Below are 72,089 nucleotides of genomic sequence, written 5' to 3'. Positions count from 1 at the left end.
AAAAGGGCTTATAGTATAAATAAATGTTGAAGGAAATTATAATATTTCTATAGAATACATTACACTTCATATTATTAGAAATCTAGACCACACAAATGTAAAGATAAACGTAAAGATAAACTAAATTAAACAAAAGTTACGCATGGATGACTAAATTAGGTTCTTCATACTTCAAAAAAGTTACAACAACCTCTCTACGCATATAATTGCAAGACCTAGAGTTTACTCACCTATAGCCTCAGTCGTAGAGTCATTGGTCATTTTAGAATTACCAATCAGTTTTTCATCCTCTGTAAACAAAGGCTGAAAGTAGGAATCAACTCATTAATCATGAATGCACATAAGAATCAGTATTATTTTGATAAACGATTCTTTTACAATATAGAACTATCATCCACACATATACAGCAATGAACACTTTGCAATTTCTTTCAACAATGAGACAGTTTTTGAATAACTCTCATTCTAAATTGAATAACTGTGCCTTAAATACTGTGCCATTCATGTAATCATTTATACAATTTTTATGTTGACTTCATTTTCTAATGATTCATACCGAGTGTAGATTTACTTTAATAGCAGATAGTAATTCCATTACCCAATGGAAAAGTAGCCACTGTCCATGGAAGCGATATACATTAATAACATTACCAACCCTACAAAGGTTATAATTCCTGATTCTTCATTACTCCTGTGGGTACACATCAGACTCCCTTGAGAAAGCGACCAGAATCGGTTGGTTATGTTGGGTCATCCCAGTAATTTATGCGTGACATAGCCCAAAAGTTTTTATTCAACGGTAATAATTCCTGTGCTGCAAAGAATTAAGGCTATAGTTTGGTACAGGGCAATCCTTTTGTAAAGTAAATATCTGTGTAAACGAAGCAACAATTCTTCTTTTTTGAACCTACAGTGAGTCATTGTTTAACATCACTTACCGTTCCTGAAAAATGTGACGATAAACGAAATGACGTTAATCGAAGCACAATATCCCATAAGAAACAATGTAAAAAGTGATTATCGGCTCCTAGACCTCACAATTCCTACGCGAAAAAATTTTAGCGTGTCATATTTGGGCCATTTCTTACGATGAGAATGCCAAACTATGGCATAAACACGAGTCCCTGTCTTCATTGACGGCAACACCAGCAGCGACGTACATCCTTTTCCATTTTTGTATCTTCCCGCGTTTGTTTTTTCAGCTTCGCTATGGTGGTCACCTGGGTATCATCATCGCTGAAACATCGTCGCAGTTACAGGAACCAACATTATTGAGAACACGGCGAAAAAGTGACGACAAATACTCCGAGTTCTACACGGAAAAATTCCTAGAAATCACTTTTCAGGTTCCAGAAAACCGTTATGTCAAGTAAAATTTGCTAAAACTTTACTTGACATTTACGCACTTAACATTTGCGCACCTACCTAAGAATTTATTTTGCATAAAAGTTGCTATAAACGTAATCGAAATTGACAATAAACACACCGTTTTACACTTCGTTCAGACTGACTGCATTACCGCCCACAAAATGAACAACCTGCAACGCCCGCCGCTCCGCATTTTTTTCTCGCGCGAAATTTAAAAGACCTGACCAGACCTGACGTTATCGCGAAGCAAAGGTGCGATAAACGAATGACGGTCTCAAAATTTTCGTGACGTTATCGCGAAATGACGTTAAACGGGGTGACGTAGACGAGGACTCACTGTATATACAACTAGGAGACGCCATATTTATTTAAGAAAATCATTCACTTAATTGTTCACCCAACCGCGGTCTTAACCATGGTCAGTAACACCTTAGGCCTACACCATCATCTGAACAGGAATAGGGTGGTTTCCTATTATTTTTATTGCCTAAATCGAAAGATTATTACCTCTGGAGTACGCATTTAACACTTTTGGATTTTCATATGACAATATCTATTTTTTGGGATTAAATGAAGTGAAAATTTTCAAGTGCGCAAAAGTGTGACAGCTAAGTATGAATGATGGGAAAAGCCCACGTGACTTCATTCTGGTTCACGCTGCCATCGTGTGAGGTGGCCTTGAGGCGATGATATGTGAGCCGCTGTGATGCAGGCTGCTAGCAGGGAGCAGAGTACCCTGCTAGCTAGTAGTGCTTGGCTTAAGTAAGGATTATAATAACCTTATCAAACAAAGAAAACTTTCCAACTTTAGCCAGTTTTAATAGGTGATTTGTAAGACATGTTTCCTTTGAGCTCTGTGCCTCGTGCATGCATTGGTAATCTCAGAGATTGTAAAACTCCTATAAAAACTAGGTCCCAGTGATGTCACATGGATTGGCATCGCATGGGTGCCAATCTGGCCTTTTTCAAATCACTTTATAATGGACCATTGCCATGCGTCTAAACTGGGATTTCTAAAACGAAATAATTTGTATGTTATGAATTCACTAATGGTGGGAAATGAATTGTACCAATGCCTTTCCTTTTCTACGATGAAGGAAACTACCCGATTGGTTACCTATACATATAACAGTATTTTTAATGCTACCACCAGATTATGGTAAGCAATGTTGGTGTGGCCATTATTAGCTGGAGGTATGAAGACAAGAATGAAATTATCATTTTAAAACAATAAGTGTGATAATGTACACCAACGAAGCTTCAGCAGAAAGGAGGAGATTTTGAAGGAGGAAAAGCTAAGTTATTGGTAAAGTTATGAAATTTTCCCTTGGGATTGATTGGCCACTGGAGTGCGACTACTGCTTCAAAACTCTATATTCCGTTCACATCTGTCATAGTCAGCTCTTGGTACTGTGAATGCAAAGGATGCATGTTCCTTCAAGTGCCAACCATGCAAAGTTTTCACAGACCCAGCCCCATGAGTTAAGTGGGATTTACTCAGATTAACTCCTGTTACGCCGCCAGGCGGTGCCCCCCCCGGGAGATGCTGCCCCCTGAAGGAGTGACCGTGAACCAACTGAGGTGGCTCAAGGGGACGCGTCGAGAAGTCGTAAGGACAGTGGAGTCGAGTGAGCCGAGGGACATGGAGAGTGTTTGGGCTGGAGAGTCCCGTTTGTATAAGTGCGAAGAATAAAGTGTCATAGAAGTAAAAGAGAGCGAGGATCGTTTCGAGAGAAACCCAAGGTCACTTTAACACTCCCATGCCCCCCTCTTTTCTCCCCAGATAAACATTATTCAAATCCAAACGCAGAATTTAAAAGTCAGAGCGAACACTAGTTTGATATATTTATGACATTATCATCAGCAAATAAATGCATTTTACTGCTTTTTCAGGAGCAAAATTCAAACATGAAGGTAATGAACAAAAGGGACAGGTTACATTACCATGTGAGACAAAAAATGAGTGATTCTACTGAATGATGTCAAGAACGTTTCAGAGAGGAATGAATTTTTGAGACAGAAAAACTTAACATGGTAAAAGTGCACTTACCTCGTCATCAACTTCCAGGGGGTCTACAGCATCACTTGAGGTGCCAACTGCATTTGGTGAGTTAAATGCAGGATAATTCTCCTCATTGAGGAGCTCTTCCTTCTCCTCTTTCTCATTAAACTAAAAGGGAATGTTGAGTGTCACTCAATAAAAGCTATATAATAATTATAACATCTCTAATCCATAATAATAGAAACATGTCAAATTCCAGAGACCACTCAAGCTGGTCGAAACTGTGGATGCCTGAGATTCTTATGACCAAACTTAACCCTTTCACTGCCAGCCAATTTCAAGTGGGATGTACGAAGACTGCCAAGGCTATTTTCTGAAATTAGCATCATTTCAGATTTAAAAATTTTCAGCAACTCAATTTTATTTAATGCGTGTAGATTTTTTTCCCAATTCTTAAGATATATTTACCTCTTATTACCATGGATAGATTATGGAGGTTTACATACATTACAGCCGCTGAAAAGGCCACAATCAGGAAAAAAAGTGAAATAATGGGGAACGTGCATGAAATTTGTTCATCATGATAGTTAGTCTCATTGAATAGAAAATGTTCTCACGAGTCCAAATATATGAGCCAAAACTCTCCTAGTACTCTGCTTACGTAAATAATTGCTAATTAAAAGTTCTCGAATGTCGCTTGAAGTCACGTTACCTGAAACGCCTCCTGACGTCATCGCACGGTACACCATTCACTTCGCTAAAGAGAGTCTTAGAGTGGTAGAGCCTTGAATGCAAGATATCGAAGTAAAAATCTTCGTTGAGCTGTGTAGTAGTTCCTAAAAGGACAAATTGACTCAAGAGGGATATAAGAAACCAAAATACTTCAGTTTACTTTAGCTCGATTCCCTTATGGTGGCTAATTTTTATTTCATTCCAAATTTCCCCAAACAATCCCCTTTATTTATTTCAACAACGCCTTGGCAACCCAAAATATTCACAGTCTGCATTTTGTCGTTACAACAGCAATTATTTTCGCCGAATTTGCATTTGAGCCCTCGTAGGTCGATTTTCTATCCACTTCCTCAGTGTGTCATCAGTGGATACCGTGCCGTGACGTCACGCTCCGATAACGTCTTGTTTTCAAGCAGCCGATGAAGATCAATTTTTAAAGACTCATAACTCAGCTGAGAAGCATTATTCATAGGCGAAATTTTCGGCAAGTACATTTGAGGTAGAGGCCTTCTTATTCCAGTTTTTAAAAAAAATTGTGCATGCTCCCCATTTGGGCCGATACATTGGCCCCTGGCATTTTTCGCTCAACCAGCGAGGGCAGATATATCGGCCCGATGGCAGTGAAAGGGTTAATACACTTGATGACTCAGCCACAGCAAGCAAACATCGTCGCCTGGCAACCCAGAGGTTGTATATTTTGTTCTTCCAGCTTCACCAACCAAGATGTTTCAACATTCTCAATGTTGGCGAAAGATGCTGGTGGTCTTGACACCAATTCTCTTCTCGCTCTTTCATTTCTTTCCACTATTTCCAATTATAAAATGGAGATTCGTAATAACTAAGTTCGTATGAACCAGTCTTTCAGGAATCGTCGAAAACTCCGTGATGATAAATGCGATTGAATTACGCGGAAATATATATAAACAGGAAAATTCGTTTCAGTTTCGGCATGCGGCATGACGTAATCGAGGGTTGATATCCTCCCGAATACAGTAAGTACCATTTACGAACTCGATGCGTTCCACGACCTTGTTCCTAAGTTGATAAACCCACGGTCCGGCCGCCGAGAGTTGTCTGATGACTGGCAGAATAGTCTAGGTCGGGGCAGCGTTGCCAGGTGAGAAAGTGAAACGCCTATAATGGCTTCCGTGAAGAAAGGAGACGAAAAGTACGACGAGCGTGAAGGACCCAGCGGAAGAATCACTTGTTTTGGGGATTCGAAGAAAAGGCATGTTTTAGTGGATCAGGCTTATTTCGCTGCTCTGTTTGCATTTGACGTTATAAGACTAGGCGATAATGTGAGGTGCGTTTGGGGGACAGCGATTGGCTGCAAACCGTGCTGGAGAAATGTTATACGCACCTCCTATTGTGCCGTCATCGGACCGGTCGTACTGTATGGAAGGCATTGAGGAGTACGATTATCCTGCACAATGCAACACTTCACAAAAATCATGCGCTAACTCACGATTGTGAAGAAGTGAACTAAAAGGGCGAGCAACGCAGCCGGAGCCGAAAAAATCATTCTCCGCGGCAAGGAACAACGGGCGAAACGCTAGTCAGTTCCTAACTTCACACCGGAATGAATGATACTTTGTTCAGATTATGCCCAGAGTACGATTTCCTCTACGCCGCACGGCGTAAAACGGCCAAATCAAAAGGCGCCAAATTCCAAATTTTAATGCTGTCATACCTAAAAATTCGTAAATCGAATGTGCGTAGGAAGAGCACTAACTGTACATCAAATTGACGAGCTGTAATGAGTCTGTCACCATGACCCCCCAGGAATGAAGCTTATGGTATATCGTTGCGCGAATGTTGAAGAAATACCATAAATGACGCTCTCGGTCACAGTACACGAGGACAACTTAAACGTGGCGTGATTATTAAAACTTAGCGTAGTGAATATCGATCTAAATGCCGTAGCTTATGCGTGGAACTTCGTAATAAAGTTAATTTTGTAACCGCCAGAACCGGGACTGAGGCTCGTAATATCGTAAAAACGAAAATTTCGTAATAAAGTTTCTTTTCCTATAGCCAGGATAGGCCTTTTCGTTGAGTCCAACGATTTTCTTTGTAAAAACGAGTACTTCGTAATAACGTTGTTCGTATTAACGAGAGTCTTTGAACATCTAAATCTTTCATCATCATCATCTTTCCATCGGAATGTAAATTTTTACACCAATTTTAAAACCACGAGCACCGCTAAGGTGCAGCGAATGCATATAAGGGTTAAAGACCTCTGGCGACTACTATCACATGCCTCATGAGTGTGGAGACATACACATTGGTGACACTGGAATAACTATTTAAACCAAGATATCAGAGCACAAACGTTGCATAAGACTTAGATACCTTGAGGGATCTACAGTAGCCAACCACTGTATCGCATATAATTACGCCATTCTGATTAATGAAGCCATATCTTTCATCTATGCAGATATATATTGGGATCGGCTCAACAAAGAGGTGATTGGAATTGGACTCTCAAAGAATGGAATTAATAGAGATGCAAGGTTTCAACCAGAGCAAAACATAATTAAAGGAATGGGAAGCATCACCTTTCTATGAGAAAATTAGCAGGATTTTACAACAAGGATCTAATCAGGTGAAAAAGATTCGTGTTTAGGCTCTCTGACATAGCAAAGACTTTTACCTTGAAAGTAGACAAAATAAAGTTCACCACTGGAGTACTCGTTGGAATGAAACACTTTTCCGTCAGAAGAATAGTGATGTTGTACAAAAAAGATTGATTTACATGAAAATAGATAAAGATCTCAATGGTTTTGCAATATATTGTACAACTGGAAAAGTTGCACAACAGACACTCGCACATTTGAGGGTGACATCCCATACAAACGCATACATACACTCAACGCAATCCTAATTTTGTCATACAACTAAGAATTTTACTCAAATAAAGGCCATGCTGCTCCTAGATGAGAATAAAACTTACCACAATATTGGCTCTGGGTAATTGGCAGTCTGGCACAGGAATGTATATTTCAGTCATTTTAACGGAGCATGCAAACTGTGAAGTTTCTTCAATCGCATCTCGAATACATTCTTTTGTGCCAGCAGAAGATCCCGCACTGTCATCAGCTGCCTCCTCCTCTTTGATGATCTGTGCAGAAAGTAAAAGTGGTAAACAAGTCATCTACATCAAAATTAACAAATGAGTCATTCTCATCAGGCAAGGCCGTAGCCAGGGCGGGGATCAAGGGGGATTGATCCTCCCCAAAATGAAAAAAATTAAATAGATACTTCATGCTTGCTTGGTGCTCACACGACGATATTACATAGCTGCGCACGGACATCTAGTAGTTCAATGCGACTTAAGTCAATAATTATCTAAGCAAATTTGTAGGTGCAGTGTGCGTAGTTGTAGTGCAGTGTGTGAAATAATAGTGCTGTGAATTAGAAGAGAGGTAGGTGACTTATGGGCCGTGGAATTGACATCGACACCAAGGAGTTAATTCATTTGGTCGCTGCAAAAAAAAGCTGGAAGGCTAAATTAAATTTTATAATAATATTTTCATATTTTCCTTTAAGGGTTTACAATAAAAATGTATATTTTATGTTTGTCTATTATTCCATAAACCCCCCTGAAAATATTTTCTGGATACGGCCTTGTCATCAGGTGAGCTGTTCAGTCAGAGTCAACGTTTCAATGGCTAGCTCTGCCATCGTCCTCAGGGCATTGAGTGATGGACCAACAATTCATCTGCATGGTCAACAAAAGAGTGACATCATGATGAGCTTTGACCCTCTCTACCTATCTCTACAAGGGTTTTCTATTTGGACACATGCTTCAGCTCCTGAGTATGCCCTTCTAAATCAATATCGTAGAACTATTTCTTCCGGTATTGATAACAAAATACTTCACGAAAGATGGAAAATTCTTTGAGCAGCTGGAAGGCATCCACATTGGATGTAGTCTTAACATCACTGCAGCCATAGCACATTTTTAATGGAGGATTTTGAGGAGAAGACAACCCAGTGACCAGCAACAGCCTACGTACTGAAACCGCTACATGAATGACACATTCATTGTTTGGCCAGATGGGCCGAAGGCCCATCAGTTAACCTCCATAACATGAATAGAAAAAACCACAAAATCGAGTTCACAATGGAGAAAAAGAAAAATGGATGTCTGCCGTTCCCTGAAATTCTAATACATCAAGAAGATGGCTGATGACTGGACTGCCGGGTATACCGTAAGCCCACTCATATAAATCTCTATTTGAATGGGCAGAGTCATCACCATCCCATCCAACGGGATGCTGAAAATTTAATTCAGCCCGCCTTAACCAGAGCCAATGAAGAGAGCCTACCCAGTGTTTTGAAACACCTTCAAAAATCGTTTCGGCAGAATGGATATACAGTGAAAGGGACATCCATCCTGCTCTTAAGAAACCCTATGATGAAAACATGTCAACCCTTAACACGTTGCATACCAGGGTATTTAAATTCCTAGGAACACCGATTCTGGGAATATGGGCCTATAAGGGCGTAATGCCTTTGGTTGAAAAGCTTATTTTTAGAATATAACTTTACCCAATCAAACATTATGATGTATAAATTCATTATGAACAACGAACAACAACTGAAAACGAATACGTATTGTACGCTTCAAAATCATTTAGGTTGACGCGCCTAAATGACGAGAATCTTCGTCATCCGTCCGGAACGTGTTAATAGAACAAAAAACAAAAAAAGGGAAACCAGTTGTGAGGGCTTGCCTCCCATTCATCTACACTACATTCAGTAAATTATCAAGAATTCTAGGAATAAATCAAATTGACACAATCAATAAGCCACCTTGGAAACTAATGACGTCTAAGAAAAAAGACAATGACAAACATGGAATAGGGAATACTTAAACAGCAACTTCAAGTACTGTACATAAGCATAGAAGGTGGGCTCTTCTTAGTTATGAAAACATGGAAATATTAGATAAGTTTGTTAATGGGTTGAGCAGTGCTGAAAAGGATAAAGATATTTGTGCTGTGTGTCTGGAAGGAAAACAAACAAAGCTGCTACACAATACATCAAGGATACTGTATATCGTCCATGGCAAATTGTTCATAGTGATGTAACGGAGCCTATTTTTCCCATATAACAGTGTTAATATTGAGGGATAGAAAAGCCCAAATATGTTGTTTACGTGGTCTCCCCTTGTGAGTATAATTCCAAGGCTTCTTCAATAGGGTAGTTTCCTTCATCAAAGAAAATGTAAGGCATTGATTGTGATTCTTTACCCACTATTATCGTATTCATAATATGTATAAAAATTATTTTGTTTTAAAAATCCCTATTTAGACAAATGTTCACAGTCAATTTTAACCTCATTTGAAACGCATGCATGTGGCACAGAGCTCAGGGAAACCTCCCTTACTAACCACCTATTAAAATTGCCTATGGTCGGAAAGTTTCCTTCGTTTGATAGGGTATTAATAATCTTTAATCAAGCCAAGTGCTACCTTCTAGCAGCCTGCATTGTGGCACTGCTCATAGCCTTGCACAAAGGTGGCCTCACTTGGTGGCAGCCAGAACCAAAATGATGTCACATGGGCTTTTCCCAGCATTCATACTTATCCGTCACGTTTTCATGCACTTAAAAATTTCCACTTTTCATTTAAACCACTAAAGCCGAGAAGGTTTTTTCGAAATATTTTACTTTTGCCGTTTAAATTATGATTAGACATCATATCTAATGGAGGAAAAAATGTTTTAGAAAATCTCTAACATTTGCATAGTACTTAATCCAATGCATATCTTAACCTCCAGATATTAACAACCTCCTTGATCAAATAGGATTTAAATGTTTCATTCATCTTTGAGCAAGAGGTGAAGAGGTGTGCCTTGGTGGCAGGTTTATCACAAGTTAAGCGAAGTGATGTAACAAAGGGTAATGAGATAATGTCGCAAAAAATGTGTCAAGACGCAACCAAAAGTTGCACTATGGGGCTTGGGCACATGCTATGCACCTTAGTATCTGCTTTGGTTGCTATCCATGCAGCCATAAGGAAACGCAAAAGGGGACATACAAATGATGGGAAGAGACGGCACGAATAATCGGAGAACACGGATAACCCAAACTTTCACTTCAATGTATTGCAATGTTCATAATTTACAGAAAACAGAAAATATATTATTATTAATGACAAAATTCCACTATTTAAAAGTGCTACCCGGACACATTGAGAGCTTTCTTTGCCAGTTCGGGATCTTTTTAGCAGTGATAACATGGTTGTACTCGTGTTTTTAATGCTCTATATAAGGCCTGGTTGTGAAAACCATACATTCGTGGCTATGTGATCAAGGAAACAGCAAATTAGTTTGAAATAATGCTTTAAAACCACTGCTAGATGTCTGAAGTTACACTGTCAGGCATCACGCCCCGTAGTCGCATCTGGCACAAGTTTAACTGTTTGCAATTGCAGCGGGACTTGTATCCATGATCACGGAGCGCAGTGGTGCGCTGCAAGGCTAGGAAAACAGGAACACGGTACTCCCGTGAATGCAGCTAGCTCACTATTGCTTCCATTTCGAAGGGGATTCTAACAGAAGTAATATGCTTGGTGTATCCTAGTGTTAATGAAGTTATTCCAATGATTTTGCATCCAATTTTATTTTTTTATAAAGGTCACTAAAAATATTGAGCAAGAGTAAAAATCATGCACGGATAATCCACAACACAGATACTGCAGCCAGATAATCGGGCATCTGTTATATTTACAACCTCCTTGTATGCATTCCTTTTTCTGTCACTCGACATGCCCCTCTTCAGTCCCTGTAATCATCTACAGAACTGTCTTTCTGCCAAAGAAAAAGTATGGACACTAATAGCAACTGTAACACCATGCTTTTAATCAGGGATGGACGGATCCAGGATTTTTTTCTGATCCGGATTCGGATCGGATCCTTGATTCTCGGAGCCGGATCTTTCGGATCGGATATTATCGGATCCAAATGCATTTTATTTCATTAAATACTGAGGGAGAGTGAAAATCATGCGTGGATAATCCACAGCCGGATTATCGCGAGTCTGCTGTACTTAGTCTACTATAAAAACTGTGTCAATCAGGGAGTATCCCATACTCACCACCTTGGTTCCGGCATCACTGCATTCATCCCCTTCATCCAAATCGCTCTCCAGCATTGGACAGAAGCTCTCCTCCTCATCGTCTTCCTGAGATTGCTGCTTCTCGGGAAGATTGCCTTCAGGTCCATCTGCCTCCGCACAACCTTTGACGGCCTGTCAATGCACAAGGTATTCAGTATCTATTAAAGTTCAACAAGTTCAAAAACCACACCAAAGGTTTTTGGGATTGCCTCATGGGTGATCCGGAGTTGGAACCCCTTATTTGACCATTGGCGGATTGGCGGCGGTTTCTAGAACTATTTTCTGGATAGGTTTCTTCGCTGTGATTGACTAATTTTAAAGCTTCATATCCTCCACGTTCTAGTTACCTCATTTTTTTCAACAAATCCTGGATTTATAAAAAAAAACATTTATAAAACATTCGAGCATGATTTTGATAGAATCTGTGGATTAAAAGTAGAATTTGGATGAATGCTTTTTGAAAGAGGTGAAATATTCTAGCGGATATTTCGCATTGTTGCCTGTTTACGGTCAAAAGTATACGTGTTAGATTGGTGTATGAAAGAAGGTTTCATTGTCCAAAATCAAAGTCAAATTCATTGTTTTTTTCTATAAAATTAAACATTTCTTATTAATTATTTGTTTTGTGTGTAAGTAAAAATAAAATTATGCATTAAAATTGCATTTTTGCAGTAATTTTACACATTTTTCAAAAGGTTTTTCGTGCCACCAGGGGGTCCAACTACAGTCATGCCTGCCTCACAAAGAAAGCTATAAAGAAATAAAGCAGGAGGGAAAAAACTCCTAATTATATTCTGAATACTCCATCAGCAACACCTCAAATTATCATCTCACCTGCCTGACATTAAAAATACTTTCTTCTGCTAACCTTTCATATGGGTAAAGAAGATTTGTTTGGAAAATAAATATTCATTCAACCTTCAACTTTTTCAAGATGGTTGAGTTTTTGCCTTGGCATTACTGCTCCACTGAACCCAACGGGGCTCTTCAGTCCCCTTCCTATGGAGCATTTTTGCAGGACATTCGTTAAGAAGGGTTGTTTGAGTGGAGTTGCCGAGCAGTAAAACCGGATAAGTGGAGCTGAAATCATATTTGGGTCATTCCATGTCAGCTCATCCAGGCATGACACCCACCAACTCGGATTTTGATGAAACTTTGCAATTTTCATCCTTCCATGTAGGAATGAAACAGTGTAAAATATTTCTCGTCTATCTCTTATAGTTCCTTTGCAACATTTTAAGGTTTGGGTGAAACCACAGTTTTTCAATGAATGCCTTCTGCAGAGGCATTTGTAACTCCAGAGGGAAATAATTTGTCTCAGCCATATTTTTCACCCGATTCTTTATGAAAATTTACAGGTTTACTATGGAAGTCATGAGGATTCCAAAAAGCAATTGAAAAATATCCTAAGAATGAAGAAACCTAAATGTAAAGAGATATTATGCATGGAATAGGATAAAAACTGCATACTGTGAGAGACACAATATACTCTAGAACCAATGAACCAACAATGTATGTAGTCATAACAATGGCACAAGAGAACTTGGTAGAGGAAAAAGACAACACTATTATATTTGGATGATTAAATAGAAGATCTAGACAATGATGACCTCGCATCATACGCCTTAACAACTGTAGACTAAAAGTAGCATTGATAAGTAAGTCCAAAGCCATGGTTTTGTTCCGCCATAGTGTGATAAATGTTTGTTTGTCAACATTAAGGAAGCTAATGTCATTAATATTCTACTTTTTAATTTGCTCGATTTTTTACATGACTTTTGCAAATGATAGTACCTACAGAGGGAGATAATTTGTCTCAGCCATATTTTTCATCTGATTCACAATGAAAAACTACAGGTTTACAATAGAAGTCATGAGGATTCCAAAACTAATTGAAGAATACCCTAAGGGATATAGGATATTCTCTAAACTCAAATGTTTTACAAGATTTTAGAAAATTTTGCCTAAAAAATATGGTTCAATAAAACATCAAAGTTTGACCTGAGGCAATATTTGAATAAAGCTAAATTATTTTTTCAAATGCATATTACTTACGGTATGACCCACCACCTATAAAAGTAAAATTCATGGCTTTTTGCTTGTTTTGTTGTTAAAAAATTATTTAATCCATTTTCACAACTCTGGCAGTCAGTGTTGGGTTCTACTTCAAGTGTGATGAAATGCTTGTGTTAACTGTTATATCTAAGTAAATATTTATGACATGAATCTTGCACATAAAAAGTTCCAACATTAAACCATTCTTTATGTGCAGGTTGTTTTTCTCCCGATAAGAAAAATACTCTTTTGAAACAGGATATTTTAAGGAATTCATAGCACTTAGCCATCATTGCTGGGGATACCTTGATTTTTGCTTTATAGAACACATCAAAATACTAGATGCATGTGAATACAAGTTAATTTTCTCCATTTTGTATAGACAAAAACTTCACGAATATGTTTCACTCAATGAATGTTGTGCAACTTATAAAAATTATGTGAGAAGGTACATAGTCTAAACTTGACAAGCAGTTACTCTAATGAGGATTAGACATTAACTTGTTGCTGTATCTTCTTTGAAGAAAAGATACTTTTTAACTTCATAGTGGAGCTGGGAAAAATATCATATTACATTGGAATATGGCAGCAATGTAACCACATATTTTAGACCTGAACAGGGTTCATTGAACAGAAAGCGAAAATGAGCTGAGTAAGCCCTGCCACTTTCACCATTCGTACAAAGTAGGTTTTCTCTCAGGATGCAGCTATTGTTTGCCCTTTGTCTTCCCCAGTTGCCCTCCAACTTTGGCGGTGTGAACATCAAGTTTTTTCCAATAAGTTCTGTAGTTAATATTTGTGTCCATTTCTAGAAATTAGGTATGTAAACCTTAAGGAAAATATTTTGACAAAATTTGTTATTTCTTTCTCAGTTAACAATAATTTTCCACTTTCATATACTGACTTATCATTCAGGCTGATGTCTTTATAATGGCCCACTATCAAGAACGAGGAAACTGTAGTAGAGGAGAACTTACAATTAGAGGTACAGAGTGCCATAAACTAGCTTCACTAAGTGAATCTCCTAAAATTTGAAAAATTAAGTACATTTTAAAGACAAATGATTGAACTCAGGCATGGAATAAGTTCTGGACTTCCTTTGAGTAATTGTGAGAACCAAAAAACCTACTTTTTAGAAAAAAATAAAACGTATCAAATAATTTCCTGTGATCCATTTAGATGTCATAGAAAAAAAGGAGTAAATCACTACAAAAAGTAACACCAGCATTTTCATTCATGATAAGTAGCATACTAGAAACTGTTTAAAGAAATTCCGGGACAAAAGATATGTGATTCATGAAGAGAAAAAGTGGATAAATACATACACCATACATATTGAAGAAAACTGTGGCATTTAAGAGCTAATCCCAATTGCTGGCAGTGATGATAGCATTGTAGATTTTGACAAAGATTCATCGAAAGAAAAGTATTGGAGGAAATTAATTCATTGTTCAAGGAAATGGATGTGTCTCCTTTGAAACTCCATGCAGTTGCATCTCACAGCAAATCAATGTCTCCTAAAGGTAACTGAATGTTGCAACTTCTACTCTGAACAAAAAGGCTAGCAAACTATTGGATAAAGATTTCCTTCCAGAGCATGATTCAAAAGTTGTTGATAAAGCAAGTGATATGGATGTGCTAGTGGGGCTACTAAAAGAAAAACTGGTGACAGCAGGCAGTCGGCGAGAGATAATTCAGATGCTAACACTAGCTCGTACTTTGTGAAGCACGAAAAAAGTAGCCACCGGATTAAATGTTAGTGAATATGGAATGCTATACCAGATCCAAGGAGGGGCAAAAACATAGAACAAACTACTGTGGACTCAGCTCAGTCATTTTACCAAAATGATGGGTATTCCTGCCTTATGCCAGGAATGAAAGATAAGATGAGTGTGTCCAAAAATGTCTAATAAATATCTAACAATAAGCAAAATATTACATTCATAGTGGAAGGGTCTCAAGACTATGAACAATAGCAGCAGAAAATTGAGTCAAAGTATATAAAAATTAGTTCATGTCACTAACTTTTGACGTCTTTTGGTAATCCATTTGAATTGCAAAACGTACAACACCCCATACAAAAGTGGTAAATAAGGACAAATCCCTAGTCCTTGTTTTAAACTCCTGTTCACTTTCATCAAAATATCCAAATCTGATCTGATTCCTGTGAATATCAATCTCTCATAAGGAACAAGCTATGTTGTTAGACCGTGCTCGCAGCTGCATCATGATGTCATGGTCATGCTATTAAACTGTTCCAAACTCAACAGTACTCCGCTTAACTCTCAATTCCTAATCACACATCTACTCTGTCATGAACAGAAGTGAAAACTTTGTTATATTATCAAGAGAACAATAACTGCTCACCAATGTGAAGACAGTGTGCTCACTTGCTTAGTAAACAAATTTGAAGTGTCACTTTAGCAAAAAAAAAACCATTCATTATTACGAATAATTAATTTTAAATGACTCACTCGAGAAATTATTCTGTAGTTGGTCATTATTGATCAGGTGAGGGAGAATGGTTTCTGTTTCTGCTGAGAAGTGTTGGGAATATTCCACAAAGGAATGATATTGTGCAGTAGAAAAATAGAACTGTACAAGGCACTAGTGAACTCACCAATTCATCAGTGGCTAATGGATCTGACACATCAGTTGAAATTCCTGTTGGATCTGATGTGTACAGCACAGGATAATTCCCTTCACTGAGGTTACCTTCGTCCTCGTCTTTCACATGAAACTAGAAGAGAATAATGGGCTTCACTCAATAAAAGGAAAACAATAAGAACCTAATTCGATAATAAAAAATCCTCTTTTGCTTGAAACCACTTCAGCTGGCCAATGTAGTCATGAGATTCTTGCCACTCACAGATCAAACTCCAGAATATCAACGTTCATCTAAGGAGGGGGAGTTATATCACAAAGGGCATGCGGTTTGAATGAGAGTTTTGGTCACTTAGAGCAAAGGTAAAACAGCTGGAACGATAGATCGAGGTTCCACTGTACATTGAATTGTCTTCATCTTTTGTTACTCAGTCTTATAAAGAGGTTCCACAAGAGTTAGAGCTGGATCCTTCATTGAAATGAAGGAGGAAGGTGGCTTAAAACAAAGACAAGGCAATAATGAGACAAAGCCCAGTTATAGCTAAGACAAATGGCTTAAGCAGACATTTCACATAGTTATCAACAAGTCTGTTCCATCAGATACTCTATCCGAGGATTTTCTGTGTTGTACAAGTGATATTGACAGAAAAATATTAGTGTGGTTCAGCTTTCTGCCTCATACATTACAACTGGATGAGACCTCAACTGACAGTGGCATTACTGTGAGTAACTTCCCATAAATATACTCATTTTTATAACAGGCATACTCTCTTTCTTATTGCAACTTAGAAATTTGTATAACTGAAGGTGGTTCAAATCAGGTTTCACTGTGTACTACAACATAACTTACCAACTCATTGTCCCTGGGCAGTACCAAGTCTGGCACAGGAAGGTATATTTCAGTGGTTTGGGATGAGCAAGTAAGCTGTGAATTGTTTTCAATCACATCTTGAATGCAGCCCTTAGTCTCCACATAAGGCCCCGAATTGTCATCACCTGCCCCTCGTTCTTTAAAACTCTGCAGAAAAAGTAATAGAAAAAACAATTATCTCCTTAAAAATAAATATATGGGATGCTCTTAAGCAATATGAAGAAGGATGTTCAACATACTGTCCATGCTTTCATATAAAAATAGAGTGGTGTCTGCCTGCCTGTTAATCAATCACTGAAAATCTATCTTTCTGAATGAAACAAATTCTCGCAGGTAGATCCCTAATATTCTGAGTTACTGCTGTGCCTATTTTAAATTTATTTGGGACCATAGTAGCTGGTCCTTCACTGCAAAATATACGATAGAGAATGGGGATCATCCAGCGGTATTCTTTTCAGATTTTTTTTCAAATTACACGAAATCAAATTAGAGAATGAGGATTTAAAATTTTTGCCGTTTAGAAAATAAAATGACACAGTTTTTGATTTTTATACTTCTGATTCTTTCTTCTGAAGTCATAATTTTTGTATAAGTGGCTTCTAAAAGGCTGAAATGTCAATTTATTCTTTTCTCGATAGAGAAGTAGAGGAAAAAACATGGTGAACATAATGTCAATGTATTTATTACGTTCTAGGCCTTCTGCTAACATTCAAATATTAACTCTGGAAGGGAATACTCGTTGCAATAGGTACTGGGTTATGTAGAAGAAAAGAAACCTTAAAGTCACCTTCTCTTACAAAACCATTTCATGAAACTGTTTTTAAATAACCCTGATATTATTATCCTTTAAACTTGCAAAAACAATCATGCAACAATTATGTATTACCCTCTAAACAAAGTTCCTGCTGTTAGTAAATAGATGGATATCGCACTGACAGATGGTCGATTTTGAAATATTAGTAGCATCATTACTTAAGCCTAGGCATTTGGAAAACAAGCTGCTCGACGACCATGATGAATTTTTCTTGGCTACTTGGATACTTAGTGTTGTGAGAAAATTTCTGGGTTTGAGCCAATTAACCATCATTTGCAGGAGCAGTTGATTTCCTTCCGTCATATAAATAAAACGGGATTAAGTGCATCAAGAGCCCTATAAACTTAACCATGATGCTGATCTAAGTGAGACAATGTGACATGATTGGTATCACTGCTTCAACAACGGTAATTTCAATGACGACAACTGTCCACGTAAAGGAAGGCCAAACACCTTCAAAGAATCATTATTGGAGACATTTCTTGAGGAAGATCAATGCTAAACTCAAGAAGAGTTTGATTTTTAGTTGGAGTTACCAACCAAGCCATTTCCTAGTGATTGCATGTGTTGGGAATTAAAGATTAAGCAAGAAACTTGGGTTCCCAATGATTCTATAGTGATTCCACAGCATAAAATGCTTGAGCTAATGTTAGAAAACCTAAAACATTAAACATGAAAACCTATTTGGAAACACTGTAAAACAAAGGCTGAACGCACCAGTCAAATTCCACAGACATTGTACCATCTGATTATTATTTGCTCCGTTTATTATTATTATTGCTCCGTTCCGTACACACCCTTCAAATTGGTAGCCCAAGAAAAATTAAGAATGCAATTAACCTGTCAGGCATGCATAGCATATAAAGAATTATCACAGGTTTTCCCAGTGTATAGTACTGTGTAACGTAAGTCGGGAATTCCACTGGGTCAGGTTATCAAACTCCATCTAACAATCAGCCAAAGTTTCGATGAACAAGTTGCCCATCGTCATCAGGGCACCTGGGCAACTGGTTCATAGAAAATTGAGTTGAAGAATCTGGCCCCGTGTAATTCCTGGGTAACCCTCTGCACACCATATCCTTAGCCAAGATTTTTAAGGCTGTTATGTAGGATAAGCATCGCAGTACCTAAAAAATGTATTTCCCAACAATGGTAACAACCAAGGTACAGGTAACTTATTAATACTGAGGTCATATTTAAACTTTAACCACAATATAATTTAACATAAGATATAAAATAAACTTGTTAACAACAATATTAATAGAATACTTTCACAAATTATGATGCATTTTTAAAAGAGGATAGTGTTCATCTTTTAAATTATTTACAGAAACAAATAATTTCATAAAAGGCATGAACAGGAATGAATCTTATCTATGTATTTAGCCATATATATTTGGGATGTAATCAATCAAAATTGATGTGAATATTAAATTTATATTCAAATATTAGAAAGTAGTATTTACAAATTAACTAATCAGCTATAGAAAAGATACATCACATCAAAATTCCTGATTTCTTTCTAATTTTTACTATTTTGATGAAATTATTTTCATGGATAATTTTGGCGCACTAAAATTAATTTCTTATACTTTGCCAAATCTTGCCTTTGTGGCGCAATATCCGCCACAACACGCAGTAGAGAAAATTGGGAATATTCCAGGAACTCCCAAAGCAGCGTTCCGCGTTTGCCGTAGTATATAAACAAGCGATCTCGGCCAACAATGATTCAGTTGGTGGAGTCTGTACTACGAAGTGAGAATAATTGATTCATAATGGAAATGACACAAGTTCGTCATTTAGCGTACAGAAGTATTATTCAGTGTAGTAAATCGCTACCCCTTCATTGTACCCACCATCTATTCATGTGAGATGAATTGAAAATAAACAACCAATTTCTCAAATGTTGCTAAGATGTTTTTAGTTGTACTTAACCTTAGCCTCATAAGATCATAGTTAAATCTAAAAAAGAGGTCAGCAAAAAGAAATATAATATGTTTGCATGCACTCGGGACTATATTTAACAACCGACCAACAAACTATTTTCAAGTTCTCTCACATTTTATTATTTAGCAGCATAGGTCAGGGAATTCTTTGTTCTTAAAACAAGGAGTATGGTAGAGGAGTCATTCCATGTCAAATCAACCAATATTTTGTCCAAATGACACTCAACGACTCAGATTTTCCTGAAACTTTCCATACTTCCTGGTATAATTAGAAATTGTGTACAATATTTGCCTCCAATTTTCAATTGTTAATGAAATATGAGCAATTGCAATTTGGGAGTGACACCTTAAGTGCTGCAACGTGCAACACATGGTGATTTTTTATTTTCATCCATAACTCCATTCCTATGAGATGAAAAGGCAAGATTTTTTCCTAAAGCTAAGTGTCCCATAATGATCCCACGATTGTCATTAAATATTCACTGCATGAAGCAATTCATGCAGTGAATATTGAATGCATGACCATGGCAAGTTTCAAGAAAATCCGAATCGGTGGGTGTCATGGCCTGGTTGATTTGAAATGGAATCACCAAGAGCCAAGTGTGTGGATTACCTTTCTAAGTCGATAAATGGTGAATTTAAATCTCATTCTTCCTGAATATTATTGTCTAGTAAACACTAAGTTTTGCCAAAAGACGACATGTCTTCAGTCTTTGACACTGAAAAACCAACTGCAACATAAATCGCATCTTGCCAAGGGCTCACATATAGGGAAAAACCGTTTCAGGGAAATTAGACTTTTCCGTTTACCAAGGACGAGGGCCTTTCATGTACCCTTTTATTGTAGATTAACAAAATGTATGCTAAATTATCTATTGACCGTTAATCAACGTACCTTTTTAGTTAGTATTCGATTTAATGGCCACCGGTAGGTCTACAACATTATATTTCTCCAAATGTGTCACCAAGAAGTTAATCGATTACAATATAGAGTTTATCCTCAAAACTTCATACCATAACTATTTCAGTCCGCAAAATTTATCTATCTAAATTCCTACTGTTGTCGACAAAAACCGAAGAGTGTCACCTTTAACTGTGCCATACTTATACTACGCCAGTCATCAAATAAGAAAAAAGAAGAAGTACTCACCCTGCAGCAATTACTCGGCAAACATTTTCTAAGAAATGCGTCTGATTCTAAACAAATCTTTTTGAAGACACTGAATTCCGTAAGTTTCTTCAAACACAGTGGACACATGGTAGTGGGCAGGCCATCTCCCACAGCAATCTGAGATATTAATAAACAAATGATGCGTCAACAGAAGTCGTAATTATCTTGGAAAAAGCAAAATGAAGTAAGCACCAAAGTAGATCGATTGCATTTGACATGCCACTCACATGTAAGCCCACTAAATCATGTATGGCATCCTTTACCGCTATATTGCATGCTACATTCGAAGTGAATATGTTATAATAATAATCATGATCCTTCCTACAAAGTCTGCAATTCCTCCCTGAAGATTCCGTGAAAATCCCGCTGGTGCGACTCATGTTTTCACTTAAAAATCTCATTCACTGTTTAAATCAGTTATATCGTCAAAGACATCATCTACTCACTGACAAAGATCTCAAAATCTCACAAGGAAACTACATTCACTACGTTGATGTTTAAAAATGAAAATACTTATGATTATTATGCTCAACGAAAGGACCAACAGCGCCAACAACAAACAACAGTCACCTGAGAGATATTTCACCACTCAATAGCATGGGCTGAGAATATTTCCAACAATTTCTGACATGATAATAAATCTTACGAACACAACTTGCACGACAAAGATCGATCCGCAACGTTTATTTGTTAATACAAGAACATGCAATCAAGCCCCAACATGGAATCGATGATACCTAGTTGCAATTTTATCCGCAAAGAGCACACCTATAGAACAGGCCAGACATCCGAGTTTCAAGACAATTTTCTTTCCATTTGAAAAAATAAAAGGACATTTAATTTATATTCGTCAATTTTATTTCAATTAATGGTAGTATTATAGTTTATATTGGATTATTATTCAATGCTTAGGCTAGAAACTGAATTTAAGGCCGACTTCAGCTTCCACACGGTAACAGTACATTTACGGTCTTTACAAATGGATAAGGGTACAAAATATCTTTAACGTTGTATTATAAAAATTATTGAAACATTCCTGTCTAAAAAAATGCAATAAAGCTCAATAATTTATCACTCATCGTTGCAAATACCTCATCTATCGATTGTAGGCCTACTGCGTACGTTATCCTCTAGCGCTAAAAGATGCAACTTAAGTTCGGTATCTGAGCTAAATCTTGCTTATCTGGTCTATTATAATGTAGTGCGTCAATAAACATGGAATTCGTTGAAATATTTGCTGATTACTCTGCTGCGATGTGATTTCTTTTTGAGGTCATATTTAAATGTGAGCTGAACACGCCCTTTTTCTTAATAATTCCAATGTTTTTGCATTGGTGTACGTAATGGAAATGATCGTAATTTATTAGGAATTTAGTAATCACTGAGTGCTGTGTGGATGCTTTGCTTGAGGAGTGAACTGGTTTAGAGACTGAATTAGTTATTGCTGTGAAACCATGAGTGCTACCACTGGGAATTACTTAGAGTCTTTAGACAGGATTTCCGAGGGCACCCCGTGCAGACTTTGCATGAAGAAAAATGATTATTATTACAACATATTCACTTCAATTGTAGCAAGCCAGACAACTGTAGAGGATGCCTTATATGATTTAGTCGACTTAAAAGTAAGTGGCGGGTTACATGTTATCGATTTCCTTGCCTCTTGTTTTATTCCGTTCTATGAGTACATATTATCCTTGGTACGTCTGAAATCTCTTGCAAATGTTTTCATACTCTTCTTAGGTTACTGTGGGAGATGGCCTGCCTGCAACTTTATGTCCACTGTGCTTTAAAAAGCTCATCAAATTCTACGATTTCAGGAATATTTGTCATGAATCGGACGCAGAACTGAGAAAATTTTCGTCCAGCAATAACTTCAGGGTGAGTGCTTCTTATTTTTTTTTTCATTGGAAGCCTCGTGTAACATCCACATGATGTTAAATCATTCTCGCAAACTGATATTAACTTGTTCGTGATTATGTACCGTGCTGCCCGGTATTAGTAGTTTTAAGTTTATATCAACGGGAATGAAAAATATAGCAAGATGTTTGTATTTGTTGGTAGAACTGGTTATAACAGTAACTTGAAAAAGTAACTTCATTGTGTATTTGATGAATCACTGGCCACGACGGGCAAAGTATAATGCTTTATGACTGTAACAAACTGGTACGTGCAATGTTTGTTAAAAATCGCTTTGATTAGGCATCAAAAGTTAATGGGGTATTAAATTTATTAATGAACAACAGTAGATGGTGCTAAAGGCCCTTGTGCATGATCAACTGAGCAGTGAAAAGAGTCCAATGTCCCACATAGTCTTTCCAAATTAGTTAATCCTGACGAGGTATTAGTTAACTCGCAGTTGGTTTCTCAATGGTGACGAGTGAAGTCGTTTTTACTTTTTGTATTGTGAATGTGAATGACCAACTCAAAAAAAGATATCAATGAATATGAACATTTTTGTGGAATATGTTTTCGATGAATTTCTTTTGCTTTTTACCTCCTGTTTGGTTTTAAATTCAACACTTACAGTGTAGATAATTTATAGAATCGTACTTGCCGACTTTAAGAAGTTTATTTACCATTTTTGAGCTGTAATACACGAAGATATATCGAATGAAGTATTTCAACAAATCGATCGAAAATGTTTATAACAGGTTAAGAAAATTGATTGTACATACCTGGCTATTTAGTCTAATGGTTCGTTGCAATGTTACAATATTAAGCCTATGGAGTTTTTTAATTTGTAACATATCTGATTGATTTGATAACAATATTATTTGCTAAAATTATCTTTGTCAGCTGTTTATCAAATGTTTTATGTCTTTGATTATATAATCCGTTAATGAAACGATTCTTCAATAATAATATTTTATGTGCATGATTTTGGTGCTATCAAAAATCATGTGCACAAAAGTGTGTTTTTTGTTTATTGAGAGTGTGGTTTATATTTAGTGAGAGTTTGGTTTTTAGTTATTACACTGTAAAAATGGGTACATTTCTATAGGTATCCCAATTTTAAGAGATGTTTTTCGTTGTGAAATTCTATTTTTTATGTATTGAGAAGTTGTCCCATTTAAGAATCGTCATAATTGTGGCTGGGGATATTGAACGCTGTATTGCTTTTTAAATCGGTAGGGGTTGTTGCATTATGGTTCTTGCGTAAATGTCTGTTGACTCCATGAATTTACCTGTGCTAGTTAATGTCTAAATAAATGAATCCAGAAATGTACACAAGAATGCATTGGGTAACACACCCAACTTGTGTGAATGCATGAATAGAAAATAGAACCTGTCTGATTTGGTCCTTGCATTCATTATTCATGCATTCACACATTAACTTACATATGATATTGTGTGGTGTAAACAGGCCTTAAAAATATGAGGTGATGATTTTGATTCATCATGTATTTTTGCGGTAAACTTTTTTGAATATTCTTATTTTTTGTAGACATAATTTTTTTTGTAAATAGCTTCATGGCATAGGGAACGGGATGTATTTCATTTTACAGATCTATTTTGTTTGATGAATTTAAAGTGCATGGAAAAATTGTTGGAGTAGAAATTGGAATGTACTACTTGAATTGGAAGGTCTTCTTTCCTTGTATATTTTTGGGATAGCGTGCATTATAATTTTAATGGCTGTCTTTTCAAAATCACCACCAGGTTATGACACACACAATAAAAACTTTAGAAAGCAGTTTTTCTGAGGCCATAATATCATACTCTGTTGTGTATGAGTGTGTTACTTTGCTTTGTGCAATATTTCTTCAGCAGACGCTTGCTCGTTGACATGTATTTTTGCATTGCACGTTTCGGTGTCTCTTCTTGAAAGATGCAACCCAATTAAGCACTGGCTTAGAATTCAAATCCTGGAGATATGTGCTGAAATCACCCTGAAATAGCCTATTCTTGCGAAGTCCGCATCATCACCAGTTCATTCCTGTTCCTGGCTTCCACAAAGCGATCGTATACCCATCTGTCGATCATTTCAAGCTTGTCAATTTTCGTTCTCCCTGATTTTATGTCTTTTTCCCACATGGAAACTGGGCAACTCTTCAAAGACAGTATGATTCAAATCTTTTGCTCTGAAAATAAGTTCCCTCCATTTTGATGCCAGTACCACAGTTTTTCCACTCCTGCTTGGATGAATCTTGGCGATATCAGTGTCAATATAGGGCTTATTCTCAAGAAGCAGTCAAGTAAAAAAATGTAAAACGTCAGAAAGCAACAAATCTGAATTAGATGGAAAAGATGACAAAAAATGGTGGTGGCAGGCTGGAAAAAATATACTCTCTCCGAGTCCCGAACCATGGTCCTTCGAAATGAAAGTGCGGTACGCTACCACTGGGCCAAACTGGCTTTGAAACAATGAGCCAAATTATTTAATTAAATTCAATGTGATTGTATTTTTTGATTTTAAATGCTTTTTTCCCTCAAACCCGGGCGTATATGGACAAAACCCTTCAACAGTATTCGTATCTAATTGTCTACTTTCAAATAGAAATGGTGTCATCTTCTTTCTTGACATCACTTGCACAAAGCCTCCATTTGAGTCTAAGAGATACTTAATGTTGATATCAGGTTGCCTCAGGGGATCCCGTTTTTTATTTGTAATCAATTACCTATGCTTTCATTAAACAGCCATAGTCGACATTAACATAAAATAATTTTTACAAATCTTGTTTCCTCATAATTGTAATCTGCATTGTTATCTCCTATTTTTGTCAACGGCTTTTAATGATTAACTTCTGTTTTATACAGTTATAAGAAGTGATTTAACTTCAATGGAGCAAAGTCTATTTGAATAATGTAAAGGAACTCTTACTTGATTCATTTCATTAGAGAAATCTAAGGAAACGTAATGCTGTATTCATATAATGATACGTTATAAATGATTTTTTAAATGAATTAAACGCTCTCACGAGTAGGTAGATCTGTGTATGTAACTAAGAACTGGTTTATGGTCTCTATCCAAATCATTATGTTTTTTGGTAGTTTCATTGTTCACGCAAGGAGTTATTGTTGTTTATTATCAATTTTCTTTGCTTTGAAAAGCTTTTTTTATAATGGAATTTACCCTTGATCAATGTTATGTTGTCAGGTTCTTATGTTTTACAATGTCAGTACAATTTTTTTTTTTCAAAATTTGAGTTTTTTAATATGTCTCTACTGTTACTATCGTTTTAAGGGTGTTCTATCCAAATTCAAAAATCCAAATTCAACCGTCGCCGGATTTTAGTTGCGAAGTCGGCCGCAACGGCCAGTGGAATGGGAAGCCTCCTTGGGCGGAGGGGAGTAGTCGCTGACCGAAGGAAAAAAAAGGAAAAGACGAGGGGTCGAGCTTCGCTCCGACCGAAAAAAACACCCGGCGCTGTATCAAATTTCACTGCGGAGGTGCGATATTGAGAGTGGTCGGGATTCGGAGGTTGATTTTTGCTCTCTGGTGGCATTAGTCCCATCTCAGCCACTCGGTTGACGTTTCTTGGAAGAATCCAAATACGCACGCTCTCGACGAGGCTGGGAAGTACGGCCTGCTTCTATGAAGAAAGGCGATTACTTGCATTGTTCTCTCCTTGGCTGCTATTCTGGATAAGCGTTGCAAAAAATAGCATATGCTATTCTGCGGGTCATTATTGCAACGACCCCGTATTCAGAATGAAGCGTAGTAATAATTTTGTTCGGAATAGCAGCATGCTATTTCTTGCGCGAGCTATTTGGAAGCTCCGCCCCTTCCCGTATGAAAAACTTTCTGAACAGTTTCCGCAACCAATGAGGGAGAAGATATTTTATATATTTTTCTGTATTTTATGGAATATTGACTTGCAATTACAAATAATTGCTTCATTTGCATATAAAAATTATATTAAACCGTGGATTTATATAATACGCTTTGAAAATCTCGTTTAGGAAATCAGCTGATTGTTGTTGTTTTGATAATATCACAATGGCTTCAGACAGGGGGGTTAGGTCATAATTTCACAGTTATAATGATGATTTATCGGGCATAAATATTGAATCATTTACCTATATCCGATCGGTCCTTTATCGTGAGATATATGTTATGCGAAATAATCATTGAAAGCTAAATATGTTTGATTTTCTTCGTAATTGTCTTAGGCTTCGAAGTCTGTCTGTTCGTTACATGTCAAAATAAATATGTACCAACTTTTATTGCTTTGATCGTGACGATATAGATTTACTGTATGAACTAGAAGCTTTCGTTTCTAATACTAGCTTTATATTATATGACTCCCTAATTTCGGTATTCATTCTCTGTTTAGGAAATGAAGTAAGTGGCAACGTCACCGCTGTGCTTTCATGTAATATGATGGAATAGTATCGATATTTCAGCTGCAGATTTGGAAAAAGCAGAGGGATGTGATGGTGAATTTGAGGATGGATGGAACAAATGAAAAAGTGAATCTAACAATAGTGAATCTTGTGGAAAGTGCTGTTGTGTCACTTATTATTGTTTTCGTATCAGCTGATTTTAATATGCTCACTGAAATTTTCGATAGACCCTGAACTGTGCCGATATACTGAAACTTAATTGTGTGAATAACTTACTTGCCTATAGAGGAAACAATTTGTATTGAATTCCACATGATATATATTGCATTAATGATGTACTTGGATATTCCATTAAACGTTTGTGGCGAATCATATTTGTTCGGAAACTTTATTGGTGTTCGGAGAAATCCTTTGTTTTCAAGCAAGTAATTCAAGTCGACTGCCCGTGTTATAAGTTTGTAAATTTTAAGTTTTAATTGTAGAAGGTAGCGAATAGTGGGGAAAATAATTTCGACTCGTTGCATGTATTTGTATATACTGTCCAATTGAGGAAATGAACGGCTGATCAAAGTATATGGTATTATTATGGTAATATATGGTTTTCATTGAAAGCTATAACTATTATTATATTTGGCGAGTTAGTGTGTTAACACAAGCTTGAAAATTTTCAAGAATCGACCTGATAGCCTACATAGAGGATATTTTTAGTAGCAAGTCAAGTGATGAAATAAAATTATGAGTTGTAAATATGAATAAAACACGGAAAAGTTGGGATAATCGTAGTAATTCTTTGCATTAATTGTTATTGTTTTCGTACTGTCGATGAAGCAAGCTTGAGCTTCATATATTAAGCTCGAATGTTAATTTCTAACCAATTCACTTAACTAGTTAAATATTCATCACTTATGCTACTATTATTTAATTAAAATAAAGCAGATAACATATTATTTTTGGCTATTATTCCATTTTTCAATGCTTGATTATGTTACTTTAACCTCAGAAAACCAATTCGACATCGCAATGCGCACGTTTTCAGGGTTGCAATACCGAATAGCTCGGCCTCGAAGACCGCGTAATATTATAGCAAGCCTACCGGTTGCAATTCGCCGTTCAGAATAGTGAATTGCTACGGGCCTATGCTATTCTGAGAATTACGTCTTCCGGTGTAGTAAAAACACGAATTGCAACCGTTCTGAATACCAAATAGCATAGGCGTTGCAATACGCTATATTATAGCAACATCGGTTGCAATATCGGAGAATAGCATAATGCTATTCCATCCAGAATAGCAGCCCTTATGCACTCTCCTCGAAGGGGAGAGCTGGGGCCTAAGTCTGTAACTTCGTTTTCTCCCGAGTTGGGAGAAAAGAGACTCGTGAAGCTCCAGTTTCATCCAACTGAAGTCCGTAACTCGTTTCTCCCGGTAACGGAGAAACTGACTCTCCTGGAGAGTATCTTTCTCCCGACTGAAGTCCGTAACGCGATTTGGAGAAACTGACGCGCCCTGGACGGGAGCTTCGGAGTCACCCACGTAGGCTACGGTTTTGGTCATGTTACGGTGAGAGTGATAGTGAAATTCGAAGTTTGTTGGTGTTACAATAACTGGTTTAGCAATTTGTTTCAACCTATTCATTTAATTGTCTTCGCAATGTTAATGTGAAATAACGTAATCTGATTCTAAGTCGTTTGTGATGAGTAGGAAGTGAGGTGTAAAGAATCCTTTCGAACTTCAAGGAGTGCAAATTCTTTTAGTGTGTGCAAAGTGATTGGAAAACCGATTATCATGTTTAATTAGTGTTACATAATAGTTATTTATATTTATTGTGAGCCAAGATATTTATTGAAACAGTCGATTCCGAATATAATGATTATAAGTATTAAAAAGATAGAAATGTGTGCGTTGTAGTGCTGTATGTGATATGATGAGCAATAAATATGTACAAGTAAGGGTAATTTTGCTTTGCTTTCTCTATATATACCTCTAGTAAACCATTTTCCCCATGTTTTCGCTATTCTACGCTGTCAGTATTTGAAATTTTTAAAAGTAGCGAGGCAGGTTGTTTTGTGTTTCCTAAACTAAAACATTTTGGGAGATTGTAACATATGTTACTAATTGCTCGCACGTAGGTATTTGCAAGAATAAATATGTACCATTCACACATTTATCTTAACGTTATTTTATTTACGATTCTTTTCTGCATAGTAAAGTTTTTCAATTTTCTTTTTCCACTCCCACATTGTGTATTTCAGCTTTTCGAGGATAAATGCATGTAATACTGACGTTGATAGTTATGTTTTTCCATACTCATCATGCATTCACCAATGAAAGTAAGCATCCGAACTGCAAAAAAATATGCCATAGTATATATCATCAATGAATACAGCGGCCGTTTGTTTACAAGATTACCTACATCTAAAACATAAAAATGCTTTGGTGTTACGCATTAGTCTCTCCTTTTTCAATGGTATATTATACTCTTTTGTGTGTACTAATGAACAAATATATCTGCGATGGATTTAAATCGATTTATCCACTATCAATTATAATTTCGATGCATCAATTTCTTTTATTTGAAAGTTTAACTTTAATGATGAACGAGTAGCCCTTATTACAGGTGAGAATCGTTTGATTTCCCTCTCGTTTTTTTATTTGAAACAAAGCTTTTCTATTGGTTCTTCACGGTATCGCCGGCTTCGGATTCAATATTTTTCATACCTATCTGCTCTTCCCATCCGATACCGAGAATTAGAGTTTTCTCCGGTAGCGGCCAGGAACTGATGTTTTCTCCGCCAAGTTACGGACTACAGTCAGGAGAAAACTACGGGAGAATACACTTTCTCCGGAGAAAGGAGAATTCAAGTTACGGACTTAGGCCCCTGGTCAACGTTCTCATCTCAAAATTGTTAAGTGTTCTTCAAAGCATCGTAAAAGTCAATTACGCTAACCGAAATGCGCGTACTTCGTGAAACTTTTTTTTAACGTACAACTTTACATTTTTACGTTATTCCTCAGTATGAATGAAATAGTAACCACCCACGTACATTTGAAAACGTGTATTCAATACAGTTACTTTCCGAAACATGTTTATTCAGTAATCATAGCGCTACAGGGAGAACACTAATGAGAAATATGACAAATAATGAATGAACGAAAATTGATTTTCAATCATCTTTAATATTTATTGATTTATATGGTAAGAACATCATAAATTGCATATTATATATAATATTGACTTTATTTATTGCATATAATATTGACTTTTTCTTCGATGTTTTTTTAACAAAATGATTTCGTTCGAACTAGAGTTTTTCTGGTCTCTAATTTCTTGTAATTCTGACTGAAGTAACGTTTAATATTCAAAGTGTTCCCTAGTTTTGCTGAACCCGACGTTTTGACCCGATGCGACCGAAAGTGCTACAATTTATTCTCGCTACCGATCCATCGTGGAGACGATTAAAATTCATTCGCTCGAATTTGGCTTGATGAAATCGCCGATGACTCATCTTCCTGGAATACACCCATGTGCAAAGTGTGTTTAATGAATCATCAGCATTTCGCCTCTTTTTGCGCAGAATTATTAGATGTAATTGTGAAAATCACAAATCTCTACTTTAATTCGGTTTCTGGAAATTATGCAAGAGATCGTGATACTAGCAGTTCAGTGAAGATGAATAACTGGCTCTTATTAGTCTCCTTTTTCTCTCAGGTGCGTATAAAATTTCCCATGTTGACATTAGGGAGATTTGGAGCAAAGAAGTCTATCAAATTTTTTCCCGTACACTGAACTATCGGATTTTTTTTCTACGGTGCATTAGTTTTTTTGACCTCAGCTCTAGACTAGAAAGTAAGAAAAGTGACTAGTTAGCTGCAGTTACTGAGTTCATTAATAAAATATCCAACAAATTTGAATTTGCAAATACACCATCAGAGTGCATCACGATCCTTGAGCAACTTATACCATTTCGAGGCCGATGTCCTTGAACGCAGTATCTATCAAAAAGCCAAAGAAATATGTTATTGAAGTCATTGCTGTGGTGGATGCTAGGAAATATTACCTAAAAATTGAAATTTATATGGGCAGGTAGCCAGATGCCCTTTCAAAGAATCCAATTCACCTCATGAAATTGTCAAACGCTAAGCAGAGCACATTGACTGCAGAGGAAGAAATATTACCAGTGACAGTTGGTGTACCAGCATGCCTTTAACAGTAGAACTTTGTCAAAAAAAGATTGAATATGGTAAGGATGATGAGTAAGAACAAAGCAGACGTTCCTCCTGAATATCCCCCAAGAAAAAATAGAACCTTACATCATAGGCGAGGGGCAGGGGGGGGCAATTGCACCCCCTCCAGAAGCAAAAATCGCAGAAGTCCTTAAGCGACATCGGTACTGAATTGAAACGAAAGTATTCAACAAATTTCCTTTAAACCCACGAAAAATGATATGCATTCGTAGGTATAAGATAAGTACTTAACTAAAATAAAAATATTTTTTCTATGAAATGATATCAGAAACTAATTATGCGCTGTTATAATTTTCTTAAAATATTTTTTTCATTCACCTTTTCCATGCTAAAATGTCACAACTTGGCTTGCGCCCCCTTCTAGACTATGGCTTGCCCCCCCTAGTTATGACCCTGGGTATGCCCTTGTCTTACATCCTTCCCTTTTTGCTTTACTCCCGACATTTCCGCGTTGTAATACCTACGTTTCAATAAAATCCATGTAGTATTTATGTCTGCCATTATCCATGACGCAAGTATTACTGCCTCAAGTGGTAACAAAATGCTTCCTGGCTTTATATCATTTTACAATACTATCAAGGGGGTGTGGATTCAAATGATCAGCTTTGCTTAAATTATCGCTGGACGGTATGAAAATCGGCCCTGACACCATTCCTGCTATTTCGTTTTTAAAATGACCTCCTTAATCCGAATATTAACTCTGTTTTTCTCCATCACCCACCATTTTCGGAAGAGCCTCCAATTCTTACCACTTTTCGGTCATTTGGAGAAATTAAAAGGATTATTTTAGCATTTAAATTTTTTCTAGGGGTTTTGAGGGGTGCAAAATTCTGAAAAAATAATATTAATGGTAAAGATGTAGATTTGAGGGGAATTAGTCTCCGTCAATTGTGTAAAAACGCATTGAAAATGACCAATTTTGCCATTTTTTCGCAAATTTTCACGTATTTAAAAGTATTTCCAGCTTCTATTTCACATCATCCTCCCCGAAAGATAATAATACAAAGCAGCAAAAAACAGCAGTATTAATAAAAATATTTTGCTGTTTAGCATAGCAGCAATAATTAAAATATGTAGCAATAGCTCGGAAGATTCACTTTACTATTCTGGCCCTCGCAGTGCCTTTCCCGCTCAGGCTTGGACGGCAATTTTCTTGATTTCGCAGCTAAAAAAAGAAAAGTAATACTTTCTAGTTCCACGAAGAATGTAAAACTGAGATTTTATAATTTCATTGGATCAAAAAAGTATTCTTTCTCCTGAATCATGGAATTCGGCAAAGTATCAGCCTCTAAAATCAATTATGTATATTGAAGTTGTCATCATCTTCCCTCGGTATACCTCTAGCGATCGCAGAGTCAACTCTTTCGGTGTTCTGGACAAGGATCCTTTTTTTCCAAGTAATTTAAATAGTGCAAAACAGTAAAAACTGTTTTACTCCGGCTTTTTCCAGGTGAATGTCAGTATGTGCGTTTGAGTTGTGAATATTACCGTGATTTAATATGTAATTAAATTACACGTGTGTAAAATCATCGTTATCGCTTCTGCTATGTTTGCGGTGAATTGACTAAAACATCGCAACAATGATCTCTTTCTTTAATTCTTTAAACTGCTTATAAATTTTTCTCTGGCTGCCAAATTGGCGGTCAGGGCTAGGATTAAGCTCCAAGTGTTTGCTGCACCACTTGCTACAGTAATTTGACCAAATACTTGGAGAAACTAATGTAACATATGGTACGAAGTTGCGCCTATATGGATGCCAATCTCTTACAAAAGGGCATAAAAATCTTTTCCAGTAGGACAAGAGAGCCAGCACTGAAATTAATTTCTACGTAAGATGAAGGCTTGGTTTTTTTACTGTAATTAAATGCATTGTTGATAGAAATTATGATGCCATGTGACCCAGAAAAATGGAGAGTTCATGGATTCGTCAAAGACAAGCTTTGAAGTGGTCCTGTTGGCCAATGGGAATGAGTTACCTTCTATCCTAACTGCATACTCTGCTGATATGAAGGAGACGTATCGATATATCAGTTGAATCCTTGAGAATACTAATTATCGTGATTATAATTGGTAAGTTTGCGCTAATCTGAAAGTTGTCGCTCTACTCACGGGACTGCAATCAGGCTTCACGAAATACTGCTGCTCCCTTGAATACAACAGCCTTGCCCGAGAAAACATTACATCTTACGGAAATGGCCTCTGCGAGAAAGCTTCACTCATGGTTATGAAAATGTCGCCCATGTTTCCCTGGTTCCGACAGAAAATATTCACTTGCCACCATTGCACATCAAACTAGGACAGATGAAATACTTTGTGAAAGCAATCGACAAGACAGGAAGTGAATTTCAATTTTTAACTAAAATTCCTTGTCTTAGTGAGGCTAAAACCAAGGAAGAAATTCTTTTAGGTTTTTAGAAGACTTATTTTAATTCCCACTTTCTTAGCACTCCTTCATTACTTACTCATTCGATCAATTTTATCTTCATCATTCTTCGGTGGCACCACATTTCGAATGCTTCCAATCATTGACTTCTCTGCTGCTATCAACGTCCAAGCCTCACTTCCTTAGAGAATCACACTCCATATGTAGCGTATGATGAATTGCTTCCTTACTTCTATGCTTGTATTCTCATATGTGAGAAGATTCATCTTTTTGTAGTAAGCCCTCTTCGCCAGCGCTATTCTACTGACTATTTCTTTCTTGCTTCGTCCATCGGTGGTAATTCGGCTTCCCAGGTAAGAAAATCTCTTCTAGCTTTTGATTTCTTACCTTAATGTTTGTCCTAGCCTCCTCTCTTTTACTACATACTAATATCTTATTCTTCCTTTTGTTGATTTTCAACTGATATCTGGCCATTTTCCTTTCTACATTTGTCAAAGTCTTCTTAAAATTCTTCTCTGTCTCGGCTATGATTGCTATGTCGTCGGCGAATCATAGAATACTATTTTTCTCAGTCAATATTGACACCCAAACCCTTCTCCTTCCGATCACCTAAAATTATAAGGTTTTCTTCACGTCTTACCTGTTTGATTACTGCGGTGATATCTTCATAGACGCCTTAAATTTCTTCATCCTAGTAGTCCGTCGTAGGTATGTTAACTTGTACCACTACGGTATCTACCGGCTTAGTCTCTAGCTTTACCATAATTATCCTTTTATTTTGGGCAGAACCTTTTTCCCTGAATTTCTATCGTATGCTCCTTATCTTTTACATAATTAACGGAAGGAGGAACATTTCTCGCAATTTTTCAAAGTAAATTAGTAAAGGCATTAGAAATAATTTATCCCCTACGAAATTAAAGCGGGCCAAATATTGGCAAAGTCGAATCCATTAGTTCGGAATCAGACATAACTTAGTCCCAAGAAGATACATTGAATGAATAACACGCCATTTGTACGTTAAAGATGTTGTTATATCATTGAAATCTAGGTCACAATAACTTTTCTTATAATCGTGGAAAATTGCAAGTGTTTGTTTCAATATGGAAAAATTCCGCTCCATAACGTTTGAATTTTCGGATTTTATTTGTATGTTGAATTCAGTATATGTTTTTATGTAGAGCGTTTGAAAATCATTAATCATTCTACCAAATAAAGTTGTTAAGCATGGAACGGCAACTAAATATTACCTATCGTACAGTTGTTACAGTTATCTGTGAAAGAGGATACTCCTGCGTCACATGCAAAAGGTTTTGTGCTCTCACTCATACAAAGTACTGCGTCGAAAAAGCAACTTTGTACGCAGTCACGCGCACGAGTGCATAGTTAAATACACTAGTGCATAGTTAAATAAGTATGATAATCGACATGAAAAAATCATTTGACTAACCTGGGATTCGAACCCGGATATCCCCGATGGCCGGTCAAATATGCTACCAATTATACCTCGAAGCAACCTTTTTCCTTGAATATGAAATTCTCCTTTTACTTGTGTCTAAGATTCGCCTAGAAAAAAATTACTTGGTAATGTAGCTGACCGGAAATCGGGAGGATCTGGGTTTGAATCGCGGCTAAGCGAAATGTTTTTTTCGTGGCAAATAACAGTCTTGGTATATATGTATTCTCATTCATGTTAAATAATAGTGGAGTATAAGAACTAAAATTCCCTTCGGAATTAATGAAATGGGAAACATATCAAGTAGAAGACCTAACTTCAATGCAGGGTTCCATCCCGGAAGGGTCATACAGTGTACTGAGGGGTAGAGAAAAATTGATCGGGTAATGCTCCTGAGAAATTTTAGTTTCTTCCCAAAGACTACAACCGCGCTGCGGTGATGTTAGTATCATTCTAAACTGAAGAATTTTTAATGAAATTACATTTATTTGTCATAAATTTCTAGACGCATTATTATGCCGAAGAATTTCAACAGTTAAATATAATGAGTCTACCTGATCCTGTGCACTAGTATTTTATATGAAGTCTCGCATATTTATATCGCAATGTGGTCGTTTACTCTGACACTAAATCGTAATTTTAGTTAATAATTCGGTCGATGGATGGGCAAAAAAAACTAACTACCTCGTTCAGTCATTCTCACAAAAATTAGAATTGAAAAATTGCCTAAGTTGCCGCCCACTCCCGAGAAATGTTGCATTCATCATCAGAGTTTCGGTTCATTACGACCTGTAGTGAGAACCATTCATTGAGAGAATCAATCGCTCAGAAGAGTGTAAGCAGCACGTGAAACAGGTTGTTGGTGAGAGATATACCGCGAAGTTAGTTTGCATAACTTCACTCGAGCGAAATAAATATCCCACATTCAAGTTTTATCCGTGTGTATTGTTTGTTTTCTCGTCATTCCTGCTACACAAGTAAAATTCTTGCCTTTTACATGTAAAACTGGTTCGCAGGCAGGATCTCGTGTACCTATGTTTTGCATACAACAAGCATATTTACGTAAATAGGAGATAGTTAACGATTAAATTCGGTTATCTTGACGTCATCGCTGTATTACATCGACCAAACATCAACCCCTGCTTAGTGATACGGTGGTTCAAGTTCAAATTCTTTCTTTTGGGTGACTCACGTAATAATTAATAGTAATTTTAATGATAAGAATATTTTTATAAGAAAATAATCTTTCGAAGTTTTCCCCCTCGGTTGCAAGTTATCGAGAAACATATATGTCGGAAATGCAAGACAAATAAACCAGCGTGATACTTTTCATATCGTGTTTTGATGAGATAACGGTTACTTTTGAAAATATTTAGACACGAAATGAAGATATGCACGTTAAATTACCTACTCGGTGAAATATTTATTCTTGATTATCGTCTACGAGAACTTAAAAGGCAATGGTGTAACCTAGAATCTAATAGATAATGTGCAGTATATTCTCTATATTCATCTTATTTTCAATGCTTGGTTACAAAAAATTAATATATCATAGTCATAGCCAATACATTATCGAGAGGTACTTACTTAAAAGAAGTTTCTCCTTCTGCAGTGTAAATAACATCTATTGTTGCATGTTTGCAATGACTAAAATGGTTAAAATAATTTGATAGTCTATTTATTAGCTGCATCACGTTATTACAGATTTTACGTGGATGAAAATACGTGTCTTAAGATATACAAACTATTACTAATGAAGCACACTTCAAAAGGATTTATATATTCACCATTATTCCTAGTACTTCTTTTCCACCTTCCCACATAAGATATGCTTCCTCTTTGATTTCCTTTCACTTTCCATGCATAAGAACAGAAAACTTGAAAACTCGCGCTAGCCCCGTTTCAAACATGCCGCTAGCAACACAAAACACAGGGCTTCGGATAATAACGAAAAGAAAACTGTTGGCCTGCTGGGTCAGACGGGCTTCTTAGGTCGAGGAAAGCATAGAGGAAAAAAAACAGATGGAGGGGACCCAAGAGACGATGGAGGGGAGGTAGTGAGAGAGACTGCTGTGGGGTGAGAAGCTCTTTCACCGAGAGTGGGGGGTCACACAGCAGCGCCATGGAAGAAAAGATCGTAGGCGCTTGACGTTGAGAAAACACGCTCGGGAAATTGGGCTATAGCGTAGTTATTACAAAGATCACATTGATGAAACGTATCTTATTTCCAAGAAGAAGGAAGAATGTTCTCATTTCCCGAAAAAAAAATTCAAATCGCGCTTTCTACGTGGTAGAATTACATCGAGAAAACAGGCGTTTTATTGTGTTTTTCAGCGCCAATAACTAATTAACAAATGCTTTTCAAATATTTTTTTTTCGCTTGCCGAGAACAATAATCTTAGCTTAAACCATATCCAAAAGAAGTTCTCTCCAGAGTGTATAATAAGCGAGCAAATGGCGAGCAACCTGAAGTCTGCAGAGCCGTTTTTCGCGGAGGTATAGAACACCCTTAAACACGTTAATATCGTAAAAGGCAAAAAGCATAGCCATGCTTACCTATTCTCATTTAAGCAAATCCTAGCTTCACGAAACTGCTTATCTTCTGTCAGAAATATCACATGCCGTATGGAGTAAGGCTATGGTAATCGGAAACTAATCTATTTAGAACCTAAATGTCTTCATGTTAGACCGAATATTTTCTTCAATATGACATGTTTACATATGTAAAGAGGTCATCAACAAAATAAACACATCCACTTCAGTTTCTGAGACACCACTGTGTAAAGTTATTAGTTAGTGATTTTATCCTTATAAACGCAACTTCTCTGACAATTATTATTGCAGATACAAGTTCAGTATCACAAAACTTAGTTTTTTTGTTCATTAAACAGTGATAATTGTTACCCTAAATCTCTATTTAAAGTACAAGCTTGTAACTTGAAAAGAAGGATGTTAGGATACTTTGCATGAGCATGATATTCCAGGGGTAACGAGAATTTTCTGTGAATGGGACAATTTGAAGGCCTTCTCCTGGCTCCAAGGATTTTGTGACAAAGCCATAATATGAGATGAGTTTCAACAAGCTTTAGCTTTTACTCCATCTGGCAAGGTCACCAGGTCCCACACTTTGTTACACTTAGAGGACTGCATTTCCTGATCCAGTGCCCTTTTCCAGTATGACCTTTCTGGGCCAGCCAAGGCCTCATCGATGGAAATATGATCCTTGCCACTTTCAGAACTACTCGAAGCTAAAATGAAGGTACAAAGTCAGGGTAAAGCTTAGGGGTCCTATTTCTTAAAGGGTATTTTCTCTCTCTCACACTACTGGATTCCCTGACTTCAATGGATTCACCACAATTTTCAATACCAAGGACATCGTTATTGGAGTCTACTTCCCCATCCAAAACACAATCTTGACTTTCTGTCATTGGTCCTTCCATTCTAATCTCATTAAACCCAATTGACTTAACATTATTTAAAGGCAAACTAGATTCATTCCTAGGATAAAATGATAAAAAATGGTACACTGCACCATTCTTACCCTTATTTGGTACACTTTCATCCCTTACATTAGGCCTCTCATAATTTTTTAAGAAATCATTTCTTGCATTAATGACTTTTGTGGGATTATATGGATCAATTTGTCTTTAACATTTTCTTGTTTCACAATACCCAACAAAATTAACCTTTTTCCCTTAGCATCACACTTACTTCTTTTCTGATCAGGAACAAGATCATATGCAGGACTCCTAAAAACCCTTAAATGTTTGAATGATGACATTTTTCCTCCCCACAACTCTTGCGGAGTCTTACCTTGAATAGCTCTATGTGGTACATAGTTTTTAATGTGGACTGCAGTGTTACAGGTCTCCACCCAATAGCCCTTTGGTAAGCCTGAATCAAACAATGTACATCTAGTCTGTACACATATTGTGCGATTAGCACATTCTGCCACACCATTCTGTTCAGGGGTGTATGGGGTGCTAGTCTGATGGTCTATTCCATGTAACCTTTCAAAGAATCAAACTTTTGATTAGGTAATTCAAGACCATTGTCAGATCTTACAACCTTAATCCTTAGATCTGTCCTGTTCTCAACCCAAGCTTTAAATTCATTGAATCTATCAAATGTTTCACTTCTGGATTTCAAAAAATAGCAAAATGGCTTCATGGAATAATCATCAACAACCACAAACATGTTTTTTGCCCCGCCGACTAAGACATCACCTATTCGACCACAGAGATCCATATTTACCAGACCCAAAACTTGATTAACAGGCATGCTGACACCACTCCATTTTTATATGAAAACATAGACAGTATGTTTAACATCCATCTTGGTATTACTTTAGAGCATCCCATGCATGTATTTTTAAGGAGATGAGTGTTTTTTCACTGTTACTTTTTCTGCAGAGTTTTGAAGGAGGAGGGGCAGCTGATGACAATTCGGGGCCTTCTGTGGAGACTAAGGGTTGCACTCAAGATGTGATTGAAAAGAATTCACAGCTCACATGCTCAGCCCGAACCACTGAAATATACATTCCTGTGCCAGACCTGGTACAGCCCAGGGAAAATGAGTTGGTAAGTTATGTTCTAGTACACAGTGAAACCTGATTTGAACCACCTTCATTTGTACCAATTTCTCCGTTCTATAAGAAAGAGGGTGTGTCTGTCAAAAATATAAGTATATTTACGGGAAGGCACTCAAAGTAATGCAACCGTCAGTTGAAGGCCTTTTCCAGTTGTAACGTATGAGGCAGAAAACTGAACCACAGTAGTCTTTTTTAGTCAATATCACTTGTACAACACTGGAAATCTTCTGATAAAAATATCTTGTATCTGATGGAGTAGACTTGTTGATGACTGTGTGAAATGTCTGTTGAAGCCATTTGTCTTGGCTATAACTGGGCTGTGTCTCATTATTGCCCTCTCCTTGTTTTAAGCCATCTTCCTCCTTAATTTCAATGAAGGATCCAGCTACAACTGTTGTAACACCTCATTACAAGCATGGGTAAAGAAAATATTAAGACAATTCAATGTACAGTGGAACCTCAATCTGTCGTTTCAGCTATTTTGCCTCTGCTGTAAGTGGCCAAAACTCTCATTCAAATCACACGCCCTTTGTGACATAACTCTCCCTCCCTAGTTGAACGTTGATATTCTGGAGTTTGATCCGGGAGTCGCAAAAATATCATGAGTACATTGGCCAGCTGGAATGATTTCAAGAAAATGAGTATTTTTTATGATCGAATGGGCTTAGTATTGTTTTTTCTTTAATTGACTGAAGCCTATTACTATCTTCCAGTTTCAAGTGAAAGACGAGGATGAAGGTAACCTCAGTGAAGGGATTCATCCTATGCTGTACACATCAGATCCAGCAGGAATTTCAACTGATGTGTCAGACCCATTGGCCACTGATGAATTGGTGAGTTGACTTTTGCCTTTTATAGTTCTAATTTTCTACGGCACAATATCATTCCTTAGTGGATTATTCCCAACACCTCTTAGAACAAACGTAAAGCATTCTCCTACTCCTGATCAATAATGACCAGCTACAGCATACATTTCATGAATGAATAATTTTAAATGAATTATTTATTGTAATGAACCTTTTTTTTGCTTTTTTATGCAAAACTGACAGCACAAATTTATTTACTGAGCAAGTGAGAGCACTGTCATTACATCACTGAGCAGTTATTAATGTTTTGATAGTGTAACACAGTATTTAAATCTGGTTTTGACAGAGTGGAAGGGTGATTAGGAATTGAGAGTTGAGAGGAGTACTGTTGAGTTTGGAACAGATTAATAGCATGACCATGACATCATGATGCAGCTGCTAGCCCGGTCGAACAACATAGCTTGTTCCTTATGAGAGATTGATATTCACAGGAATCAGATCAGATATGGAGTTCGTGATGAAAGTGAATAGGAATATATAACAAGGACTAGGGATTTGTCCTTTACCATTTTTGAATGGGGTGTTGCACGTTGACAATGCAAATCCATTACCAAAAGACATCAAATTTTAGTGAGGTGAACTGATTTTTATTTACTTTGACTCAATTTTCTGCTGTTGTTGTTCATAGTCTTGAAACTCTTCCACTATTAATGTAATATTAATATTTTTCTTATTCTTGGATTTATATTATTTTCTTAGAAATCAGTGCTCTTTGCCTTGCTCATTTTTGAAAATTAATTTAATGCCAGGGGAAGTCTGCAATTTTAAGAACTATTTACTCTCAAGATATTCCCAATAAAGGGGTTCCTTCTTCTCACTAAGAATTTCATTAGATTATATTGAAACAATAAGAACATTATTAGCCAAATGTTGTTGGTTGATTAAGTAAATCTATTTCTGCTAAGAGGCAAGAATCGTTCATTGGGAATAATTTATTTTGTACCGACATCCTGTAATTAAAGCATTCTTCATGATCACTTTTGCTTCTTGTACCAATTGTTTATAATATGTATCAATGGAGGTTCCTTTTTCCAATAGAGCAATGCGGTAACATACAAGTGCCCTTCTGTTAAAGAAGATCATATCAGCGATGATGAAGATAGATATAGACTCAATGATTGCACTGATGGTGCATCAAGCAAACTGATTCATCAAGACATTTCTGGTCAGGTAATACTATTTATGAACTATGTATTGTCTGTTGACCTTGATTTACACATAAACTGATTGGCATCTTCCTAAAATTGGTTTTTCTTATCTTTAAATATTTATTTTCTTTTTCTGTTATAAATCCTTATTAATCTAACTAATGATATATGTACATCTAGAAGCATTCTTATCCCTTCTTCCCATCCATTTCTCCATTTCCCTTTTGACTAATGTCTTTATAAGTGTATCATATCTCATGCTTTGGCTGATGAAGTTTTGTTTTTTCGAAGACTTCTCCATCTATTTTCTGTACTTCCTTGGTACTTCCTCATTCAATCCCTTTTACCTTCTACATTATCCATGAGCAACACATTTTCAATTCTTTCACTTATGACTTTCATGCGGCCGTCGATTTAGAATCTTGCTATCATTTTTAAATATGCTCAGAATGTAGTGTCCAATGAATATTTTCCATATTTTAGTATTATTACTCTCAGCTGTGTGGAGATTCCCGTTTTCTTTAGAGTTCTCTTTGTGCCGAAGCTATTCTATTCACTATTTCTTTCTTGCTTCATCCATCACTGATAACTAGGCCTCATGTAGCTTGTGTGCTTTTAAGGTTATGAGACATGAAAATGACAGTGTTGAAACCATGGTCAGGAGTGGAGATATATGTGAAAGTGTGGAAGTTATCATTTGTTGTTCATATTTTATCATAGATAATAATTGTATTTACACCTGAAACAATTTCATACACTTGAAAGCACTGTTGTATAGCTTTTGAGCAAATATGTATGTAAAGGTTTCAGTTATTTTCGTGCAAGATAATGACATTCTTCTTAAAAGCTCAGTGCTCTTTGCTCTGCTGCTTTTGGGAAGTTAACTACAATGATAGGGGAAGTCCCCACTTTTAAAAGATATTCATTCTCATTATGTACCCAATGAAGTCGTTTCTCCCTTTTCTTAAGGCCTTTATTGGATTGTATGAGAAGGAAGAATAAGTTAACTGGCTGAATCTTGTTAGTCAATTAAGTTACTCTGTTTTTTACAAATAGGCCAGAATACTTGATCAGGGATTACTTGTTTACTACAGACACCCTGTAATTCAAGCTTCGTTCATGATCACTTATGCTTGTGCACCAATAGATGAAAATGTGTATCAAAGTGTGTTCCTCTTTCCAATAGAGTGATCTGGTAACGTACGAGTGCTCCTCTGTTAAAAATGATGAGATAAGCGATGATGAAGAAGAATATGTGTTGAATGATTGCTCTGATGGTTTTACAAGCAAACAGGTGCATCAAGACTCTTCTATTCAGGTAATACTATTTATGAACTATTTATTTTCCAGTGAACTTGAATTGCATATGAACTATGTTGCCATCATAAACCCACGTTCCTAAAATTCATTTCATAGATTCCTCAAATCTTAACTAACATCTGCTTATCTTTTCATGTTAATGCTCTTCTTTTTGTGTATCCTTAATAACCTGACTTATTAAAACATTGAGCCATTTTTTCCCTACTTTCAGTCCACCTGTCCTCCTCGTTGTCTGTCTATTCTTCTTACTAGGCCATCATATCTCATGATGTAGCCGATTAAGTTAAGATTTTTAGAAGTCATCTTATCTCCCACTCTTCTTTTGACTTTTCTTCAGCTGTCAATTTTGAAACCTTGCTACTATTTATAAATATGTTCCATATGTAGTGTTTGATGAATTGTTTCCTTACAGCTGTATTTCGATTCTCAGCTCTGAGTAGATTATTCTTTTTTTGTAGAATGCTCTCTGTACCTGTGCTATTCTACTTACTATTTCTTTCCCGCTTCATCCATCACTGGTTATTCTGCTTCCCTTAGTATAACATGTCTGTCAGTTTTTAAGGTTATGTGAAGTGAAAATGAGATAGTGATGAAACCATGGTCAGTAGTGGAGGTATACATTTCCAGTTGTCTTTTGTTGTTCATATTTATCACGGATATATTGCATTTATACCAGAAAAATTTTTCACATCCTTGAAAGCACTGTTGTATACCTTCTGAGCAAATATGTTGTTAAAGGTTCAGTTATTTCTGGGAAAACTAATGACGTTCTACTTGAATATACATTATGTAATTTTCATTTAGTCCCTGGAAGTAAGAACAGCTCAATTACACACCACTCATCAATTGTTTGTCCAGGGTAACATAAACCTTCATATTTTCCCATTGAAGTTAAGCATCTCTTGTCCTATAAGGAGTTCATGTATATATAACTTTCTTCATTAACTTGGAATTGCCTCCTGTTATATCTAGTCTGAGTAACTTATTTTTATTAATCAAAATGTTTGACAAACTGACTTCTTTAGCAAAGCACCATAAATTATTCTCCTTTATTGACCCTATTAATTTTTCATGAATGTGTGTTATTACATTTGTGCTCTGGACTCTCATGGAAATTTCTCCCATAAAATAGGTTTCTAATAAGAATAGGATTACATCTGGAGTTTAACATTTCCAGAAACCATTGCCCTGAGGATCATTATGTGGCTTTAGAAGGGATTTTGCAATGCAAAAAAGAGGTTTTAAGTCTGTATTAAAGTGGTAACTTTAATAAACATAAGCATAAACAATATAAAATGCTGACATTATTTACTTTGAGGATGCTTGCAGGGTAGCATGAAGAATGTATCCATCTTGAATGAACTTTAATTTTATTCGAAAGACAAATTCTCAAAAGCATTTCTTTTTTTTGTATCTAAATCATGTATGATGATGATTTGGCATAATGTTGCAGCCCACAACCTTAACTGCTTCCCAAGGTGAAAAGGTGGAAACTCAGGGCACAGGAGCCGTAGTGGTAGACCTGGAGTGGACGCTGATTGGGGTAAAGAAGGAATCATCTCTAGAAGAGAATGCCCAGGTATATTAGGAATTCTTGCTATGGAATTTAATTAATTGATGATGGCGATATGTAGTAGGTAAAAATGTAAACATTTTTCATCGTAAATGGTAGGACGTTTAGCTTTCTGCACAGCTGTTAAGGTTACCCATTTGATTCAAATTTTCTAATTCCTGAAGTAGTATTCATATCTCAAAAGAAACCGTTTTCATTCCTTTTTATGTTTTATTTATGTGTTATATAATGCTTTCCTTATATTTTACGAAAGAAAATGCTGGTATTAATCATCTCATTAAGAATATCAGGTCTTACATTCAAATCAAACTTTTTAGTGATATAATATGTTAGAAGCTGCCCACAAATCACCCAAATGTAGGTTTACATAACCAATGGCTAAAACAAGAAAAGGGGGTCAACATTTACAGGTCTATTTTACTCCCTCATAAATGGTCTGCCTTCATGTAGGAGCGATAGCCCCGCGGTTATGATGTGTGGCTACTACCTGGAACTTCTAGGTTCAATTTTCACATGGAGCACTTTTCATAATTAATTCCTACTTTTCATTTTACAAATATTATATGTTTATTATTGGCTCCATGATTTTCACTGAAAAATTTAGTTTTCAGTGTCGGTATCTTCTTGTGCAATGTGGCTGCGTTAGGTTTTATCCCATTTTTTGACACGGATGCCTAATTTCAAATATGTTATTTTGGTTCTGTGATTACCAAAGAAACTTTAATTTTTTTATATTATCCTATGAAAATAAAATGACATCAATTGCAGAGTTAACTAATAAAGATAATATTTTAAAGCCGGCATAACATAAATCAAAGACCACTTTGATGTTGAAAGAAATGCGAATATATTCAATTTGCTGAGAGTGTTGAAAAAGGATTTATTGTGAGTGGAAAATATTTGTTAGGAATACCAACTTTTGATGCAATATGATGCATGAAGTAGTTTTAGTGAATCCTTAAAAAAATTTCTGAATCCTTTGTGCATACATGATTCATTTGTTGATGATTACTTACAGCTTACTTTAGGCGAGGATGGGGACCCAATTGAGAGATCAACTATTGCCCATGATTCCGCTACGAAGGCATTTGGTGAGTACTGTTTAGGATTGCAAATAACTCTATACATGGAGGAAATGATGTTCATGTAGAGGATGTACATGTTTATGCTTTTATTTTGTCAACTGTTGCTGTTACGAGGGACATAGTTGAGAATGCGATAGTGGCCGATGAGTCTGCAATGGAATCAGTGGGTTAGTGCTCTCAAGGGCTACAAATAGCGGTATATAGATAAGGCTTAGGCTGCTTTCTGATGGGATGTCTTTTCACTGGCCACTATCCCGTGTGCCAGCATGCTTTCAAATAACCATATGTCTCTATGGATGCCTTCAGATGAGTCTAATTATACCATGGTCTCCGCAGCACCCATTTCATTCCGGAATGGAACCGTGCCATTGGCACCATGAACGGGCCCAAAAATTGATGCCGATTTCAAATGTGACGCCTTGCTAGATTTCATGATGCCATGCCATGAATGGGGGATGGTACTGTGATGTCATATTTCCTGAAAGTGGCCTTCTTGTGACTTATTATTCATCCATCCATATTTTTTGTTTTCTTTGGTTTAAGTGTCAAATTGATAGGGAAGAAGAGTTACCTTTACTTGCTTTTGTGGTCATCTGTATCATTTTTAATGCCTGACAAAAATTTTTGTTGTATTGAAATTTTTAACATTTAACCAGCCATGTTTTGAGACCAGTTTATTGAAAAAAAATAGAAACATATCACCATAAAGGAGCACTTGGCTTGAGAATCGAGTATTGAAAATTCTTAATTGAAAATGTGAATATGGAAACTGGTCATGTGAATGGAAAAATTATCTTTGCTTTTGGCCCATTTTAAGTTAGTGGGAAAATTATGGAAAATATTTTAAATGGGCGCATTCCTTTTCGCCCTTCTTTCCCTACAATAGGCTATGGTGCTTTTTTAGGTTTTACAGAGAGCCAAGCATGAAGCTTCCTTGGTGGAGAAAATACTGTTTACATAATATAAAATCGATAGTAATGCGCCAGTAATGGAATCAGTATGGCTAAGAACAACCAAACTTCGTTTCATTCCCTTTATTGTAGGATTTTGGTGTTATAAAACAGCATAGTATTGATAGTGGGTGTCATGCTAACTTTGGTTAGTAAGGTAATGATTCTAGCTGTAAGTTTTATCTATCTCACTGCAGGATGTAAATTCAGGGGCAGTCACTTTCCCCTTTTAACACTTTCATGTCAAACGTGGGTCGGAGCCAACGGGCATTTTCATGCCATACACCTAACGCCAGGTATAGCTTATTGTTCATGGTGAATTTTGCATGGAATTACACACATTCTTACTTCTACGAGGTTGACTTTAATCTGGACTTCCGAAAAAATACTTACATGTCATATACAACCAGCAGGGAGAAGATTTAAAAAAAAAGAATAACAAAATGCACCGTGGCAATTGGCCAAGATGATGTCACAGAAAAAACAAACATTACAAAACTCCCTCCTTTGCTGTGACATCATTTACGCAATACAAACAATCATAAACAAAAAAATGGTCCACACAAAAAAAATTCTTTCAATATTCCACTCTTGAATATTGATGTAACTTCATAAGAAATTCATCTGCCACGTTATCACTACTACATATATATTCATATCTTAAAATACCCTTTTTAACATAATCTCTACATAAGTTGTACTTTATTTACAAATGCTTAGACAGCTCTGTATCCCCATAATGCTTAGCAAGCCACATTGCACTCATGTTATCAGCTTTAGATACATACTCTGCTTCGCAAGTAGATGCTGATACAGTGTCTGACTTCTTGGGTAATTTGCTATTCCAACTCACTGGAGCATTTGCAAACATAGATATGTAAACAGTAACAGATTTTCTCTCCAAGGAATTGGCAAAATCTGCATCACAAAACAGCAAAATAGGACATTCTGAACGACAAAATTTCAATTTTACATCCGAAGTCCTTTTCAAGTAAAACATAATGTGCTTTACATCTTGCCAGTTTCTATTAGATGGATTACTATTGCTTTGACGAGCTTAACATACAGCAGAATATATGTCAGGCCTTGTAGTAGTGGCTACATATAACAACATACCAACAGCTTTCCTGTACACATACTCATTGAACCTTTTGGATTCTTGATCATAATGTCTGTCATTTCTATCTATCTCTAATGGAGACGACCTCCCTTCCCTTCTTCAAGTCTGAATTCCTTTAGTATTTGTTGTATGTAAGGAGTTTGGTGAATAAACATCTCATGGTTCCCATACTTGATACTCATTGACAAAAAATGTGTCATCTTCCCTAGGACTCTAATCTCGAGTTTGCATCCTAATTCTTCCTTAAAACCTTCTACTTGTTCAATCTTCCCCCAAAATGCCAAATCATCAACGTAAATACCAATACGTTGATCTTTACTCTCATTCACATACAGGCATGGATCCTTTACCAGCTTCTTCAAACCCAAATCATTCAAGACGTTATGCAAAGTCACATGCCACTCCCTAGCGCTTTGTTTTAAACCATATAAGCTTTTTAAAAGTTTCCACACCTTTCCCTTATCTATTGTAAAGAACCTTGGTTGGTCCATTTACACTTCTTCAGTAAGTTCTCTGTGCAAGTACGCTGTAAGAACGTCAATGTGTTCTTCCACCCAATTGTTTTGAACTGCCAGTGCCATCATCAGCCTAATTGTCTTTTTTTTATAACTGGCGCATAAGTATCATGAAAATCTACACTCTGAACTTGCTTAAACCCCTGTGCCACCAATCTGGCCTTGAACCTATTCACACTGCCATCTGGATTTTTCTTTAGTTTCAGAACCCACTTGCATCCTAGAATGTTCTTATCAACAGGTCTATCTACCAATACATAAGTACCTGCAGCTCTAATACTTTCTAACTCACTCTCCATAGCTGCCCTCCACTCATCAGCATATTCTCCACTTAAAGCTTCTACTGGGCTTAAGGGTTCCTCAATAAAATCAGATATTAATGCTGAGAAATTGCAACAAGAACATTTTTTACCTTATGTTCCCTTTCACTTTTACGTAATGGGGCAATATCTAAATCCTCACCTTCATCATCCATGCCACTAACCAAATCATTCTCATTGGCCCCAACTTCAGTTATGACCTCATTCCTATCCCCAACTTCATTCACAAAATCATCATCTGCAATCACATCTCCAAATTCATTCACAAAATCATTATCTGCAATCACATCTAAATTCTCATCATCATAGTCACAATCATAAACCATCATTCTGTCTTTTGATGTAGTCCTTTCTTTGAAGGGAAACTTGTTTTCTTGGAATTTAACATTCAATTATACAATCTGTAACCTTTAACATGGTTCTCATATCCTAAGAATACACATTGCACTGCTCTGGGTAGGAATTTACCCTGTTTTTTCGCTAACCAGGCAGCACACCCAAATATTCTCAGTCTGCTCAACTCTTTATCCACTCTCTGTCCCTTCCACTATTGAAAAGGGATTCTATTATTTATCGTTCGTGAAGGACTTAAATTGCGTATGAAACATGCTGTGTTGGCAGCTTCACACCAAAATGATGTAGGCAAACCTGACTGAAATAATAAGCATCTTACCGTGTCTACAATAGTTCGGTAATACCTTTCTGCCACCCCATTCTGTTGTGAAGAGTATGCGACCGATTTTCGATGAACAATCCCATTTTCTCTGCGAAAGTTCTCAAAAATACCCCCACAATACTCACCGCCCCTATCAGTCTGTAAGCATTTTAATTCTAGGCCATGCAGTTTCTCTACTTCAACCTTATAATCCTTGAATTTTGAAAAGACTTCATTCTTTTTCTTACAGAATTTCACTACTGAGTACCTACTAAAATCATCAATAAAGGTTACCATGTACATTGCTCCACCGTGTGATCTAACGGGAGAAATCATTTAATCACTGTGCACTAGTTCTAATGGTTTGCTAGTTATTCTGTCTCTTCTCACTGGAAAAATGGTGTTTTTCATCTTACCTTCTCTACATACATCACAGCTCTCTCTTTATTTAGGTACGTTGAGTTTTTCTAACCCTGGAATTATCTTTATGGCATCTGTGTGCAAGTGTCCAAGTCTCTGATGCCAAACATCAATGCTGACTGCTTTCAATGCCACTGCTTCAATGTCATCCTCGACCTTGAAATCATCAGATTGCACTACACATGATTGAGCAACATTAGAAATTACCACATCTCCCTCCAGAGCATATAATCCTTCATGTACATATGCCGTAAATACATTGCTCCCATCAAATATACCAGTAGCACATTCTTTATCAAATAGTACCTTCACATTGTGCCCATTCAGTTTGGAAATTGAAATTAAATTGAAATTTAATTAAGGCACATACAACACATTTTTCATTTCTAGGTCATTACCACCACATTTTTCTGACATACTGAGCACAATAGTACCCCGTCCACAAACCTTAATACTACCTTAACTAAGAGTTACATTTCCACCTCCCGGAGTGAATGATGAAAACAATTCCATCTTAGAAGTCATATGCTCAGTCGCGGCTGAGTCTAACAACCACATATTAGGACCTTTCAGAGCAGACAAAGCATACAATCTTACACAACTAATGGTTTTCTTTTCTGACTTCGCTTGCACAAGATTATTATTAGTTTTACTTACATTCTTACTTGTACAGTCAGCAGCCCAATGTCCCCATTCCTGACAAGCATAGCACTGCACTTCAGGACACACTTTACTAATATGACCAGATTTCTTACATTTAAAACAACACCTGGTATTGTTTTCCCTCTTCTCCACTGCAGCTAGTTGACCTTTCCCTTTCGGCCTTGAACGACTCTTCCTTTCCTACTTATAGGTTATGAGCGCAGTCCGGTCATTTTCCTCTCCGTTCAGTTGTAGGCGCCTCCTTTCTTCGTCCAGCAAACGTCCCTTCCCCTTCCGCGTTGTTAGCTAAGGCTCTTGGAGAACGTTTTGAATAAACACTTCGTATACATCAAGTGGAAGTCCCGCCGACAGAAAATTAGCTACGACTTCATCATCGAACTCAATACCACCTCTCTGCACTTTCTTATCCAGTCTTTCAATGGATGCTGCATATTCTTGCATGCTGATGTCTTCGGTCTTGCTTACGTTGACCATCTCCTTCAGTGCGTACAAAGCATGGAACTTCGTAGACGTGACATATATTTCTTCTAAAATCGCCCATGCCGCTTTCACTCGGGTACAGTCCTCAATATCTAATAAAAAATCATCACCTACGGTTTTGTATAATACTGAGATAGCCTTTCAGTTAAGTCTTAATTGGTCAACGTTCAACTCCTCAATTTCGTGATATCCCGGCTCTATCGCAATCCAACAATGTTTATCAATTAAGTGCGCCTTCACACGCAACTTCCATGCGAAATAATTTCCATTAGACAATTTTGGAATAAAATTGCCGTTATGGTCCTCACTGTCCGCCATGATGACTAGTGAAAAACCTCACAATCAGTCGCTCAGTGATATACTTCACTCGAATTCGTCAACCTTCAACAAGTATTTCAATCTGCACTCTACTTGGTTGCCTGTCTGGGCCCTTAACCTATTGTTCATGGTGAATTTCGCATGGAATGACACACATTCTTACTTCAACAAGGTTGACTTTAATCTGGACTTCCGAAAAAACACTCTTACATGTCATACACAACCAGCAGGGAGAAGACGTTAAAAAAAAGAACAACAAAATGCACCGCGGCGATTGGCCAAGATGATGTCACAGAAAAAACAAACATTACAACATAGCTGTCGTGGATTTTTCAATGCAAACGATTAGACATCTGCTCCTGCCAATGCGAGGGAAGGGAAGATAACCCTGAGTTAGAAATGGTCGGATGCATTCAGTGGCCATACTCTATATTTCGAATTTATTTAGAATTAGGCTGTAAAGTTATGGGCAGTCAACTATACCCTTTCTTGCCAGTTGGAAAACGTTTTTGTGCTACGAGAAGCATTAGGACATTTTAGACATTTCTGTATGGAGCTCTATTTTTGGGGGAGTTGCATGGGTATTTTAGTCCCTTGGAATTCAGACCCAGCTCATCTGGGTATCTATCCCTCACTCCAGTCACTTACCCAGTCATAGCATTAATCCGCAGCCAACTCATTTCATTACCAATGTTTTTTCAACCAGAAATTGTATGTCATTTTCAATAATTTACTCATTTAAAAGATTGCCTGCAGTGAGGATGATCATAAATGAGTGGGAGGGTTCTGGTCTTCTACGTATGAAAATGTCCATCGCCTCCACCCGACATCCAGCACGAAAGTGTTTAGCCCGACCCACCCACTCATTTATATCCTCTCCCCAGTACTCCGTTGTGAAGTGGTTGCACTGTCAATTGTTTTTGCGATGATATATTTTTTTGCATACTACATACTATTGAATTTTTTTACTTTGAAATGAATTCTCCATTTTTTCTCTGTGCGTAAGCAATTTTGAAAACGAAATTTTAGCGTTAAAAATAACGAATTTCTGAAGTTATAGTCTTCGAACCTTGTGTTCACTAACTTTGTTGTCATTAACACTACAAATCCGTTTAAAATTCAAAAATGCTTAAAAGAGGTTAGTAATTTTTAGAAGGTTAAATTATTGAAAACAAGTACTACATTCGGTTTAAAAAATACTGGTAACACAATAAGTTGTCCATGGACATGTGTTGAGATAGAGATAGAGACTCAAGTGCAGTAGCAGGCGTAAAGGAAGGGCACACCGTTGAGTTGTCTCCCAAATGAGTAGTGAACTCTACTCTAAAAAAAGCTAAACACAGACTCCAAATATTCTCATGCTGACGAGGACATAGTGTTTCACACATCTAAGTTACTGTTATGGGTACCTTGGCAAGTGGCCTGCTTTATTGCCTCCTCTGCAGGGAGGGGTAGTAGGGGTGCAAGAGACCTTAAGCTGATGCTTTACAAGGGACAAAGTTCAACCGTTTTCCCTGCAGTGAGTTACAGAAATCCGCACTCCTAAAATACAAAGCAGTGATTCGCAGCCGTACGATTTATTAAAGGTACCCTTCTTCTGGGTTCTTTATCTCATAGCTTTGCTGATATGGGAGTATTTATTGTGGGTGTCACTCCCCTGTCGCGGTTAAATATAACATATCTTCTTCGTAGTGGAATTGCTAAATAGTCAACTGAATAGGAAGTGTTTTCAGTTCATTTTCTATTATAAACTGTGAATAAGCGGTCCTGCATGTGCAACAGTTTTTCATGGTAACTATCTTTTATAGAAATTATTTTGCATTTGCAGCCCAAAGGACTTACTGAATTAGTAATTCAGCTGTATTGTTGTAATATTGTTATTCTGTTAGTTGAACGATTTGTGGGTGCCAAAAAGTACATGTGATAACTAGTTCACTATTGTTTCCCTGGCCCAAATATTTGCTGGAAAATAGGCTTTCATACATTGGTACGATCAAAAGTAGTTAAATGTAAATTAAGAAAGGATTTTGACCCAGCAAGAGCAGAGCAATGAATTTATATCTCTTTAATTTCCAAAAGAATTATATGTTCATGTCATACTGCCCAAATGGATAAATGGCATCAGTTCTTGTTCATTACACAATGCGTCACGATACTGCCATTTATGTTGAAAGTGGTAGCCAAAAGAAATCTGATGTGCGTACATACTACCTCAGAACTAAAATTGGCGTCAATGAAGTGGACCAACTGTGTACAAAATGCAATGGGGCTCAGTGATTTTCTGCATAAGATTGCTTAGATAGCAATAAAGACGCTAATTATGAAAAAGAGTGGAATCACTACTATCCCAACGTAAATAAAAGCTGAGGCGTGCGTGAAATCCTGGAATATGTAGCCCCGATACGCCTCCAAACGATTGTTTATCTCATTACAGTTAAGGATAATTGGTCACCAGATCGTTATTTTGTTTATTTTATTGCTTTTAGCTTTGAATGCTTAATGGTTTTATGAAAACGAATTCAGGAATAATTAAAAATATATTTTATAGATGTTCATCTGTAGTGCCACAAAATTTACGATTTTTATTTTTTAATTGGTTGATTGAGTGATTTTTTATTTACAAAATATTTGCTAATCATAAGATATTCAATCGAATTGTAAATTAATTTCTCTTTTTAAAATATCTACCTTAGGACAATTGAAAATAAAGAAAAAAGGTTTAAATCACAGTCTGCCTTAAAATAAAACAAATTTTTAAAGTGGCCTGATTTCTTTCTTCTTCTTCAATTGTAAGTCAGATGTGTGGTGTGCATGTGTTTTGGCTTATGTATTAATACGATTATTTGTTTATTTTATTGCTTTTAGCTTTGAATGCTTAATGGTTTTATGAAAACGAATTCAGGAATAATTAAAAATATATTTTATAGATGTTCATCTGTAGTGCCACAAAATTTACGATTTTTATTTTTTAATTGGTTTATTTTATTGCTTTTAGCTTTGAATGCTTAATGGTTTTATGAAAACGAATTCAGGAATAATTAAAAATATATTTTATAGATGTTCATCTGTAGTGCCACAAAATTTACGATTTTTATTTTTTAATTGGTTGATTGAGTGATTTTTTATTTACAAAATATTTGCTAATCATAAGATATTCAATCGAATTGTAAATTAATTTCTCTTTTTAAAATATCTACCTTAGGACAATTGAAAATAAAGAAAAAAGGTTTAAATCACAGTCTGCCTTAAAATAAAACAAATTTTTAAAGTGGCCTGATTTCTTTCTTCTTCTTCAATTGTAAGTCAGATGTGTGGTGTGCATGTGTTTTGGCTTATGTATTAATACGATGGGTTATAATGATTCCTGTTGCCCTAGACGTTTTTGTGTTATGTGTTTCTTTCCCAATCTTTTCCCATCCATTCATTTTCTGTTTATTTTTGTTTCTGGTTTCAAGACCAGGCCAGGCTATATTTTAACTCCGTGATTAATGGCATTTTTCATCCATTAAATCGATTTTGAGTGGTAGGATTAGGAGTCCTAGATATCATGTTTGAATTTGAAAGTTGTCATTTGAAATTCTTTTCTAGGGTTCCAAACAGACGATGGAATCCCTATTCAAACACCATCAACTTCATATCTGCCTGCGGAAGGGAATGTGAGGAATTATTCAATTGATGAATGCACTGGTCCCTCAGCTTTTGTGACACAAATTGATTCCAACTCTGGAGCCTCCCCAGTAAAGGCAGAAAGAAACCTGATGGATGAAGACTTGGAAAAATGTGGTGCTCCAGATACTGATATGAAAACAAATAGCTCAATTCCTGATGATAGAAAATGCAATGCGAGAAACAACAAATCACATAAAATCAGCGGAACCGGAGGCGCAAAGACTTTTTTTGGGAAGAAAGGTGGTCATGATGCACCAAATACCATGAATAGCCTTAGGAATATCAGACTTAATAGAATTGAAAGAAATGGCTATGAGACCCTCGTGGGAGACAAGGAGGAGATGCCTAATTGCTCGATCAAAAATCCTGGGATCAGTAACAGGTCAAACAAAAATTCATTTCACTGCAGAGATGCATTCAACGACAAAAATGAGCTAATCAAACACACAAAAAGTAATTCTGATGCTCATAATTTTGATGCTGTAGCAGAATCATCAATCGCAGAGAAATCTTATTCGCGTTCAGTCTGCAAAACGTCCTTCTCTCTGCGTAATGACCTTGTTTCCCACATGCGTTCACACACAGGAGAGAGACCTTTTTCATGCAACGAGTGTCAAAAGGCTTTCTCGAGGCAGTCCCACTTAGATCGTCATATTCGTACACACACGGGAGAGAAACCTTTCACTTGCAACGAGTGTGAAAAGTCTTTCTCGGATGAGAGCGCCTTAGTTGAACATATTCGTACGCACACTGGGGAGAAACCTTATTCTTGTAGCATTTGCTCCAAGTCTTTTAATCAGAGTGGCAACCTCAATGCACACATCCGTACACACACGGGAGAGAGACCTTTTTCATGCAATGAGTGTGAAAAGTCTTTCTCGAAGAAGGTCCAATTAGTTCGTCATAATCGTACACACACGGGAGAGAAACCTTTTTCTTGCAACGACTGTGAAAAGTCTTTCTCCGAGAAGAACACCTTGGTTAGACATGCACGCACACACACGGGAGAGAAACCTTATTCGTGTAGCATTTGCTCCAAGTCTTTTACTCTGAGTGTCAGCCTCAATAGACACATCCGTACACACACGGGAGAGAAACCTTATACTTGCAACTATTGTGAAAAATGTTTTTCGAATAAGAGCCACTTAGTTAGACATGTACGTATGCATTAGGGAAAGAAACCTTTTTCATGAAACGAGTGTGAAAAGTCTTTCTCGAGAATGGGAGACGTAGCGACATTTTTTCGTACACACTCAGGGGAGAATTCTTATTCGTACAAAAGGTGCGATAATTCTTTTCCTTTAAGCAAAATTCTGGTCGGACACATTTGAACGCGCGCAGGAGGGATACTTTTTTAATGCAGAATTTGCGAAAACACCCTTCACTCAGTTGTTCTCTCAACTGTCACTTGCTAAACCACACGGTTGAGAATCATTATTTGTGCGGTGACAAAGATCCTATTAAAATGGACATGTGTGCACACCCAATAGGATATTTATTTTTGCAACATCTGCAGTAACTATATCACTCGTTAATACGACCTAGTTACACATTCGTACAAAAAGAGAAGATTAAAACTATCAATTTAACATTCGCTGCAAATATTTTGATTAGAGTGCTTACCTTCACAGTCACATGTGAGAGCAGCTATTTTTATGCATAACTTGCATCAATCCAGCACTGCAAGGAAAGACCTTGACCACCACATGTGTACATGAAAAGATTTGAGACATTATTCATGATGAGTTTGTGCTATGTATTTCACTTTTTGTTTCAACCTCTACTGCCACATTGACACGCAAGTGAGAGACACTTATTCATGTTGTGTATGCTGTGATGATTTTACTTGGATAAGTCACCTTTGTGCATGCAACATGTTTGCTCGGGGACAGGATAATTCATACAAATGTTACAAATGTTTCTAATTCAATCTCATGCAAATATGCACCTAAGAGCCCAGTAGATAATTCTTGCCTGCACATCGAGGAATGAATGATAGTTTAGTGCCAACATGGATTATTGACAATATATGTGAATGCATGAAGAATGTAGCAAGTCATGTATTTTTAGATTTTCAAAGTGAATATTGGAGGAAAGCAGTTGCAGAAAAGGGTACAGCCAGTCTGGCAGATTGGGATAAAGCAGCCTGCATTCCACATTTTTGATTGAAGACGACATTTATTTTCAATCCAACGTGTATTGCTCAAAGCCCAGCCTCTACAGTCATTTCATAATTGGTTCTGAATTTTCATGGAATGTATCATATGTCCTTTGAATATTTTTGGTTGAAATAATCAGTATTGTATCCACATTTTATAAATAATGTGATAATATTGCACAATAATAGGCCCATGTCCGAGTTTCCTGATTTGATGAATTTATTATGTTTTAGTTTATTTTCATTCTTAAAATATTTTCAATTTTATTCCTACTTTTTTATTTTTGGTTGAGGCTGAGCTGTAAGCCACCGAGTACATCCGCTGTGTTGCGGATGTTGGGTAAAACTTAAGATATAAAGATTAGTGGCCATATAAGAGATTTAACTTGTCAAATAATCAGTCACGGACAAATGGCGGCATTACCCCGAGCTGATATTAGTCTATCCCCGGTCAAGATAGGCTATCCAAATGATACATAAGGCCTGTGAAGATGCCGTGATTTTGCGATATGAGGCTTCCCCTAACTGTGCTTCACATAACCTGGGGGAGAGGGCAGAAGCTATTCTTCGTATGAGTGAGGATGGAAACCACATCTGTCTGTACGGCGACACTCTTTTCACTGCAGGCATGAGAACATGTACTTAAACAGCTGTAGTACTGCAATGTGGAAGGCAAGGGAAGCTGCCACATCATTGTACCGAGGAGTCACTGCAACTCGAACTTTAATTAATCATGCATGATGGAATTCTCTCAGGTAAAACATGACGGAGTTTAGCTGGACCACCATTCTGATCTCCAGGAGGAGACTGCCTGAGAGGGTTAATTTGTCAACTGTGATACAGTTATGACCTTAGAGTATATAGTTCAATCCTTTAATAACTCTATGGTGGGTGCTTTCCATTCATGCGACTCACGCGTCGACTTGTGTCGGCTCGCGGCATTTGTTTATAACTCTCCTATTCCTGTGCGTTACCATTTGTTGACTTGTGTCACAACAGTCGGCGACACACACCGAATGGAACACGAAAACCGCGACGCAAGTGGACTTGTGTCGACGTGTGTCAATGAATGGAAAGCACCCGGTACCAAGACCGGAGAAACCTCGCTGCTCGCTGCTTATTGCTGCATTTCGCTGACGTTCATCGTTGAACTTAAAATAGTCCCATCTAGATTTTAGTTTTATATCATATTCTATGCCATTTTAGTCCATTTAATTTATTATTGTGGGGACTCGTCCGACAAAGTCATTTCGGCTGTGACCGCTGTGACTCATCGATGAGTGATCAGTGATCACTTCACCTCGTGGTGAAACACGATACTTGTCTCTTTCAACAACTGCAGACATTTATTAAAGATATCTGGTGAGTACATGCTAATTATTCATATAGTATTTAGTAAGAACCGCAAATGTGAAAATAATTAAACGGAAAATATTTTGTGATGTCATCAATTGCCTGTAGCTGAACGTAATTTATTTGCAACAACTTATTTGAAGCACAAAAAAACTTTATTACGAATTATGGTTTTTATATCGAGGGAAATAACGATTGCAAGGGGAATTTAGGGGTGTGTAATGCACGTGCTGATGGACTTGTTTTTCTCTCAATTTGGGCATCCGTTTATGCCCGTCCTCATTTTAGATACAGGTACATAAATAATGCTTTAATTTAGAAGTTTAGGGTATTCACGTGCGCGGTTATATTATTACATTCCTTTGTAAAACTATAAACGTCTTGACTTCAATGGACATGGTTGACGGGGTTCACGGGGTATCTGGTGACCGGGAAAAACTGGAAATATGCATTACTCATGTATGAATTTTTGCTCCTACCCATACAAAAAAATCTGTGCTGCGACTGCACTAAATCTGCACTGTAACTGGACTAAACTCTGTGTTTAGCACAGTCACAGTACACTTTTCTGTACTAGACTGTACTATGGCAGCTAGAATTTGAGAAGAACTGTACGGTAACAGTGCTGGATCACTGTGCTTGAACTGTGCTAGAGCTCAGACTGCACTTTGACTGGGCTGGGTAACATGACTGGAGCTGTACTATGGCTCAAACTGGACTGTGACTGGGTTGGGTAACTGGACTGGAACTGTACTATAGCTCAAACTGGACTGTGACAGGGCTAGAAAACATGACTGGAAGTGTACTGTGGCTAAAAGTGGACTGTGACTGGGCTGGGTAACATGACTGGAACTGTACTATGGCTCAAACCACTGCGACAGGGCTGGACTTAAACTAGTCATTGACAGGAGAAAGTAATTCCTATATTATTTCGTATTACGATCAACTATCATTTCCATGAGAATATGAATGCGTAAATTATATAAAAATTTACGTTGACATTACAGCGGCAATGCATAGCTCCAGCTTGCTTATTATTTTGGTAAAGTATGGTCAAAAGAACAACTTCCGCCGATACTCAGCCATCTTTGTTAGAGCATTGGCTGGCATTGGTGTTGAACCGGTTGTAACATTACTTGTTAACGTGCTCTGAATTCTACGCTGTACGATGGATACGTCGATGTAAGATCGACGCTAAGAACATGAAGAAGTGAACTTTACTTCAATTACATCAAAATTAGCTACTTAGCCGGGAATTTTTCTTGCGGGTGAAGTGATATCGTCGATTTTGCTGAAATCCGTGTGGTTCGCGATGAATCAACTTTCAGATGTGCAGAATAGGATTTGTCAATTTTTCTCATGGAACCTAAGTGCTTCGATAGCAATATTTTTAGTACCATAAACTTTGTTCATATTAAGGAAGTGGAACGTAACAAATTCAGTGAGTGTCTGTTAGGAATATGGTTTATCTTTCCTTAGACTAGTCAACATACGAATGAGTGTAGTCGTTTTGGCCACTGTTATCTCTTTGCGGTTTTCTGATTGGATCAGGCAACCACTCTTCAAACACCCAAAAAGGGAACTATATATATCTGCTAATTGGCCTATCTTGATTTAATTCTGCTTCTTGTTTCAATAAGATATACAGGGAATGCAATAGCCACATCAAGACTCAATTATTGATTCATGGAAAGAGTATTACAGTAAAAACTGTGCTATGGCAGCTGCACTGTGGCTGTGCTATGGCAACTGCACTATGACTGTGCTAAGGCAACTGTACTCTGACTGTGCTAAGGCAACTGTACTCTGACTGTGCTATGACAACTCCACTGTGACTGTGCTATGGCAACTCCACTGTGACTGTGCTATGGCAACTCCACTGTGACTGTGCTATGGCAACTGCACTCTGACCGTCCTATAACTGTACTGTGATGTTTCAATTCAAGTGCAGTTTAAGTAGAGTCACAGTACAGCCCTTTTAGCACAGTTACAGTGCAGCTTTAGTACAGCCACAGCACAGATTTTTTTGTATGGGTACTTGTAATTTCAAACTGATTAATTTCAACTTCATTTCACGTAAAAAAAATTCCGCATCAACGCCCATTTTCTGGTCTAAAATGTGTTATTCGTTATTGTTTCTCGTCAGTGCTTAATTATCGCGAGTAATCACGTAAGATTAACCTGGAAATTCTGTAATTCCCGTGGGTAACCTGAATTAACGCATGCATTTATCTGCTTTGATTGGCTGGACACCCAAACTCATTTAAATTTCTGCTTATTACAGCCATGCCAAAAATACATAGAAAGCTGTACTCTGCAATTGGTAGACGGCAATTAAATAGGAGAATACAGGGGCATATTAACGAATCCATTAGCATCCTCGGTCATACTGCAGAAGTCCTCGCCACTGAAAGTAATTTTATTTCCGGTAGTACCTTCTCGCATCAATCTGAAGAGTCCAATTCTGACCTCGCAGAACATGCTACTGAACTGGGTGATTGTGAAAACGGAGTGGGTGCTACTCCTTTGTGTACTGTTTCTGAAGGAGATAATGTGGACGGTTTGGAAAATGTTTCTTTGTCAGTAGCATCTGAAATGAACAGTCATGGACCAAGCGAAGGAAACAGTGTTGTGGAAGAAGTTGAAGCTTCTTTTCAGGACAAACTTGCCATCTGGGCAATAGAAAACAATGTAACTCAGTCGTCAATGTCAAAGCTTTTGGCAATTCTAAAGGAGCATCCTTGCCATTCTTCATTGCCCCGAGATGCGCGAACGCTGCTTCGGACACCTAGACGGACTGTCGTCAAAGATATGGCACCTGGCAAATATTGTTATTTTGGATTGTTTGGCATAATCAAAATTGCCTTAAGTCACTGCCCGTCTGACAACATTCCTGATACCATTAAATTATTCATGTGCGTTGATGGTCTCCCTCTTTCGAAGAGCAGTGCAAGCCAGTTTTGGCCCATACTTTGTTCATTGCTCAGCGAAGATAAGCTTTTTGGCCCTTTTGTGGTGGGCCTCTACCATGGGAATGCAAAGCCAAGTTCTGCTGATGAATGTTTAAGGGATTTTGTGAATGACTTGAAAAATGTCTTGGACACTGGCATCGACTTTAATAATAGAGTTGTAACTGTTAAGTTGAGTGGAATAGTGTGTGATGCTCCAGCTAAGGCATTCATTACCTGCACGAAAGGACATGCTGGTTATTTTTCCTGCAGTAAATGCTCACAAGAAGGGAGGTTCATTCGTGGGAGAGTCTGTTACCCTTCTTTGGATTATGCCTTAAGAACAGATGAAGGGTTCAAAAGTCGAGAACAGGAAGAGCATCCTGTTGGCAATTCTCCTCTCGAGGAGATTTCAAGCGTTGGAATGGTAACTCAAATTCCTTTAGATTACATGCACCTAATTTGCTTAGGTGTGGTGCGTAAATTGTTGAACCTCTGGCTAAGAGCTGAAGTCCCAGTTCGTTTAGGAAGTAGGGGGTGAAAAGCATATCAGCTCATCTTATGGAATTGAAGACTTCTATTCTAGAAGAGTTTGCTCGTCACCCCCGAGATTTGAAAGAAATAGACCGGTGGAAAGCTACTGAATTTAGGCAACTGTTACTCTACACCGGTCCTTTGGTGCTGCACTCTGTTCTTCCTGCTGACAAATACCAGCACTTCATGGCTCTGCACTGTGCAGTATCTATTTTGGGTTCAGAAAAGTACTGCCAAGTATATAATGAGTATGCAAACTCACTGCTTCACCATTTTGTGAAAACTTTCTCAGCCATCTATGGACCTGAAAACGTGTCTCACAATGTTCATGGGTTATTTCATTTGTCGGATGATGTTAAAAAATATGGACCCTTGGAAGCCTTTAGTGCATTTAAATTTGAAAACTACATGCAGAAATTGAAAAGGATGGTCCGGAAAGCTGAGAAACCTTTGCAGCAAATTGCATCTCGTTTGAGAGAAATGCAGAATATAAATAATAAAATATATATAAATAATAATAACATAAATAATGATAATGTTGAGAAGTTAGCCCATGTTACTGATGTCAGTTACATAAGTGCGCATGTGGGTGGTCCCCTGGTGGAACATTGTATGGACCCTCAGTATAAAAGGGCAATATTTAATTCTTACTGCATTGGTTTACATGATGCTAACAATTGTTGTGGCCTGAGAAATGGCAGTATTATTAACCCTTTCACTGCTGTTCAATCTCCGGAAACCTTCTCCTCACATGCGGCGAAAATGTTAAAATGCGTCTCCTGGGCCCATGGAGCAGGTACTTCCAGGATGGGTGTGGTACACCCTCCAAAGGGTCACTAATCCCCGACCCTATCCTCGACGAACTCACCCTCGCAGGACCGTCTCATCGGCCCTACCAGCGGGGGCCCTACCTCCGGAAAAGTGACCGCTCTGACTGCAATTTGAAAATCAACCAATCAATCCGATCATCGATATATGATAGTTTTCATCGCACTCCTGCCAATCAAGCAATCAAGTACGTCTTTGAACCGTGTCTCTGCGATAAAAAATAACGATTTTGCTAACTTTGCAACAAAACGTGGCTGCGGACCACCGGAAAATGGCCATTATATCAAAGTTAACAAAATCATTATTTTTCATCGCAGAAACACGGTTCAAAGACGTACTTTATTGCTTGATTGGCAGGAGTGCGATGAAAACCATCATATTGTGATGATCGGATTGATTGATTGATTTTCAAATTGCAGTCAGAGCGGTCACTTTTCCGGAGGTAGGGCCCCCGCTGGTAGGGCCGATGAGACGGTCTTGCGTGGGTGAGTTCGTCGAGGAAAGGGTCCTGGATGAGTGGGTCCCTTCGAAGTGCTTCGGCGAAAGTGCTGACCGTATGGCAGGGAGGAAGAAAAAGTACGTCCACCGCAGTCTGTCGTGCGGACGTACTAGGTACGTCCACAGCAGTGAAAGGGTTAAAGTGGAAAACATTGCTTTCAATGAACTCACCAAGGGTATGGTATTTGTGGGGAGGCAATTTTTAGATGTCAATAATCTTTATGCCACTCCATGTGACTCTTCGCTTATTGGAGTGTTTCTTTGTGGCCCGAGAATGTCTGTGCTACTACAATGGCCTGTAACAGATTGTGTTATGAAGTATGTGAAGCTACCTTTTAAAGGCAATTATGCTGCGATTCCGCTCATGCATACTAATAATTAACTGTGTATTGGTTGCACTTCACCATTGAAATTGTTAAATTGTCTTATTTTTGGTTTTGTCCTGTAAATGTTTTATAATAAGAAAGATGTCAAAGAGATTTGCGGTGGTTCACTTCTCCACGACGAATGATGTTGCTGTTGCTCCACTAAATTGGATGAATGGTGGGAAATGTTCATGGCCACCTTACAAGAGCCATGGAAAGTTAATGGAGACCACAAAGAGCAGATTGGAACCGGACCTTTCATGGAGTGAATATCTTGTTAGAATAATTCAGTCATATGGTATGTTTACCTTAATTGGTACTTTTTAACGAAAAATTATCGTTACCTTCAGGTAGCCCCCTGATAAAAATAAACTCCTCCATTAAGGAGAGGTTTACCCTCCATTGAGGGTACAGGAAGGATAGGTGTACCCTTCCTGTACTCTTCAGCGAGGGTACACGAAGGGTATTTTAGAACATTGGTGGGTACGCCCTCTCCTTCCTGGAGGGTACGGGAAGGGTTTGGCCAGCCTCGATGAAGGGTACAGGAAGGATAAGTGTACCCTTCAGCAAGGGTAAGGGAAGGGTATTTTAGAACATTGGTGGGTACGCCCTCTCCTTCTTGGAGGGTACGGGAAGGGTTTGGCCAGCCTCAATGAAGGGTACAGGAACGGTAGGATAAAATAAAAACTAAAAATCCATAAATTAACATAAAAATTTAAAAAAATCGCTAATAAACTAAGTTAAAGGAATGGGGATGAGTTGCAACAGTGATTTCTAAAGTTACAGGGCATAAAAAAAATTAGCCTTTACGTGGTCTTGAACCCAGGACCTTTATATTACTGGATCATGAACTAGAGATTTAAAAACCTCGGCTATCGAAGTACTTGTCAGGAGTAGTTTCTCAACGGAACTTATACTACAAACTCTTAAGATGAGAATCGCACCCGGGCCTATGTGGAAGAAAGCTGTGACTTTTTTCTACCACACCTATTTCGTTTCAGAAAATAAGATCGGCATTATAATACTGAACATCACTCTAGCGATGTCTCATTGTCAGCCACACAAATAGGTTACATCCTAAAACGTGAATGGAAGAGCTTCAAAATGAACTTTTTTCACACAATTACAGAAACTATTGTGTACAGTGGCGTAGTCAGGAATTTCGTTTGGGGGGGGTCCAAAACCAGGTGGGAAAAGTTTTGAAAAACAGAATAGTAAGTATTGGAATTCAACTTATTCAAACACTTTTCATAATCGAAAAAACTTCAATAATCAAAGAAATATTTTTTGGATTAATTATTTTTCAATATTTTTATTTCTGTTATGAAGGAAAATGATTGTGTTTTTATACTTCGGGGGGGGGGGGGGACCCCACCCCTGGAAACGCCACTGAATATGTATATTATTGTTTTCCTTAAGGAAATTATAAAGATTAGTTGTGTAGCCCGTCTATCTTTGCCTTCAAAGACTGCTTACGTTCTTGTACGGAACTCAATACTCTTTAGCAGGTGAAAGTAGCTAAGGAGACTTTCAGGATATGTTTTCTTCAGTTATAAATGCTAAGTCCCAAGGAACCCAGACGGCACAAACAAAAATCGCGCTTAGGAAGTTACTAAAAAGGTTTTGTTTCTTTATTTCCTTTAATGACGAAAAAAGATGCAAGAGGACTGGCAAATTCATATGCATCGATAAAATTTTATCTCATCGATAAAACTGTATTCGGTCTGGGACTATTTTCTTTCGCGGGTGGTGCCATCGTGCCATATCATCCTAGAAAGATCACATCAGATCACATGCCTTCACAAGCTGGCACAAGCCAGCACAAGCCGTTGGAGATCGCATCGTTCACGTCACGTCTCACCACATTTCAGGGATGTTTGTGGTTAAGGCTGTGAAAAATAGAGTGTCTGGTAATGGTGAAGTTTCCCTTATTCTTTAATTTCATTCACTGGGCTTCAGAAACGTGTTAGTGAGATATTTTTGTTAAAAATGCCTTTCGTGTGTGTATTGTCGGGATGTAATGGAAACTCCGGGACATGGTTCAAGTTTTTAGCTTTCCAAAAGACCCTGAGTTGAAGAAGAAGTGCATTTGGGCGATAAGAAGAAAACATTTCACCCCTACGAAAAACTGTGAGGTATGTACTCTTTCTCGCTGTAATTATTTGGATGTAATTTTAAGTTAGAAGTGGCTTCGGGATGTTGATGCATCAACATCCCGAACTATTCAGTACTGAAGTACTATAGTACTATTCAGTACTAAAAAATGGTGATACAAAACATTGTAGCAGCAAGTCTTTTGAAAATTCTTGCATTTTAGTTGTCTTTTTTGTATTAATTCATTCGGTAAACGTGTGGTTAAAGGAGAAACTAGGAATGAGCTGCCAAGTTTATAGGATCGAATATTGCTTCTTAGCTTGCCCTAGGGTGTATTACACGTCGGCTTTCATCATTTCGAATTATCTTATGCTATAGTTTAAAACAATAAAAATATCATGCATACAAATATTTAATATATTTACGAGCCTAGTAATTTGATTTCTCATGCAGAAATACCAAAAATTGGAAATGATATGACCTAATAAGTTACATGGTATTTTATTATTTATTAATTTTAGGTGTGTGAGCTTCACATCGCACCTTGTGATATCAGAAAATAATCTGTGGCCTTGGACGAGAAGACGAGGAGAAAATTCATGCTGAATTGAAGGTGCACAGATTGGAGGAAGGTACCATTGCTTCACTGTTACCTGTCGCCAAGAAGACAGCCATTTTGGCAGAAGTGACATATTTGTGGATGTGGATTTGATTTTAGCAAGATGATGCTGTGATAGTGGACGTTCATCGGAGAAAGTATTGAAGATAGTTTTTATGTATCGACCAGTCCTCTTTTAAATAATTTTCTATTCGAAATAGAATAAGAGTAATTGTTTCGCTAAATTAGATGTGGGATAGAAGAGAAAATTGGAAATATTATTGTGGTTGACAATAGAAAATACATAATATATGTATTGTATTTCTGTGGGTTTTTTCTTTCCTGCCTCTTTAAAATTTCTTGTGGTGGTGACTTCATGCAAAGTAAGTATAAAATCGGAGGTGTGATCTAAGAGATACCATGTTTTATTTTACAAGTGTTTATGCTGGTGATTTGGCAGGACTTTCATATTTTTAATAGGTTGATACATTTACTGCAGTGACCTAGAGACTTTTACTCATCCCAAATAATTTTTCAAATACTTAAGCGCCTGATATGGGTAAGTTTTAGTAGCTGAGACTGAACTATACGTTAATTTTTGCTTGCATTTTGATGAATTCGATCATACTAATAGCAGATGTGTCAGCAATCCTGTTTCATCGGCAATTTTTCTTTAAAAATGTTATTTCGTCAGGCTTTAGGGTAAGCTTTTTAATGCTCGTGGGCTATGTGATGTCTTATTTAGTGTCAAAATTAATAAGAATTTACTCTTATTAACATCTCAAGGTTTCTAAGTAAGTACGAGCCACTTAAGAATGCTGGATGCTGGGGATGCGTGAATTAGCCTTGAGAATCTCATTTTTCGCCGAGTTATTTAAGTGGCAGAGTAAGTTTTGTAAGTTCTCAATAGGTAAATAGTACTGTATCATGGTAATTAGAATTCATGATATAGTATTATTTACCTATTGAGAACTTACAATTCATACTGATTCGTATTAAGGTTCTCGCTACGGTCGGTAGCTATCGATTGTGTTGCGTTCGATACATTTTTAGATCGTGCGAGTTACGATATATCTAATTTTCGACCTAATCGATTGAGATTAGCCTGAGTGCTGTGTTCCTGCGCGCTTCGTATCCTATCGTACGTGCTTCGTAGCGGACATTCACATGCTGCGTACGCGCTTCGTCAACAGGCCGCGAATGGAAATTATCCATTGACGAAAAGCGACGAAGCGGCACAGTATCCCCGTAGTCAATGGGTACTATGTACATACGAATTAGATACGGAGGGTTCTGCGCCGTCTGGGAACTGACGCAGAGATTGCGGGGGGATTGGGTTGGTGTGGTGGCTAGAGTGTTTTCTCCCCGCCCAGCGGACTCTGTTCAAATCCCGGCGACGGGGGAGAATTTACATGGACTGCCAGATTCCCAGGAATAGCAAGGGAAACGAAAAGAAAATTCTTCGTTTCGACCAGGAGGGAAACGAAAATAGGAGGCCTAGGTTTCGTTTCGTTCCGGCACGAAATTCAAATCACAAAGGGGTTTAGTTTCAACCCGGGTCGAAACTTTACTCCCGGGGAAGAAACGAAATTAATCGAAGTCCGGCTGTTCATAGTTAAGTTTTGATCCTAAAACTTGAATGGAAGGGAATAAGAGGGAATAGTTTCGACCCATAACGTTTGACATACATGGAGCTTAAAAAACTGAATGGCCGGTTTTCGTTCACCACTCTCCTGTTAAAGGTCAAAATATGAGTGCCCCATGCATGTAATTGCGGTAGGCTGAACTTCTACTAAAGTCAACAGCACTTCGTACTCGGTGGGTGGGTCGAAACTAAACCGTTCGAAGGTAAAGCACGTGGTCCCTCCGGTGCGAAACATTATCTGCGTTTCGTTTCGTCTAAAAGTTTTACTTAGTTTCGACCCGAAGTAGTTTTGACTTCAATTTCGTTTCCACCTTAAGTTAAGCTCCCCGGGTTTAAATCCGTTTCTACATTTCATTTATTTCAGTTTCCCTTACCATCCCTGCCGATCTCTGCGTGAATGTTGTGTTGATGTCATTTCAAGTGCAACATTTTGTCCGTCGGATGGGACGTTAAACCCTGGTCCCCTTGGCGCCTTTCGTTTAGAGTAGCCTGATTTCGACGCAGGGTTTCTCTCCACCCATCCTTACCTACCCTTTCCATTTGCCTCGTTTAAACTACGATTGTCCGAGCGATCGTTCCAACAATAATTGGCCGAACAAGCCGTGTGAATGCATGTCCTTACAATAGCTCCCATAGTTCCGAACGTTGCCACTTCACGATGGTGAGACGCTGGGAGACCTGAAAGGGGAGCGACAACAGAAAGACGAAAAGCTCGTGTAGCTCTATTTCTTCATGGATTTGTCCTAGGAAGGAAGAATATGGGCAAAAGAAAAATTATTCGGCAAATGCACGTTGAAAACAGTAATATCTTGAACCTGCATACCTCAACAGCATTGGTAACCGTTCATTTCCCGTTCACTTCATATGGCAGCACTATATGGCAGCACTGGTTTTAACAATCGTCGTGTGAATGCACGATAGTTCCGACAATCACTGGAATAATCGTAATGCGAATGAGGCATTATGGCGAAGGTGACCTAAACTCTCGCTCGCCTCCTCCACCATACCGTACTATACCGGAGATTGCGTATCATCCGCCTGAGGCGTGAGACAGAGCACGGCTGAAAGCGAAGGCTGAATTTTCTGACAGGTGAAGGTTTAGGGGGAACGGACATTTACCAACGAAATGTCATCTTGCCTGGGCCAAAGTTTGCAGCTAAATTTTGAAGCACTTTTTTGTTATCTATTAAGCTGAGATTTTCTGAGTAACTAATTAAAATGAAAAAAAAGGAGCTATAATGTAAATAGTATATATATAAAATTGAAAATATAATATGTAATGCTTGAGAACTCAAACTCTTCATGGTTTGTTATGCTATGAATGACTCCAGACTGAAAAATTAGTTGTTTTGATGTGCTCAAACTTAATATTATCTTATTTTTCTGATTATTACCTTTTGAAACTGTACTGTCGTACATGTTTCACCGCATTAGGTGTGGTTTAAGGAAGTTATCCGAAAGAGATCTACTAAAAACGGTATTCGTACCGACAAAAAAGAACTTAGTAATATTATTATATAGCTTTAATGAAATAAATATAGGAAATAATTGATTTACTGAGTATACCTGTTGGTAAAAATTGATATGTTTAAACTATAATTTTTATTAGACTTTCGTTAAGAGCAGCCTAATTCCGACGCAGGGTTTTTCTCTACCCTTTATTACCTACCCTTCTCTTATGGCGAAGGTTTTCGTATGAGGCGAATGAATTTCACCGAGGAAATGTTAAAAGTGTACAGCGTAAACTGCATGGCCATTGCGAGGATCAAGGCGTGGCAGAAGCGATTCAGTGATGGACGGGTGTAGGCAGCCAATGTTGCACGATCTGGATCATCAAACTGCATTACCGATTACCTCGTTCCGCTGGTTTATGCCCTCATTACCCAGGACCACCAAGTGACTTCTACCTCGTAGAGATTACGATTGTATCAGCGATCGTCTTATCGATAGTTGACAGAACTGGTCGTGGGAATGCGTGTCCGTACAATAGTTCACGTAAGTTCGAACGTTGCCACATAACGATGGTTGGGCGCCACAAAACCGCGAGAAGAAGCGGCAGGAGAAGGACGAAAAGTTAAAGAAGATGCCATCCATCAAAAGATGGATTTGTCCAGGAAAGGAAGAATTTGGGCGGAAGAAAAACTATACGTTAAGTACACGTTGTATACAGTAATATTTTAACCCTACCTACCTCAACAGATATAATAACAGTAAATTTCTCGTTCACTTCAGATTTTAGCCCTGGAGGAGAGCGCAGGTTATAACTATCGTTGTGTGAATGCACGATAGTTCCGACGATCGCTGGAACAATGAATGTGTGAACGAGGAAAATGAAAGCCGTAGTCGAAGTGAGCGTCGGAGGTGTTCACAAAATCATGAAGGAACGACAGCACATGTGCAAAAGGTGAAGCCAAGTGGAGCCACACAGTCTTCCAAATTATCCGGAAGCATGTGTGATGCCACACGGCCTTGATCATCTGGAGCGCTCTTTTCGGGAAGGGAATGAGTTCCTGGCACGAGTGGTGGCTGCAGGTTAGTCGTGGTGTCATCACATCCAGTGATGACACCATGACTCATCTACAACTACCAATTGGTTTGCCCAACGGGGAACTCGCATTGGTCGTCGATTGCTCTAAAAACTATTTTCAATAAGTAAAATGGATACAATAGCTCGCAAAAATACCTAAAGTTTCTCAATTCATCATCAAAAGAAAAAAAGAATGACTTTCAAATCGAGAACTAATTCTCTGAGCCGACCACTGCGCGAAGAAACCCGAGCGTTGCCGAGGCCATGTGTGACGTCATAGGTGCCTAAACCGTAGGGAGTTGGAAAATTCACTGAGAGCATTCTGTAAAATTTGTTTTGAGGGAGTATTTAGCCGCTCTTCGTCACTTTATTTTGTTTTGTTTTTCTTGGGCAAGTTTTCCTATTGATATTATGCATCGATTATCTTTTGGGATATTAATAATGCGACATCGGGATGATGGACAAGCTTTTCACAACGTATCTTTTAGTTATCAGAAAAATGTATAACGTTGCCGCTCGCTCGAATAGTAAACCTGAAATTCATCTCCGTCTACATAATACCCCGCACGCCGATTATAAGGCGTGCGGCATGGGCTTTTAGGACACCAGCCTTTTTTTAGGATCTTGATTGCTTGATCGTGAAATGTCATAACTACGGTATACAACGGAGGTGAACACGCCCCTGACCATTTTTACATTACTCTTAGACATTTATCGATAGCGTAATAGGAGTTTTTACGATGGCACGATTGCACGATTTACAATTCATTCACGATGGAACACTAATAACTCTTGGAAGATATTATTTTACCTTGTGAAATTTTGTGCTTTACAACCACTGGCACAGTGATTATTAGCAGTAGCTTAACATCTACATCTGCATAATACCCTACGACCCACCTCTAGGGTGTTTGGCAGGGGGTGATCAATCACCAGCATGCAGCATGCATTTGGACTCCCACATGCACACTCTTAACGGGAGATATCGCGTTGAAAATAACCCATTTTGGCACAAAAAGTGTTCCTGAATGTCTCCAATCTGCGAGCGAAAGTTGCATTGACTGGAATTCACCTCATAATACAAGCACAGGCAGTCCTAAACGACGAATTGTCCGGTATCTACGAATAAATGGATGATGTTATTGTATAAAGAAGCATAATGGACGTTAGTAAACATCAAAATTTTTCTAGTTACACACTTAAATGAATGCTATGCCGTCGATAACATCAACTTACAAGTAACGCATCCTCCTTCCAACGGCCGTGGCTCAGACTCCTATAACGATGATATTTAGCTATTATGAAATTTTTGGTTTAACTTCTCCAGTTTTATATTTTATGCCCTTACTCAGATATTAATATTTTTGAATAATACATATAATACATATATGAGGGCTTCCGATACTCTCTTTGCTTTAAATAGAAAACAATCAACACGTTTCACAAACGAAGCTCTCAAAACTGCTGGCAACTATTACAAACAATCGCAACAATTGCTTCGCGTAATGTTTCGTGACCATATACGTCGTCGAGGCTTCGTCGGCAGTGGCTTGGGGAGTGAGGGAGATTTTGGCGCGCTTTAAAATTCGTTACATTTATCATTGAATATCTCGCAAAGGAAAACTTAGATTTACAAGCGGTTTTTTTGTTGAATTTAGAAAATAATGTTCTGTCCTCCGGTGAAATAAAAAAAATTCATGCAAGTTCCCCATTGGTTCAAAGGCATACCCAACGGGCAGGATGGGGCTGCTGCCCCCCTAGAAGCAAAATCAGAACAGGATGGAAACGAAAA

At 37.6% G+C, this 72,089-nt stretch overlaps 2 protein-coding genes and 1 long non-coding RNA gene across 3 annotated transcripts in view; 2 read left to right on the top strand and 1 right to left on the bottom strand.

Annotated features, from left to right (window-relative positions):
• LOC124172268 (oocyte zinc finger protein XlCOF22-like) overlaps positions 1-15,935 on the bottom strand; it is a 20,141-nt gene extending 4,206 nt beyond the window's left edge. The window contains exons 1-5 of the mRNA XM_046551685.1: positions 15,904-15,935; positions 11,208-11,360; positions 7,056-7,223; positions 3,419-3,538; positions 231-303 (exon numbers count right to left, since the gene is read on the bottom strand). Of these exons, the coding sequence (XP_046407641.1) occupies positions 231-303; positions 3,419-3,538; positions 7,056-7,223; positions 11,208-11,264 (418 nt within the window). The 5' untranslated portion in view covers positions 11,265-11,360; positions 15,904-15,935. The remainder of the gene's footprint in view (positions 1-230; positions 304-3,418; positions 3,539-7,055; positions 7,224-11,207; positions 11,361-15,903) is intronic.
• Positions 15,936-39,475: 23,540 nt separating this feature from the next.
• On the top strand, positions 39,476-43,379 carry LOC124172276. The gene is made up of 4 exons (XM_046551694.1): positions 39,476-39,636; positions 40,361-40,480; positions 41,552-41,683; positions 42,848-43,379. Exons 2-4 carry the CDS (start codon positions 40,412-40,414, stop codon positions 43,061-43,063), a joined length of 417 nt encoding a protein of 138 aa, XP_046407650.1. The 5' UTR covers positions 39,476-39,636; positions 40,361-40,411; the 3' UTR covers positions 43,064-43,379.
• Positions 43,380-44,446: 1,067 nt separating this feature from the next.
• On the top strand, positions 44,447-54,731 carry LOC124172280. The gene is made up of 3 exons (XR_006868114.1): positions 44,447-44,560; positions 45,573-45,645; positions 54,669-54,731. It is a non-coding gene; the product is annotated as an uncharacterized LOC124172280 (long non-coding RNA).
• The last annotated feature ends 17,358 nt before the right edge of the window (positions 54,732-72,089 follow it).

Source organism: Ischnura elegans (genome assembly GCF_921293095.1).
Source record: "Ischnura elegans chromosome 13 unlocalized genomic scaffold, ioIscEleg1.1 SUPER_13_unloc_1, whole genome shotgun sequence".
NCBI classification, from domain to species: domain Eukaryota; kingdom Metazoa; phylum Arthropoda; class Insecta; order Odonata; family Coenagrionidae; genus Ischnura; species Ischnura elegans.
Note: the sequence above shows the minus strand (reverse complement) of the source record. Positions and strands in the feature narration are given on the sequence as shown.

What these genes read in the sequence shown, in the direction of transcription:
- LOC124172276 (XM_046551694.1), top strand. Translation starts at nt 40,412, where the DNA reads ATGCTGTACACATCAGATCCAGCAGGAATTTCAACTGATGTGTCAGAC. An exon ending in CATTGGCCACTGATGAATTG is followed by an intron (nt 40,481 to 41,551) that starts GTGAGTTGACTT and finishes TTTTTCCAATAG; the next exon opens with AGCAATGCGGTAACATACAA. An exon ending in ATCAAGACATTTCTGGTCAG is followed by an intron (nt 41,684 to 42,847) that starts GTAATACTATTT and finishes TCTTTCCAATAG; the next exon opens with AGTGATCTGGTAACGTACGA.